Source organism: Oryzias latipes, chromosome 2 (assembly GCF_053564925.1).
Source record: "Oryzias latipes strain Hd-rR chromosome 2, Olatipes_Hd-rR_3.1".
Classification (NCBI taxonomy): Eukaryota; Metazoa; Chordata; class Actinopteri; order Beloniformes; family Adrianichthyidae; genus Oryzias; species Oryzias latipes.
Window position 1 is genome coordinate 9,219,524 of NC_136238.1, and position 72,089 is coordinate 9,291,612.

Consider the following 72,089-nt stretch of genomic DNA (forward strand, 5'->3'; position numbering starts at 1 on the left):
TATAACTGTCTCAGTTTTGCAGCCCAGTGTTTCTCACATCTGAGAGTTCTCAGAGCATATTGTCCAATTTATTAAGCAGGGATTGGGCAATGACAATAAGCTACAGGGTGCTGGGTTATAAAGAAAGAAAATAAAAACTTTTTAATTCATTCAATTTGCGTCTGTAGTTGATCCATGTACGGAAAAACAAACGTCTGGCAAATCCAGATCAGCGATGTTTTTCTCTGTTTCTGTTGATAGCACCAATTGATATTCTCCTCAGTTCCTATACAGCCATGTAATTCCCTCTAGATGTTTTCCCCGTACACAGCAGCTTTGCCTCTGTTTGTCTCAATCTGTCAGTCAATCAGCAGTACTGCTTTGGCCTTAAACAAACTCATGCCGTGCAGGCCCTGCTTTACTACAACCCGTCGCACCTCCAGCTGATTGTGTTTCAGTTTTGGTGCAGATACTGTCAGGACCTGTCGCAAAGAGTCAATGAAAATCTCATTAAGTTGAATTTGTCAGAGAAAAAGCATCACACATTTTGGGTTCAACAAAAGGTTGCTACACGTTTTCTTCGTCTCGTTAGTCATGGAGAGTCCGTATTTTGGTTTCCATCTGTGTTCTCAAGAACTTAATGAAAAGCTGAAATTATTGTGACTACATCTTATTTACCTGCTTTAATTCCAATTCGTGAGAGCATGGGCTCACTTTGTCTTCCTGACCTCTGAATCTGCCCTGGCCTCTCACATCAGATTATTAATCTTCCTCACGGCATCTCTTCTCATCCATGTCCTCTTTTTCTGCAGCATCACCACTTCAAAAGGTATTGCAATGGTAGGCCAGAAGAAAAACTTTTTTTTGAAAGGATGAATTTGGATTGTTTTCTGTTTTATGAGACTCTGAAGCGGTTGAGTTTAAAAGCATCATCATAATTAGCTAATCCTGTCTTCAGGGTTAAGAATGATAATTATTAATCCATCAACTTTCTAAAGGTCAATTTATTTTGACAGAATTTGTATTTTTATTAGTGTTCTATTTTGCTAATTTAAAAGTATAAGCCCACAGAACAAAATGGACAGTCCAAGCAGCTCAGCAGACTCGTTTATGATTTTCACATCTCTAACATCTCTAAAGTTCACCATGCTGCCACCAATGAAGCCAAAAGTCTTAGCTGAGGAAGTCTTAACGTGATGTCAGAGATCGAACCTGCAAAAAAAAAAAAAAAAAAAAAGGTAGCATGGCTTGTAAACTTAGATTTAAAATGTTTTAATAATGATCAAAAAAAAGTCTCCGTGCAAAGCCAAACTGGGAGGAAAAGTTGTACCACTAAATAAAAAAGTTTACCAAGACAAAAAGTTTTGTAAGGGTTTGATTTGTTACGCGTGTATGCTATAGATTCACTCCAATTCTCTTTTGATCTACTGTAAAAGCATTTCCGGTGGTCTTCCAGTTATGATTATGCCAGTTTTAGCTAATATCAAAAAGCTTGTGCCTTTTTCTAGAACATAGTTTCTGTAGAGCTGCAGGAGTTCATTAAAAAATTCACGTCTTAAATGGGGGCGGGACTATTGTGCAGAGCAACCCCACCCATCTTTCCTCTCCCTGTTGCTGTGAGTTCAGGGCAGGGAGCTTGTGGCCCACTCAGCGCATTTTCAACGTCACAAATAAGATTATTTTCAAACGCAGTTTTTCCTAATTCAACACAATTTGAATAAAGAAATACCCAGGCATGTATAGGTTCCAAAAAGATCTGGGTTTGGAAAAAAAAATTTGCTCAATTTCTCCAGCGATTCTTTCCATTTGTATTAAACACTTTGCACATACTTGCTTCAGGTTTCAGTGCTAAGGCTATTTCAAGCTTGATCTGTGTCTGAAACCTTCCACAGCAGTAAAGCTCAACCTTTGTCTGAGGAGGTGGACTTGCAGTCCCGTGGGATTTCTTTTTTTCTTACACGTGAGCCTGATGTCCAATGTCAGTAAAAATAAAATATAGCTTCCCCCTGGACCTTTGTGCAGCCAAGCAGCAATGCTTTACCCATGGTTTTGATAGAGACCTTCCTGGGAGACTGCAGTGGCCTGTCTTCTTTTGCACCTCTTACTTCATTTCAGCATGCCTCGGGAACGACTATTCTCTGAGACCCACAAGCCCATGAACACAGATAGTGGATCGTAATCCACTTGCCACTGCCGGTGATTGATTGTTTGCAGAGCTCAGAGCCACCTGGTGCGACTCAAGTTTGCAGGACACTCAGCCAGGCACGTTTTCGACAGATTCTGTCAAATTTTACTTCTTATCCGACCAAACTATGTTTAAATTTGATGTTTGCTTTAATGTGGAGATATTGCATTTTCTTTTTGAAGTTCAGGCCTTGATCTTCAAAAAAAAGTAATTCTGGGGCCGTACCTTGGTCCAGACCTTTGATTCCGACGAGTCGACCCAGAGTAAGGAGTCGGCGATTCCATCTGACATCGCAGTTTTCAAAGGTAACCCCTTCTTGGCTGTTTAATTACTCAGAAAGATATCTATCTATCTATCTATCTATCTATCTATATAAATATCCCCCCTATCGTCAAGGAAGCCCTCAGGACTCTGCAATCACAAAAGGTTGGAAAATTAGATCAAATTTGTTTGCGTTTGATGTTGAATATTCACTTTAGCTCAGCCAACCTTGGAAGAGCAAGCAGACCCCTTTTTAAGATGACATAAAAATGCAAGCGGCTGTGTGATCCTCTCTGCCCGGACAGCTTTTGCTTACATCTGCCAAATTTTTCCCCCTGTCAGAATTAGTCATTTGTGGCCTTTTCCCTGCCCCAAAAGCATCCTGCTGATGTTCCAAAAAAACAGAAAGAATAGGTCAACACAGGGAAAGTCCCACTGTGCCGCTAAAATAATGACAAGCTCCTAAGTAATGAAGGCAGAGAAGGGTTTCAAACAACCTCATGCTCAAGGATGTCAAGAAAATGATTGATGGTGTGAGGCGTGCAGAAGGTAAGTCAGATGAACATGTTCTTCTGATTATACTGACAAAAGGCACCAGGAAATCAAATCCTCCAGGTGAAATGTAATTGTCATGTATCCATTATGTATTTAGATCAGCTTACACCCATAAAGTGATGTAATGCCAATGGAAAAATATTACGTTTTTTACTGCTTATCTCTTATTTTGTTAGCGTTATGTCAGACGATCTGCACTGGAGTCTGTGTATCGGGCCTGTATTTCATTTGTAGCTCCCTGTGTTGCATGCTGACTAACCGGCAGGATTTCAATACCGGTTAAACTTCCCCGGGGAGAGTTTTACCTACTGGAAAAATTGGATTTTAATTGAATTTTGTCAGAGAACATTGAACATAGACATCCTCATCTTACATTTAAAAGCCTTCAAAATTTACATTTTATGATCCAATTTACAAAAGGCCATTTGGTCAATTTTAAGAGAATACACATTTTTACACCACTTTTAACAGAAAATACTGGAAATTTAAAGAGAATTCATGATTACTGATTATCAGATCACTGTTTCATTATTGCACTTTAACTTAATGCAATCTCTTTTTGTATACTCAACTGTCTGTGTTTTTACTTACTACATTTATCCACTTTCATTGAAAAGTCGATGTAAACAAGTTCAAAACTCTTGCACCACTATGCAAGGCCTGCACAAACTACTTGCCTCACTGCAGATATTTAATAATAAGTATTATTTTTTAACTTATTCCTCTTCTCTGACCACAGTCATCTCTCAAACAACATTAAATGCTTTGTGTCTAGAAAAATCTTATAGCCAAGCAAAAAATAAATAAATAAAAAAATAAAAAAGGGGGATGCTGGATTACCTCCATTGTTGTTGTCGATAGCTTAGCTTCTGCTGTAGTCGTACTACTGTGACGCAAAGCCACGCAATGGGTCTACACCCTCCATGCGTCGTGACGGTCCAACTTTGAGTGGAAACAGTCACCCTGAATTGCCCAGACCACTCTAAACCGGACCATGCCATAACGCTAAGTGGAAATGAGGCACAAAAAATCTTTCATATATCGAAACAGAGCTGTGAAAGAAAAAGTCTGAAGAAAGATTCACCAGATTTGCACCACTTTGACATTTCACACCAAGTCTCTTCCAGTTGTAAGTGGTGGATATGCGCTAGGATTGGGAAGCGACAGTCCAGTGTGAACACTATGGACTAAACATGTCACATGCCCGAAGGGAATGTAGGATGACACAAAACAAGCTAAACCGGGTAACAACCGACCTTGAACAAGCTATTTCCCCCTAATTCAACACCAGAACATACTGTCCTTAAGTTTATTTGTAAAGGTATGTGCCCTTTTAGGGTGGTGGTCAAATTAAAGCACTTCAAATTTGCTTTGGTTTAACTGTTTCAAGTTGGATCCAACTGTTGATGAATAAATAGAATGGTTTTTATACAGTAAAAGGTGTATCAGTTTATTCAAAGTAAAAAAAGCAGAGATTCATCTTCTTAGTGGAATATATCATATCTTAACATGTGTACCATGATACACATTGTATCGCCAGACTTTTGCCAATACACAGCCCTAGTTTTTACTTATTAGCAGTGTGAAATACAACCTTAAACCCCAGATACATGCCTGACGTTCACTGCGGTTCCATTGATTCCAGTAGCTTCAAGACTTTTGTGTCAAAAAAACGTAATCAACACTGATCCGTGTCCTACTCCATAATAAAGAAAAAAATGCTGCAAATGTTGCTAGAAATCAACCATTTCAATTTATACAGGTAAGGATGTTTTAACTTTTGACTTCTAAACACGTCTGCTTCAATGTTTTAGTCTTAAAGTCCAAATTGAAGCTTAATGGAGCTTTGCGTATGCTCTCTAGAAATACGCGGAACCTGCAAGAAGCAAGAGTGAGTGCCTTAGAGATTGAGTCGTCTTATGTCCGGGTAGGAAATGAGCTGCGAACCAAACTCATATTTCATTGATAAATTGTTCTTTGGTCTGCCAAAGATAAAATATTATCATTAGAGGTGTTAGAAAAAAATCGATTCTGCAAAATACCGCGATAGTTCATTTGCTGATAATTGTATCGATTCAAAATACTGTCAGGACGATATTTCTTTACTTATTTCTGAGCGTCCTTCAGTGTCTGACTCTTGTTTTCCACTTCACCCTCCAACCGCTAGTTGGAAGCAGAGCACTTGGAGCCTCTTTGAGCAGCTCTACACCACACAAAACAACAGGAAGACCTCAGCTAGTGGCAGGTTTTTTCATTGTTATGAGACATGAACTGCTTCGTTTTTACTTGGGATAGACACCAAATCGAAACTCTGTGCCATGTTGCTGCTAGCGACATATAAAAACGTGGATTCCGGTGCTTTTTAGCAGCGGCTTAGATAAAAACGAGTGAAGCACTGCATCTTCACAGTGGCTAATGCACTTAGCATAAGCTATAATGCTATTGGAAAAGCGGGCCACAGTTCTGCAGAACCTCTGTCATGGTGCCTCTGTCAGTTCTCCTCCCCCTCCCCTCTCTGCTTGGCCAATGATCCATCCCAGCTGCATCCACTCACCTCATCACGCTCCAGGACCAGTATTCATCGGCAGTTCGTTGCCCCTGATGGTGCTTAGTCTGGTCACCGTTGTTTTCATGCTATGTACTTTTTGCTCTCGCCTCACGAACATTTGCCTTGTCTTCAGGACCTTCAAATCCACGAGTGGACGTCAGCATTCTTGACTACCCAAGCCGTTCAGCATCCGAAGCTACCTACCTCGCCACGAAGCTTCGCCGAACCTCCAGCTTTGTCACGAGCCATCGCCGAACCTCCAGATACGTCACAAGCCAATGCCGAACCTCAAGTCTCGTCTCGAGCCCACGCCGATTGTCCAACCTCGTCGCCTTCCTGCTACGCCTCACACCAACCACATCGGAGAAAATAAAACTCCTTACTTACCACTACTCACCTGTTGTCTTCCTTCCGGGTTCCAGCATCTGGGTCTGCCTAGCATAGCTAGTCATGACAACCTCCAAGCTATAGATTATGGTTTAGCGACCTGATCGATCTGAGTGATGTGTGCAACGCTCTGAAAAAAGGGCAATGTCGCGGCTATGACAGCTACTATTTTACTTCTGTGTGTGTGAGAAAGAGCAGACTGAAATGTAAACAAAGCATCTTTGCCACATTAAAGCGTCTCCTTCATCCTGTCATGCTGCTGCATCATCATCACACTTTATTGTTTCTGGAAAGAATTAGTGTCCCTCCCTTTGTCTTTGAAGTACCATTCAGGCTTCTGTTTCACGCTCTGTTTAAAAAGGGCTGTAGAAGCTACATTTAGCAATACTGTATTGGAAATAAACAGCACTTTATTTCCTCAATCATACTTTAGAACCATATTGGTTAAGGCACATTCATTTTTGTCTTGTACTGACACATTTTGTTGTGGAAATCAGACAATGTTGACTCTTAACTTTCAATTTTTTTAAGCTATTAATTTGCCTGGGTAAAAGCAACTTGTACATGAGATACAGTTGCAGTGCTTAACATTCTGATCATTAAATCAATAGAATGACAATTTTATAACAATTGAAGACCAATTGAAATTCAGGTAGAGTTTTTTTTTTCTAAGTTATATTTAAAAAAAAGAAAAAGAAAGAAAAATGTGTTGCGGTACAATATCGGATATGTATCGTATCGCCAGACTCTTACCAATACACAGCCCTAATTATATGTGAATACAGTTCACTCTGAAAGGTCTAAGAAAAGCATGATATAGGCACTAAGAGCTTTGAAATGCATCCATACCAGTACCTCCAAATTGGTAAGGAGTGCTGTCCCCGATATTTAGAATAATTTTATTCTCCAAATCGTCAATCGATTTGGATTATGGTATATTGTTTGGCATATTCTTTTTTTATTTTCTCACAACCAAAACCAGCAGCATGGCGGGTTTAAGGTTAAGTAAAGGTTGGTGATACGTGCTCCATAACTGAAAATATGATATATTTCACATTCACATTGTCTTTATTTTTGCTTCATTCTTCTGTAAATGGAAACTTATTTCGACTTTGGTCTGCAAACTTTCCCCAACTTCTTTTGTTTGCAGTTCCAGTTAAACTTTTCTTAAATAGTGAATTAATACAGAGGAAACAATTTAATCCACTAAATACCTGAAGGGGAAAATGATTGCCATTTGAATTTATTCATACTGGATGCAGACTATAATCATTCCGGCCCAAAGCTGTTATTAACCGAATTTTTCAGCACACGTAGTGGTCTTGAAGAATAAAGCTGTCTGATTGCTTTGTTTGATAATATCTTCAGTGTATTTCATTAAACTACCTTAAAAGAATCAAAGTGGATATTGTTTAAGTTGGTCACAGAAGGCACAAACAGCGAGAAGAGAGTGGGAACAGATCAACCTTTTCTGCAGGCTCTTTTGTCAGCAGCACAGCTCCTGCCTCTTTGGGATTATCAAGCTACGTTATTATTGCAGAACATTTGTTTTAACTCAGTGGTTTTGTCAGTAAAATCATGATAATTACATTTTTTATGTTGCTGCTCGGTCAGCTGTCCAGCTGCTCCTGCTTTTTTGTCATAAAAACACTTTAATTACACCATTCCTTCCTTTATACTGGATAATGAATGGATCTATACTTAATTCCCATATTTAAAATTACTTATCGACTGTTTTTGAAATGAATTTATAATGTTAGTATGATACTGATCTGCAGGTGCTGAGAAGGTAAACGAAGACAACTGACAAAAAAAACTAAATTTGGTCATTTGTTCAGCATCCACGTCAATTTTTGCAACAGAGGTGTCTAAAATAAGCTTTAGCATTTTTGTGATTCATAAAAGTGAATGTGAAATCATTTAATTAAGCTTCCTCCAACAAGTAAATTTAAATAAAAATAATAAATCCTCAGAATTTGTGCTTTTGGCAGAATGCGAATGGTCCCCATTCATAATTCACAACAGATCAATGATGTCAAAGTGTTTGAAATGCAGCAAGTAATATAATGGAATACTACAGAAAGTACATTTTGTGGAATATTTTCTGTTATCTTTGCTGACTGGTTATAATGTAGCTTGTCAATAACAACATAAAGAAGGAAAAGTCTCAATGTGGTCTTTTAACTCTTTGACGCCAGAGAATTTTCTCCTTAGATCTTCAATACAGTTAAATATCCACTCCAATGAAACTTCTGCTTTCATCATTTTCTTGCAGCATTCTCATGATAGAGGACAAATAAAAAGAAAATTATGATAAAATGATTTTTTTTTGTATTTATAAATTCAAATCACTGGTAATCAGGAGCAGACAAAAAAATTAACGTTTAAAAAAGAGCCTATTTTTGCGATAGCAAATATGCTCCATTCTGATGCATCCACTTCGTGTCCGTCTTCCTTTTTCTCGTTTCAGTTGGCTTCTGGCTCAAAACTGTACGGCTGGATAGCTCCAATATATCTTGCCATTTTTGTTGTTAAGTTGGGGTCTTGAGGGGCTGTAAATTAGCGGGAGAGCGCATAACCAGAGGGATGACGGGAAGTGGTGGCGGGGTTGCTTCATGACAGCTCAGAGGAGAATACCTGATGAGATACTGCGACTCCGCAGAAACAGTGTCCTGGAAAACAACAAAGGTTTTAGGATTTTGGCCATTCCATTAGGAAGGCTTTTGAAATAGCTCAAAAGATCATTGATGCCGTTTTTTTAACCCTTCAGAATTCCAATGGATTCTGAAGGTGACTAAACCAGGTTTGTGCTGAAATGCAACAATTTCCAGTAGGAAAGTGTTTATGCAATCAGCATAAACATTTTACTACTGTAATCGATTCAGCTTCAGAATCCATTGGAATTACATTAATAGTGTAAACGGTTTAAGGGTTACGATTGATTTATTTTCTCCAGTATTAATCTTTAAACAGAGGTGTCTTTTTTAATGCAGAGGATAAAATAGGAGCTTTTAAGTTCTCACTTGTTAAGGTTCTTTTTTTTTTGCTTGTGTTGTGATATCTCCATCTCTTTATGAAAGCAAGTTACAAAAAATAAATAAATAAATAAATAAAATAATTTCTGCGATTGACCACAATTTATATATAGTATCTTAATAAAATGTCTACACACCCTTCACAGCTAAACTGCACATAGCATTTCCATTTGAAAACATTGGGAAACTCCAAACTTTATCTCTCAAATATGATTAATCCAAAAAACAAAACCTTTCCTTTGTGTATAAATCATGCCTTGTAAAGATAACCAGGTGCTGATGTAAAATTTGATATCAAGTTTATTATGCCTGCTAGTGTAAGCAATCCCCCTATGTGTCACATCAATATCTTTAAATATTCTATTGTCTCCCCCCCATGCGCTGAAATTCCAGCTCTGATTTAGTGTTTGCTGCATTTAGTAATCCAGCAGTAGAAATCAATAGCATTTCAGCAGATATAGAGTGTGGCCCTTTCTCTAGATAAACGGAATCATCAGATTTTCATGATGCCACACAAATTCCACTTCAATGGGCTTGACCTGCTTTTTTATTAAGCAGCAGAAGTTTATATCGAAGGTTTGCTTTGGAAACGGGGACAACAGATGCTGGAGAGGATATGCTTTGACCAGGGAAGAGTCATAGTTTACACTTCAGTAAGGGTAAGGGCAGCAGAAACCCCCTCAGGAGACAGATATAGGGACACAGACATGCGTGTCCCTGGCCTTAGGGACTGAATGTCCCTTTACATCTGAAGGACTTTGAAGGTTCTTCCTTTTCGTAGCGCATCCTCCAAGCTACAAGAAAAATGAATTCAGGAATGAAAATACTACCTTCTGTGTTTGTGACTTCATGCTCGGAAAGGCATTTGATTGATTCCAACTAGGTGTTCCAGGAACACAAGTGTTTGATACACAATCCTGGGGTTTAGACTTTGGAGAAGCATCGTCGCTGTAGGGCTGAGATCTTTGTGTGCAAAGATCTGTATCAGCGCCTGCGATCGCGCTGCATTCGTGGAAGGTAATAGAATGTAGCCACCATGATAAGGTCTTAACTAAGCAGCCAATTCAGCTCTTAACAAATCACCAAATGGCTCCTATCACTCTGCTTATCCTTTTGCTGACACTCAGCTCTTTTTTATTTATTTATTTTTATTTTATTTACTACTTGTCAGACCTAAAGCTTCACGGTGGAACCAGAGGGTGAGGGGTTAGGAAGTGTGGATGCCAGAGGTTAGAAATTCGTGGACAGAGTTCGACCTCTTAAAAGAAAAGACTAGATTTAAAGTCTGGACGATTTTAAGATATTACGTAAAATAAATGTTGTGTGTCTTAAAGTCAGTTTCTAAGGGAACATTCAGACTGAAAATATAATTTCGTCCGGAGCAAGTCAGCTTAATTTGGTCAAGATCGAGTCCTGAATATTGAGTTAGGTCTGTATTCAGACTGCCTTTCAACCAGACATTTCTGTTCCACACCAAAGCCTGTAAACAAAAGCATGTGACTAAATATCTCTTCAGTCATTGGCCAATAATTACGGCAAAGCAACTAGAGGCAGAAATTATGGAAGTCCTGCGCTTTGCAATCCTTGTCCGGATGATTCACTGATTCAAACTTATATTTTGCAGACCAGTTTTGAACGTCTGTACCAACGTCACGTACAACAATTTTTATCTGCTGCTTTGGTACGGCGGAGGCACAGCTGCTACTGAGGAGACAGCTAAGAAGGTATGCTGACAAGTGTTCCTGACGTATAGATTGTAGGGAAAATACTGAGACGCAATGTGTATCACGTTAAAAGTTGTTTTAATGCGCTTGCATCTATTCGGTCACATTTCAATGAGTTGCTGTGTTTCATTGTAGCTTTACGTTTGTCTCTGTTCAAATCGCAGTGCTGGAGGCCATATTGGTTCAGTTGTTCTGCTCCAAGCCTATTCAGATTGAGGAAACTCAGAGTGAACCAAAGCTCAGTCCAATTAGAAACAAACCAAAACCACCTTTAAAGATGGGTCAGAAAGTCATTCCAGGTCACGAACCCAAAATTCCCTCAGGCGTATTTAGACTAAAAATTTGTTCTGGACTATCGGTGGAACGTTACTTTAGTTTACGTTAAGCAAACCAAATGTGTCCAGTCTAAATAAACTTTACATTTTGGCATCTTGGAGTGCGCATTTGGTCCTGTTGTGTGGCCTGCATCAGTTTCCTTTTTAGGGCAACTGTGAAAGCTTCCCTGAACTAAACAACTGAATTCTGGTGCACCTGCAAATAAACCCCCAAACGGTTCACATTGATGACTGACACTGCACAAAGTAGTGTGCTTTTGAAGTATCAGAACAACAAAAGAGCACAAATCTAAAAAAATAAAAATGAAAAAATTGCTGGAAAACCTGGGTGATCACAATGTAGTGGGGAGGTCCAGAGACTTCAAAAGACTAGCTTGTAGAGTTTGAGGCAATATCAAATGCTGATGAAACAAATTATTTAAAAAAAAAAGAAAACATCTAGTTCAGCATCTTACTTTAACATCCACTTAAACCCCTGATTGCTGGTTGGTGGTGCATCAAACCAAACCTTTTTTCGGCACTACAGATGTCCTTCAGCAAAAACTGCCACAAGAAAACTTTTTAACTATTTTTTTTCAATTCAACTGGGTCTTTGAAAGAAATATTAAAACATAAATGAGAAGAAAGTCGTAAAGAACTGAATTTAAAGTAAGCTTTGACTGCTTTTGACTTTAGGAACTGAGAAAAGACCAGATCCAGATGACCGGAGAGATCTGGCTGGTACATCCTGGGTCAGGAGGTCAATCATGCATTCTGATTGCAGGCGTCTAATGCAAAGTCCTCAGCAATTTGCTTTACACTGATGAATAATCAAATTGTAAGCCCCAAAACACTATAATAGTCGAAAAGTAGGATGCTACAGTGTTAATCAAGAAAGTAGGTCACGTTGAATGAGAATGCAAATTCGGAATGGTTTCCTTGTATTTTAGTAAACCTAAGTACTCGTGTAATGCACAGTTATAAATGGTTTTTTTTTTTTTTTTGTCAAACTACAAACTGGTAAATCATCTAATTCATTTAAATCAAACTGCAATCATAAAGTTCTTCTGCTCCAGATATCAAGAACAAACTAAGTTAAACATTGTTTGGGAAAGTTGCAGCGGAAGTAAACTGGCTGTGCCTCCTCTTCATCATTCCAGCACGGCGTGCAGAGCAACTCCCCAGGGTTGTGTTTTTAAGTGCACTTGTCACACGGCGTGCTGTCAGAGCATGACGCACTTGTTCATCAAAAATGCAGACGAGGCACTTTGATCACAAACTCCGGGGCCCGGAGAGCCGCTGCGCAGGTGTTCACTGCTCTGACAATGTCACTGCCTCTGTTCCATCTGCTCTTACCACAGCATCCATATGCATGCTGTTTGCAAACTAGCCTCGCATGATCGTAACCGCTTCCCCTCTTCTTTGTACAGGGATAAGGACCACTCTGAAATCAAGAGCACCTTGAGAAACACCACTTGGATAAAGTTCTCTTCACCTCTGGGATATTGCTCAAAAGATGAGCAAAACCTGGGTTGTAACCTTAACAGAAACATCCATAGTTAAACAGATGATTGTTTCAATGATGCCATTCGGAGACAGCACCCAAAAATAGCCCCACAGAGAGTGAATAATGGAGCCACTGCTGGGACGCTGACGGCAAAAACATGGCGGTTTTATTGGTGCACGAGCACATATTCCGATACACAGCTGGAAACTTGACATTCCGCATAAAACCCATTCTGTGAGCAGCCAGAGTGGGTCAATAATTCAGTCTCAATGGGCCATCACCACAGCCTCTCCTGATGCCTCCATCCGTAAGTGCTTTGACTTCAGGCAAAGGGACATCTGCTAGTTTGCAGACAGTAACTTGCTAACTTAGACATTAGCAAGTTTTTTTTTAAGGTGATTTGTGTTTTTTTACTTGATTGTTGTAGGTTGCTCTATGTCATTCATAACCCCTATTGTAACAGTAAAATCTGTCCAACACACACAAGAGGCCTTCAGCTGTTATCCGTTTGCCTAACTGCTGGACAGGACAAGTTAAAAAAAAAAAGAAAAAAAAAAGAAAAAAGACTGTTTCATGTCTTGAGTCCTTGAATTAAAACATCTTTTGTTTTTGTCCTGATTTTTTGGAAAAGAGGACATCTCAAATCCTTTAAGCCAGTGTTTTTCAACCTTTTTTGAGCCACGGCACACTTTAACCTTGACAAAAATCCCGCGGCACACCAGCATCCCAAAAAAAAAAAAAAAAAGCAGAAACTCATAGTCTGTTTTGATCTACCCCCCCCCCCCCCCCCCGGCAATCTGACGTGCATTTTTGTGATAATTGTGGCAGAAAAAGCAGGAAGTTGCAGATGTTTTTCTAAAAGATGTAATAAAAGTTAAGTTACATACAAACTGTATGTTCGTTGTGTTTTCAAGACGCTGTCCCTTTAAGCCAATGCATCATGGGAGATGTAGTGTGAAAACTGCGACAAAACGGCAGAAAGACTCGCGTCTCTGAGCTTCATGGTTTTGTTCACTTGTTCCACGGTCTGATACCGGATTCTGTGGAAAGTTACACAGCTAAAGACGAGCTTTAGCTGGTGTTTTTGTCGGAACTGACTGAGTTATGAGCTAAATTGGAACAAGGAAGTGGAGACTTTAACCACTTCTGATTGGTCAGACTGATGACATGTGATTAAGCCTTCAAGAATGATTGGTGGAGTCGTGGAGATGGTAAAAGCTGCGGGACTTTTCCTTACACAGTTATAGCTGCAGCTATTTCGCGTTACCGTCATTCTTATCAAAATGTCTTTAATAGAATCAAATAAACACAACGAAAAAAGTATTTTATGATCGTTTATATTCCTAACTACTCAGTGTTTTATCAGGACCTGTTTGGATGAACAAAGAGCTGATTTCCTGGAGATGGTTAATGTTTTTAGATCAGTTAATGAGGGCAATTTTCCACGGCACACTTGACCATCTCCCACGGCACACTAGTGTGCCGCGGCACACTGGTTGAAAAACACTGCTTTAAGCTATAATTACTTTCTTTGAGATCTATTTAGAGTTGTTTTTAATTTGATTTTACTTTTTTTGTAACAGAGGCTACAATGATTCAAGATTCATTTAATGCAATTGTCATTAGAACAACAAAATTGCATTTGGAGCAGACAATCACCCTAATCATTTCAAAGCTCAAAAGAAAAAAAAAAAACTCAGATTCACCAAATAAATACCCAAGAAACACATAACCAAAGTGAAGCATTACTACTACTACTACTACAAAAAAAAGAGCCTCCTCTTCAAATCAGCGACTTTCTCATCTGAAACTGACCCCCCCACACACACATAGAACAGGGGTTTGGATAGAGCAATCAGGCCTACTGTCCCTGCAAGCAGCATGCTAAAATAACCCACACTCACAAAATCATTGGGGTTTGGGATTCTAAGAAGAGGTGACACTGGGCGTGAATGGTGAGTTCATCCCCATAAAATCTGGGTAGACAATCTTACGAAAAACTTTAAGTTTGGCAGTGTGTTTGATTAATGCGCGCCTTTCCCCCAGTGAGAAATTTCAGCTACAAGGAAAAGGCCCATTTTGAAAATTGTTTACCGGCATAATCAAAAAAAACCTCCTGCCGCGTTGTTTATTTGCAATTTTTATTACTTTTGACGTTCGAGTTTATGAATCAAGCTGTGAACTCGATCCAGTTGTGGTTCGTGCACATAAAACACACATCTATGGGTCCAGATGAAATGGTGATGCCTCCATCACCTACCAGGCTCCCATTGCGTGATACGGACCCAACAAGTTGTGAGATTGTAATTAGAACACCTAGCTATTAATAAGAAGCAGTTGGAAGCCGGTGGCTGATTATTCATTACCTCTTGTCTACAGACTTGCACAGCTGCCTGAGCAGTGTGTTGCTGTCACAGTCGCCCCATCTGCTTGGTGCTTGTGGTTAAAGTAAGCCAATAAAATAAATAAGGAGAAGAAAAAGGGAAGAAGGCGGATTAGTCAGGAAAAAACCTGAGAATAAAATCAAAGCCTAAATGAAAATGCAATTTACTGATGTTGAAAATCCTCTTGAGATGGACATAAGGCCCTATTATTAAGCTGAAAAAAAACAAGCTGTGGTTTTAAAAAGCAGCACTTTTAACGCCAGCAGATATTTGAATGTCATGGAATGTTGAATCTGAATTTAAAAATAACCGATTCAATTAAAGATAGCTAAAACTACCATCATTTTCTATTTTGAGTGCTGCAGCACTCATTTAATCAGCTTGAGATGAGCTTTTCAGAAATAAATGACTTTTCATTATTAGGTTCTGATTGACTAATTAATTTCTCTGAGATAATTTGACAGCTTCATGTCAACTTTTTGCCAGCAGATTTCTTCATGGGTTGGGTAAACAATATTTTTAACTATTCACTAATATTTAAACTATTTAACTATATGTTTAAATGACTTCTTTTATAAAGAAAACATGAATACAGAAGCTCATCATCTGGAATTTCATCAAATATAACTTTTTCATGTTATGGTTCTGATTTTTATGGTATTTTTGAAAAAAAGAGGGTTCAAAAGGTACAACGTTAACTAGGCCTATTTAAACTGTTTGTGTGAAAGTACATTTTTTTAAACACAATTTAACAACTAAATGTCAAGCGGTTAGTCCAATATTTATTATCATATGGTATAATGAATTCAAACGTTGGACCAACCATCTGGGAGGCATTTCAAATCTTTTAGGCAGGAACAACAAAAGTTGCTACATTTTTAGTTGAAAAGTAGTTCTGTGCGACTGTTTGAGAAAGCTGACGACAAATGTGGATTATCTGAGACAAAAAGAAAGACGAGGTTGGTTTGTAGAAGACAGTAGCTGTGTTTCCATTACACAAAAGGAAAACTATTGAAATTCTAGAAGTGTCGAGAAAACACAATTTCGCAATGACACCGTTTCCCTCAAATCATAAACTCAAACCAACTCATGCAACAAGGCTACGTTCACACTGCAGGCTGAAACAACCCAATTCCGATTTTTTGCCCCTATATCTGATCTTTTCATGACAGTCTGAACGACACAGATCCGATCTTTTCAAATGCGACCCAGGCCACTTGGGTATGTGGTCCTGAATCCGATACGTATCCGATCGTTTGAAATGCGACCTCCATCTGACCGGCCAGGCCACATGTATCCGACCCGTACGTCTTCATTCTACGTTGAAGTTGGCAGGAACGAGAACATAAACGTCAAACATGGCGGACGATGCTGCTGAGACCAGTCAGTGGACGGGAAGCGAGGTCACCGATTTGATTCATATTTGGGGTGACCGCTCTAGTCAGGCCAAACTGAAGGGCTCTGCGCTGGCGCAACCCTGGCCTCTGCCTGTGGCTGGCTTGCCACCTCCTGGTTGCCTGGTCACCTGGGGAGGGGGGGGCGCCTACCACGGCCGGCTGAGGGGCCAGTAGCTCGTGGTGGGCCTTCTTCCCCAGGTTGTGCCCATCCGCCTGCTCCTTTCCCGCTCCCACCCAAACAAATGTTGCACACAAAGCACATAGCGCTCCGGGAACTGGATGGGTGGGACATGCTGGCGAGGCTCACTGGGGGTGTCTCTCTTTGGGGTCGCGTCGGCACCCGCCCTCCATTCCACTTTTACTCGTATATTAGACACCCTGATTCACCTAGGGCCTTGTGGGGATGGTCTGGTGGAGGGTGGTACGGTGAAACATCCGTGCTCATCTTTCACTAGGGGGCTGGCTTGCGGAGACGGGGCGCCAGCTGGGTGGTGGGTGGCTCATGGGTGCCTCGGGGCCCTGCCTTCGTCCTCGGCCAGCGTCTCGTTGGCCCCCATGGCTGCTTCCTGGTATGGCTAAGCGCGCCTATCCTGTTGCCTGGGGCCCCAGACGCCGGGTTTGCCTATGCCTCGCGGAGCTGGGGGGGGGCCCTGTAGGGAGGCCCCCTCTGTACCTGGCTGGGTGGGTCCCGTCGCCGGGGGTGCTCCTGGCCTGAGAGTCTCTCCACCCCCTCCTGGTCTGGCTGTGGAGAATCTGGTTCACCTTATGAACACACGGTTCACTTCGGCAGCGAGCATGTATCTCCACCCCCACTTGCACGTGCACGTGCACAGCGCCACACTGCTCCCTGTCTGCTTCATCCCTCCTCCCAACCCAAAGTGTTTTGATGGACACATATTTTCTGCTCATCTTAGTGTAAAAATTTCACCTTTGGATGTATTATTTGTCTTTTCAGCAAATGTGGTGTAATTGTTACAGCTTAAAATAATCAATTAAAATCAGCGTTTGTATCCCCCACATTCTCCCCCTCTCTCCCTTTTTCTTCTCTTCAACCCCCCTCACATGTTTCCCCTCTCCCTCCCCACACACACACTAAATGTAATAAATAACTAAAAAATAATAAAACAAAAAGGGGTTTATACAAATGTACCCTCTGGCTATCCGAAGATACATAACCTATTTTTGTAATAGTAAAACCTTTCCAACACAAAAGGCCTTCAGGGTTCATCTGTTTGCTCAGTTGTTGGACATAAAGATTAAAAAAAAAAAACACCTCCTCCAAGCGCAAAAACGTTTTTGATAAATGCACTTTTTTTCTAAATTGTCATGTTTCCTGTCATCTTGACTATTATCGCAAATTCAATTTGCTCACTTTTATATTCAATGGAAATGCTGTTACTAACTAATGGGGTTTAAATGGAAGACCCATTGGAAGTAAGGAAGCTGTAGGAAAGGTGTCTTACCCTATATGACAGCTTTTTATACAAATATAAACCCATTGATTAACAAATGTTGCTTTCATTAACCAAATTACTGAATCCTAAGGAACTGCAAGACAGTTGAAACCAGTTACGGGGTGTTTCAAGGACCTAATCAGGACTTTTCCACTGAAAAACAAGGCAACAAGTTATCTTGCTGGCAGAAGCAGAGGGCACTGACACTCAAAACATAAATTTGGTGAAGACAACCATACAAGGTATTAAGGAACACGGGGTTCTTCTTCTCTCCTGTCAGACATTTGCCTAAAGAAACATAAGGAACGCCCCCGGGGATATATCGGTTGTGTGCGTCCCACCGGGCGTCGTCTTTCACGGTGACAATCCAGAACTATCTGTATGACTTTGATCCAACTTATTTCACACACTTCCTCATCAACTAGTATGCAGAGGTTAGCAGGTGCTGTCCCACAATTACTGGAAAAAAAAAGCTGTTTTTTTTTCCGTTTTATTTTTCTTTTCTGTCTTTCTTTACAGTTAACCTATCATAGAAATAAAATGTAAAAACTTTCCCGGTTTGAAAAAATGTGGGAAAAGTGCAGTAAATAAAAGCTTTTTACCTTTCATATAAATTTTTTTTTTCCCTCTACAATGTTAGGCTAGTCAAAAAAAGCTACAATAATGTGGGAAAGTGATTTGTCATGTCTTGGAGAAATTCTGGGCTAAATCACCAAAACCAGGTAGACAAACCTGCAGGCAGAAACGTGTATCAAGAGCAACAAAAAAGGAGAAGATACAAAAGGAAACTTGAAAAAGGAGAGTGCAGAGGTTATCCGTGTATTGGAAGGCTCTGTTTACAACGCTGGCTTCATCCGCGGCTCTGCCAGCTGAAAGCTTCCTGGCTGCGTGGGAGCGGGTGACAGTTCGGGCGTGAACTGGCAGCCAGGTGTGTTAAGGAGAAATGAAATAACAGAGCAGGGAAACAAAAATAAAACAACTTTAAGGTGTTTGTGAAACCGCTGTGACCTCTGGCTTAGATCAGTCATTAGACAAAATGTGGAGATGCAACCAGTTTGCAAATAGTTTAGTGGGTTTTGCCACGGTATTGCCTTCCAAACATTTGCACTAGAGTCGTCAACTTTGCCTTTTTTTTTTTAAACTATAGAGTAATATTTGTGTCTGTTAAATGATTTTCTAAAGTGCAATCAAAATCAAGAGTTTTGATATTGAAGCTTTCTAAACTATATCTTCCAAATATTTAAAATTCACATTATTGAAATATGTCAAAACATTTTTAATATTTTAAATTGGAACATTTCAAACAATTCTGAATAATAGGTTTTGTTCAAAATATAATTCAAACCAAAGTATTTCATAATTTTTCACAGTATATAAAAAGTATTTTAAATTATTATTTAAAATCTTGAAATCTCAAATCTTGCAGTCGATCTTTTTCTTTTTTTCTTTTTTTGTCTTTATCTCTGAGCTTAGCATTACAAAGGTGCCACCAAACCAGCTAATCACAGACAAGAGGATTCATGCTGATTGGTCTGGACTTTTTACCAATTATGTTCAAAATTTCCTTTGGAAACACTTTAAGAACTTGTATTTTGAAATATTTCAACTGAACAAAGCTGAATGTTTTCATTAACTCATATGAAGATAATATCCTTGTTGATGACCCATTTAAATAAATAGGGCAACACCTTAAAACCCAGGAAAAGTCTAAGGCAACATTCATGGGTGTTCAAGTGGCTACCTCCAACGATAAGTCTATAAACTAGTGTAAATATGCATTTTGGGCCTCAAATCTCGCACATAGCTACGCAAGTTTCTATGACCGTTTACTGCTCCAATTCTGTCATGTATTGGAATAGAGCTGCGAAAGAAAAAGCCTGGAGCAAGATTTGCACCATTTAGACATTTCACACTAAGACTCTTCCATCTGTGGGTGCCGGACATGCGTTAATAAAGAGTAGAAAAGGAAAAATCTGTCCTTCACTGCTTAAGGGCTAAAGCCCTGCTCTAGAATGCACGTTTAGTTTCTTTGATGTTTTCGTTGCTTTATATCAACTTCTATAAATAAAAAAAAATGTTTGAAAAGACTAAAAATATTTAGATCACATAAACGCACAAGGGAGTTGTGACCAAACCAAGGCCAGAACCAGGAATAAGTGCTTGGTTGGAGGGCTAAAACTAATCTAAGTTTCTACTGTTCTAAAACGGTGATGTCTCATATGAACTCCAAGCAAAACACACCAATGATTACCAGCAACATGTTGCACTTTGTCAAACTAAACTCTTCATTAATCTTTACGCCCCACTACAGCGCCGTCTTTTCCGCTCCCGCACTCTCCCCGTCACGGTTCACAGATTAGCAAAATTGCTCCGAAAAAATTAACGACGCACCATTAAACGTTTAAGGTAACACAATTAAACATCATGTTATCATCCCCAGCTGAATCTAAGGTGCTGCTTTCCACTCCTGCTGCTCTAAAACACGGAGGGATTTCTTAATTGAGGCCATTTCAACGAGGGTTAATGACATTTAATGGACGAGTGTGTGCTGCAAATAAGACGTAAATAATCCACTATGAAGTTGCTTCGTCATTTTTGTGTTAGTCGAATGCAAATTCTGAGCATAAATGAAATGCTAAACGTATTTGATTGCCTGCTGACAGCTTTTCGCTCACACCGTTCACTGCCTCTGCTTTTCTGCCATTGTCAGATGGTATTTCATCTGCCTCTGACTCGCTGTCAAGAGCTGCAGGCTTTGCTGGTTGAAGTGGGATTTGGGGAATAACTGTTTCTCCAGATTAGGAATGAAGATGAGGATGACTAGTGACTGAGAAAACAGACTTTTGGGAGAGCTTACTTACTTGACGGCGTCAAGGTCAAGCAGTGGGTGAGGAAAGAAGTAGTAGGTGTGAGCTCATCCTCACATGCTGGATGTGGAACAACCTCTCTTTTGTGTTTACGAAAAATGGCTGGGTTTATTGCCAGAGACGAGGCCTTTTTCAAGAATAACCTGAGCTGCAACATTTTCGAACAACTGACTTCATTAAAAGATATCCTAAAGACTGAAACGTTTCAATAAAAGCCCCACTTACTGCTTTTTTTATTTTGCACCCCCACACACACATTTCTGGAGGGAATTGAATAATAGCTCAACGGCACAAAAAGACTACTTTAATCTGGCGGACCTGCTTAGAGGACGGGCACACGTACGCGCTGGAAGATTGGCCGCTGTATCCTCTCGGTTTACACAACTGCATTGATGTGTCTAAGCTCCTCTCTGCTTATCGCTGCGAGCCACACCTTACTGCCAGGGCCACCTCAAAGAAAATTAAATGCAGGCTCATCCTGTTTTGACACAGAGAACATTTTTGGAGGTTTTATTGCTGCGTAGATATAGTTGAGTAGGTTTTTTTTGTTTGTTTTTTTAGAGATCTGACCAAAAGTGTTTTACGTGCTTTGTGTTGTTTTCAGTCAGAACGGCTTTAAATGCCTTTCCCACCTTGATGCTTTTGGTGCCTGTTCAACAAGAAAAAACAACAACCTTTAATGTGGCTTCAGTGACATTTCACATACCTGGGATGGTAACATGTAATGTCTATGTTTGATCCCCATCATCTGGGGGGGATAATGTCCAATAACAGCAGCACTCAGTATCTGTATTGTAGTTCAACCCCTCAATGCAAAGTCTGATGCTTGGGATGCTTTATTTGACCCCAACTGCATCTCCTCTGGCGTTCTAAACAGGAAGTACCCCCTTGCTCCAAGAAGCCCCAAAATCCAACAGACTTCCATTGAGAAATAAACTGTTACTCACTCTTGCTCTGCTGTCAGTTTCTTGCCAATACAAAGTTATTTTTCATAATGTATTTTCTATAGCACAAGTTATTCAAGTTATAAACTGGCCAATCAGATGCCTCAAAAGTAGGTGGAGCATTGAACATTTTGTGGCTGCGACCTTCCAACAGGCTCACTCTGATTGGCAAGAGTAGTTGTAACAGAAACAATGACTCAGACCAATTTGGACCAATCACTGCTTGTGGACGTCGTCCGGCTCCAACATGGTATTACAATAAACGACAACTGAATTGACTATTTCTTTGGAGCCAAAAGCAAGTCATTTTCTATGAGAGACACATGACAGTTCTCATATACAGTGAATTGTTTAAATAAGGCAGATGATTTCTGTTGTGGAATTTGAACCAACCTGGAAAAATTAAATGATAGTTCTTATTCTCTGTTGGCTCCATATACCAAAGTCCAACTTTACAGCTAAAATTAAAGCCAATAACATGAATTTCTGAAGCTTTTTTAAAATTCTGGTAATTGTTTACCACAACTTGGGGGAGGGAGCTCAAGTACGTGAATTTTAAGCAGCTTTACATTTGATTGGTAGATTGGGGAGTCAGTCGGTGGATCCATTAAAAAACAAAATCCTACTTTTGTTTCACCTAATTGCCATTTTTAAAAAGGGTTGGATTGAAGGGGTTAAACCACCAAATGGTTCCTGAGTGCAGCTGTGTCTACAGCTCATCGCTCCCCCAGGGGATGGGTCAAATGCAGAGAACAAATTTCATACACTAGGTGTGCGAAAACTAATGGGATCTCAAATGGGATTTTGAACAACTTTAAATTACTTTTAGACAGAAACAAACAGAAAGAGAATGGGTCATTTGGGCTGCAGTGCTGAAAGAATCATGTAAAATACTTTTGTTCTGTAAAACCATCAGAAACTTTAGCTTCTATAACACTGGACAAATTTTCACTTTTGACATCAAAATTAAAAAAAAAAATTTTTTTCTCTAATTTGTTTGTTCAAAGTTGGTTGGGAAAGAATTATTCCTGACAAACCAAGAACAAATCGTTCCCCTTAACTCTCTGAACTCTGCTACACTCCACATATTAATTATTCTGTAGGCGTCACTAATTATTAAATGTCCATATGAGCATTGTGTCCAACCGATTTAATATGCAACAATTACCTGTGAACGCCGCAGCCTCATAATCATCTCTTTGTTCATGTTTATTTTGATTTTACACATCACACAAAAGCTGCAATTACAAACCCCTTTATGTTCTGTCTAGCAGCTCTGTTCAAAGGACACCGCCACACAAATTTGACCCAACGATTTACCACACCCAGATCTATCTTCACTGTACCTGGGTCGGGAGAGATGATCCCTGAGGTAACTTTTTTTTCCTCCTTTTGACAGTTTGATGATGCAACTGCCTTGAAAATGGATGCAATATCATAATTTTAATTTGAAAGTGTAGGCAGTGAGGAAGAAGGGTGTCAGGCTCTTCCAAAACATGGACCGGTGCGTTAATGACAAAGTTTGGGGCACATTGTTGTAGCGGTTCTGTTGTTTGGGGGAAATGACAATGACTGGGACCTGGACGATAGAGTTTGTGAAAAAAAGAAATGCATTTGATGCTAGCTTTAAAATTTCTGTAAAAAATAAAAATTTCCCCTGTGAACATCAAAAGTTGATCTTTCCCAGAAAAACTTTTCAGATTCACGTGGAAACTTTTTAGATTGAGTTCAAAAACGTGTAGCTTTGTAGGTTTTGATTAGTAAAAGTTTCAAATGTAAAATTTGAAGTGACCATGTTTTCTGCACTACATTGCAAACTTGACAGCCTTCTTATTTTATTTTTAATAGACAGTATGCATTTTAATCTATGTGCCTTATTAGCCTATTGGCTATAATGATTTAAAATATTCTGAATAAGTCCTGGACCTATCAGAAAATCTTTCTTACTGCATTCTTGAGCAAATTTTGCAGATTTTGCTCCCCCACATACTCAAAAACCTCACAAAAAATGACCCCCCCAAAGAACTGATGATCTCAAAGCAGGCAAAACAGTCAAAACAATTATTTAAAAAGAGATGTTTAAATTTGCTCAAGCAGACCTAAAACACAAGTGTGTTTTCCTTTTGCTCCCACATTTACCAGAATATTGTGAAAATGTAATAGATGAGTTCCTGACTCTAGCTGATCAAAATTACATCACATAAGATATGATTATATTTACAACTGTGGGCATAGTTAACAAAAAACTTCCATTGCCAAGGAAATTTAAAAGCTTACTTTTGCAGAGTCTTCTAAAAACTAAATAAACCTGTCCAATCATCCCCAAAACGACGAAAAAAATAAATTGTTGCTATGGAGATAAAATTCGAGAAAAGCTTAATTTTGGAAAAAGTTTTTTTTTTCCCCCATCAATTTCTCTTGTGCTACTCTCACTTGGGTTACCAGAGGAGGAGATTAAAGCATGTGTAGCAGTCAGTAAGTGGGGCCGGGTCAAGGGGGGGGGGGGGGGTACCGCCTCCGGGCCATACAACGCCTCTCACAGTGACAGGATTTGGGCAGTGCGGCACGTCCAGTTAAAACATCTCAACTCTTGTGAGGACACACATCGCATCAACCCATCAGGGACTCAGATTTTGGAATGTGACATGTTCAATGACGTGATCAGGAAGTGAAGTCCTAACCCAACATGGGGAGAAGCTGATCATTCTCCCTCTTAACTTTATGTTAGTCTCTGAATGACCTCATGAACGCAAACACAGAGAAATGGTTACCAATGTTTTTGTTGAGCTCTTAAAAAAATAAATACATCCGATCTCTCAACATCAGTATTTTCAGTTCATAGTAAATGAGATACACAGACACCGCACCATGTAGTGATCCATCTGAAAAGATTTGGCGGTAGCTCCTTCCAATTGCGTTTGGGGCGCCAAGTTCATGAACACATTTTTGGACAGGTGTCGAGCCGTGAATTCATCCCAACTCCAAATAGTACTTTCAAAGGCAGGGTCAAAACCGCAGAGCAGACCCACCAAGGCTGGAAACTGAACAGTACTGGAAAAGTATATGGTAGAAAGAGGCAGCACATAACAGCAATGCTCAGTAGCTGGTCTCTCTGAAAAAGAAAAATAGCAACCTCCCTGAACAGAATCAACCATCATCGTGGCAGACATTCAAAAAAAGAGTTTCAGCTATAAAAAACTGGACAGCACCAGCAAGGGCGAATGATCCTGATCCAGAAGGATCCCTCAAAGGGTGCAGTACTATCAAACTATTGGAGAATAACCTATCTCTCCACAAAATGGAAGCTCATGTCAGGCATTTTCTGTCAGGCATCATGTCACCGTGAATTTGCAACATAGAGTTCCTGATTCACACCACCACGATCCACAGTACTTACAATGGGATGTCATTCAGGATCGAGAAATGTAGACAGATGGTGACATAGAGAGATAAGGTAGTCCATACAGGAGGGGTCTCACTCCCAGAAGGAACAATTGCAGACTTTAATGGTTAAAAGTACTTTGGAATTCCACAGGCAAATGGGAACAGGCAACAAGGAAAGCTGCAACAGCTAAATACCTAAATATCGCGGCTGGGTACCTCAGTTGGTAAGGTGAAAGGCTGCCACGCAGGAATCCAGGTTTCGATTCCCAGAGGGGAATGAACAATGGTACTGGGGGCAATAACCACATCAATGGCAACCAATTAACATCACCCACTGAGGGTCCTTGGGCAAGACTCTTAACACTACTGACTCCCGAGCGCGGTTCAGCTGCAGCACACCGCTCCCCCAGGGGATGGGTCAAATGTGGAGAAGAACTTCCCCATTGTGGGATAAATAAAGTATAAATTATTATTATTATTATTATTATTATTACCTCCAACGAGTAAGGCAAGTCCTGAGAAGCCAGCTCAATGGCAAGAACAAGACCTGGGCAAAAAACAGATCCAGACCATTGATATTAAGACATGAAAACTCCTCACCATGCATGGAGGGTTCCATCCCAGATCCAGCACCCTGAGACTGTATGCTAGCCACAAGAAAAGAGGTCAAGGACAAGCCACTATCCAGGATGAAACAGCCAAGATACATGAATACATTAAGCTCAAGGTTCCAACTGACAGTGTGCTCAGTGAATGTCTCAGGCATGGAGATTAAGGTATTCAGTGCTGAAGGACAGATACTCATGGGATGACAAACCCCTTCAGTGCTGTATGAGATGCAGCACTGAATCATAACGGGGTACCACCAGACCATAACTGAAGTCGCTAATATCAAGAAGTCCTACCAATGGCTAAAAAGGGCTTGCCTAAAGGACAGCACTGAAGCACTGATCCTGACAGCTCAGGAACAAGCCCTGAGCACCAGAGCCATAGAGGCTCAGATCTAGCACACCAGACAAGACCCAAGGTGTAGGCTGTGCAAAGAGGCGCCTCAAACAATCCAGCACATGACTGCAGGATGCAAGATGCTGGCAGGGAAAGCATACATGGAACGCCACAATCAAGTGGATGGAATAATATACAGGAACATGTGTGCAGAATTTGAACTGAAACACCTGAGAAAGTGGTAGAGAATAAGAGAGCAAAGATTCAGACTTCTAGATCTAGACTGACAGGATGGTAATGGCAAACCAACCAGACATTGTAATGGTTGATCAAGAACAGATGATATGGCAGTACTAGTACCATCATAAATAAATTTGAATTTAAATTTGAATTTGAAAATAGATTATTTGTTGACTCACAGTGCGGAAAATACATTAGTATTTTGATAGACATGATTGGCATCAAGAGAAAAGACAAGCTGAAAATGAGAAAATGGTTTTAAAAAAGCCTATTGGAGAATTTGAAATGAAAAAAAAAGGCTAAAGTTACTTTTATTTTATACAAATGTTCTAAATCATTTTTTATTTAAAAAAAAAAGAAAAGGGAAAACATTTCTGTAACGACCTCCTTTAGGTTGAACTGTACTGTAGAAGAAAGGCAGACTGAGGTCAACAGGACCTGATTCGGTCCTGAAAGCACAACAACAATCAGAGGGGTCAAGAGGGGTTAAGATCAGAGGGGACGGTGAGGTAACTTTAACAAGCTAAAGGGCCAGAGAGGAAGCATTTTAAGGGGAATTCGTCTGTAGCAGAGATGGGAAATGACGCAAGGGCGAGAAGTTGATGGAAAGACCTTCTTGAAAAGTGAATGACTCTTCTGACTGAGGTCTATAGGGGCATTTTGCTGCTTGAAAGCATGAGGAGACATCAGGGTTAAAACATCTTGGCCCGAAAAGAACTACTCAGCGCACAAAAAGAGGGCTAAGGGTCTATTAGAGCCAGAGGCACGATGTCCTGGTTAACTGCTTTGGCCATATTTCATGTTACTTGATTGGACTGTAGAAAACAAATCTGTTTTTGAATGGTACTGAGATCATGAAGCAGTAATAGATGAAAACAAAATAAACTGCCATTTGAAAAATAGAAAAGAAAATATCCCAGAGATATGAATCAATCTGTTAAGGTGAGATGAAGTTCATTCAAGGAGCTGCTGAGGTAAAACAGAGGTAAGTTCGTCAGGATCAATACCAAACACTGGGTTTGTTTGGATTTGTTTCTAAATAGTTCAAGAGAAAGAACAGTTATGTGGATAACAAGTCGATGATTTTAGACGTAGATACACACATTTATCAGCAACTGCAAAGGCAAAAAAACAATTTTACAAAAGTGTAATATTACATTTATGTTTAAAGCAAAATTAATTCATTTCTACTCTGTTGTAACTGAAATCTAAACGGGTTAGTTTGGATAAACTAAGTTTTTTAAGATCAAAATGTTCCTATGACTATTTATATCCATTGGCTCTTTAACTTGTTCTTTTAGCATTTTTTCTCACACAGAAAAAAAAAAATAAGTTGAGTATTTCTTTATTCAAATTGTGAAACAGAAACAGACAAAACATTTTTGAAAAATTTTGGGTTCGTGCCTAAGCTGCCTAAGCTCTCAGTAACGGGCATGGGAAGGGGGGCGGGGTTGTTCCATGCCAACAGTCCTGCTCATAACTCAGAGATGAATTTCGAATGAACTTCTGCCGTTCTGGAGAAACAAGAAAATAACTTTTTTTTGTCTCAAATATAATTTTTTTCAAAATTTAACAGGAAGAGAACTCGAAACACAAAAGCAAAGAAACTAAAACCGTGACTATTGAACTTTTGTCTTTTTGCGTTTGGTGTACTGAACATTTTTCTCTTATCGCTCCATGGAACCAATATTTAAAATTTATTAGTTTGTTTTTTTTATGTGTGTTGTCAAAGAAACACACATGGCAACATACATTTGCCATATATTTCCAGATTTTGCCCCAAGAACCTTTCGATTGAAGGTCATTTTTTTGATGTTTCAAAAATGCATGTCTTACGGTGATAACCTTGGGATGAAAACATGCCATTCAATATTAAGGGGAAAAATTCTAAATTTAGATCCATTTTATCTGCCAAATGAGAAAAAAAAAACAAAAAAAATCAAAAACCTAAAGCTATTTTATCCATACCTCTTATTTTTTTGCCCATGTATAGCTTTTGCACTGAAATAATTCTGTACTAATTTTGCACTTAACTAGAAACACGCATTCCCATCGGCTTTGCCCGGAGACAAACTTTCATGCGCTTCCGTTTTGATTGATAGGAACTCTTTTAAAGCGGCGCACCTGCAGCGGAGACGGCAACATTCCCACAATCAAAGAATTCGAGTTTTCAAAGAACAAAAATAAGATGGCCTCTCACGGGGAATTTGTGGCAAGTTTAGCCTACCTTTCACACGGTATTGCTTAGCTTCGGCTCAGAGTAATTACATATTGTTAAGCAATCCCCCGTGGCACACGGGAACACTGGAGAGCAGGAGGAATGTGTGCTCTTGAAGTATCATATTCCTCAGAGAAGCACTCTATTTTTTTCCTCCCCTCCATGTTTTATTACTTATTTATTTATTTTTCTTCCTCCCAGAGCGGTCTGACTTCAAAGGAGTCAAACATTCCTCGAGTATCCAGGTTTCTATGTCTAATTAAGGATTCAAGAGGCGCTTCTTGCAACTGTGTGTTTTGGTAAACAATCAATATTTCCCTGCTAGGAATAGGCGCTTCAGAACCTAATATGATGGGAGTCAAAAATCAAAACAGTCATCAGCCAACTCAAATATATTGCAGTGGAGCTAAACTTATGCATAGCCACTTAACACTGTAATAAGTGGTGTGATTACCAAAGTTCTGTGGTAATGAATGCATCATTTTTATTTCTTATTTTACACTAAGGGAAAGTATCCAATAGCAATCGCCAAAAGAACATGCAGAGGCGAAAATCTGTTGATTGGTTAACATGAAAGACAAACTTGTGATTCAACTCCTACCATAGAGGAGCCGGTTATCAAAATTATTGTGTATTTTGTGGTAGCGACACCAAATTTACCATGGATGTACTTTAGGATACCCACTTTCAAAAAAGCATGTTAGTCATAAAAAAAAAAAAAAAAAATCCAAGATTCACTTGCTTGCTACGCTGGCAGACAGGGATGCGCTCTGTGATGGGAAGGGCTGCCTGCTCGGGCCTCCTGAACTTTGTGAAGTTTTTCTTATTTTCATAGACGATAATAAAAAAGGTTTTATTTTAGTTTTTTGTGTTCCCCTCTTGGGTTAATGCGAGACAGTGAGCCTTCAACTGGGTCACAGAGTACAGAAACACAGCGGATGGGACATCCACTCAGACAGCTCTTGGAGCGGGAGTCAAGCTCCCGGTACCGGGAGAATCTGAATGATCACATGAATCCAGACATGGAGAAGTGATTACCGATGTTTTTGTAGAACTATTCATAAAAATCAAAACTGATCTCTCAAAATCATCAATGTCTTTCATGCATTGTAAACGACATAAACACAGACACCACCTCCATGTAGCGATCAGGCTAAAAACATTGGCTAGTAGCTCTACCCACACGCAGCTGCAACGTCAAGCTCAGAAACACGTCTTTTGACAGGTGGCGAGCAGCGAAAGAAGGGGCAGCCAACACGAATTGGATGCGCAAAAAATGTTCAGTGTGAACACAGGATTAGGCAATGCCAGTTTAAGCAACCGCTTTCAATGAAGTCTACGTAAATGTGCGTTTCCGGTTTCCACGGTCAAAACATTTTAGTCGTTTCTACAACAGTTTTTAGTCTCTACAAAAAAAAAAAAAAAAAAAAAATTCATCACATTGACAGTCAAACCAGGTCGAACTTTGGCCAGTCAGGGACTTGAATTTGAAATAAATGTTAGGATGATGCCCCTTTTGACACAGAAGTATGAACTGTTTGAAAATTGGACATGGAGGAGTTAATAACTGCAGTTTGTGCCCAGCTGGAATTCTGACACCAAATCTTCTATACATCCGAATAGTGTTGTGGAGAAAAAAAATAAAAACACGATATTTGCACCGCTTCAACGTTTTTCACCAAATCTATTCCAACTGTAGGTGGTGTACATGGGATCAGGTATCAGGTAGCAACAGTCCAGTGTGAATACCATGTGCTTAATGAAAACGTTTCTCCGTGAAAGGTCAAAGAGCGCGTCTTATTAAGGTGTTGCTGGTAACATTTCTAACATTAAAGAGTGAAAGGTGAAGTGAGGGGGTAGAGCCACTGACAAATAAATTACAGTAACTGTGTTTCCATTGACTATAAAATTGTGCAAATTGCATTGGTGATACATTTGCCTAACCGCAAACACGACAATTTAGTTTTTGCCCTTGTAGGAGGTGGTTTTTGAGGCGTATCAAAATTTACATTTTGCCAAACGGCAACAGAAACACTAGTTTAGACCAACAACTGGATGGCGATGCGCTTCTTGATAGGAACTGGCTGTCTTGGGCACTGCACAGCAGGCGCCATAAGAGGTCCCACAGCATCACACAGTTTAGTAAAAGTTGAGCGTGTCATGTGGAATTGTTGGATCCACAGCTCTTCTGTAAAATCACCAACCACCATTTCCCAAAATGCTTTCATCCGTGGCCAATCCAACATGTAAGAAGCTTTTCGCTCCATGGCCTGAATAAGACGCTGACATCTTCTTTGATAGGTGATGAGCGCCAGTGCCGTGGCAGAAATTTGAATGTATCTGCTGTAAATCAAAGAATTGTTCACGTGTCGCAATATGTTACTTATCGTGTGAGTTGCTTTAGGTTTATTCGCATAGTTATAATTTGATGGAATCAGTGCAATAGTGGGGCGACAGTGGCTCAGGTGGTTGAGCGGGTCGTCCAATGATCGAAGGATTGGCGGTTTGATCCCCGCTCCCACCAGCCAAAAAAAATGTCGTAGTGTCCTTGGGCAAGACACTTCACCCTCCTTGCCTCCAGTGTGGCTCCACTGGTGTGTGCATTTGCATGAATGATCCCGGTGATGGTCAGAGGGGCCGTAGGCGCGAACTGGCAGCCACGCCTCTGTCAGTCTGCCCCAGGGCAGCTGTGGCTACAACCATAGCTTACCATCACCAAGTATGAATGAGGAGTGAATGAATAATGGACACAATGTAAGCGCTTTGGGTGTCTTGAAAAGCGCAGATAAATCCAATCCATTATTATTATTATTATTATTATTATTATTATTATTATTATTATTATTATTATTATTATTATTATTATTATTATTAATAGTGAAATTGTCTTTTTTTTATTCTTCGACATTTCTAGAATTACGATAAAGTTTTTGGGCATACATGTATTAGAAACACAGCTGGTCATAGCTAGCAGGACTAGCTGTGTCAGCCTTCTATTTAATTACTGTTCAGACCCAATTATAACCAAATTTCTCTCATTTTAAATGAGACTTATGGCATGATTTTGACTAGCAAAAAAAAAAAAAATTAAGCAGATTTATCACATGGTCTGTCATTTGTGCAACACTTTAGTATTTTCTGTGCAGAGTAGCTGGAAAAACAGTAATCGTTTGTTGTGGCGTCTTGGAATCTCTTTGGACAATTTAAAAAAGGTTTGTATTTCTCAGAATGAGCTGAACCAGAACGCACTTAATCCGCTTTCTTTAATTAAATGTACAGTTTAATGACAATAATTTTCATATTAAAATAAAAATGGAAATCTTTGCAAATAGACAAAATTTAGTATTAAGCTGATTTTTTTAAATTCCAAATATAAAACAGATAATGTTAGAAAACTGGTTATCCTTCAATCCAGATTATTTCAGTTTTCAGCAGGAACACACCCCTGGTTGCAGGTACAGCTCTGATGCATTTTGCAGAATTGTTTTGTAAATTTGATATATTTCCTGGAGTCAAACCCAGATTTTATCATGTTGACTTTGATTACATTTACGCCTTGTTTTTATGACACCATCACAAAATAGAAAACATCCAATAGCTCGTTTGCATTTCCAGATGCCACTTTCAAATTCTGGCGAGTACTTTGAGCAAAGTTCTTCAACTTTAGAAAGCCTCAGAAGTTAAGGGAAAAACAGTTTTTTCTTAATTGCCAGAGTGGAGTAAAACTGAATTTGGTCCGTTTGATCAAGGCCCGTGACTCAGTCATTTCACAAAACTTGGTAATTACTCACCAAACTCAGTGGCTCGTTCCTTTCTAGAAGTTTCTCTCATCAGACATCAAAGAATGACAAGAAAAATCAACTTTAAGGAGAGATGAAATGGTTTAGAGGTTTCTCTGATGGGCGGCCTTCAGACCTCATCGCAGCCTGTGGTCAGGTCTGGACGACCGAAGCATCAAACTCTTCATTTACATAAACTCAAAGGATGTTAATTCATCTCACGGTAGTTAAAACTGGACTTAGTTGAGTTTGGTTTTTAAAGGACACTTGATTACAAAAACTTTCCAATATTGGAGGTCGATAGAATCGGTTGTTTTTTAAAAGCTCTTAGATAAAGTAACATTGAAAGGAGTACTTGAAAAAAGGCATGAAGTTATTGCAAAATTCAAAGGTATACATCCACTGACAGATTTTTGACAGATTTAATGGTCAGTGTGACCTGCTGTTGACTGCAGACTCAGAAAATAAAAAAAAATTCTGACAAGTCAAACACCTTTGACTTACAGCAGGATGAAGTCTTTCCCTTCAGCCGGTCTCTGACTGCAGACGCCTTCAACAACTCTGCCAAGAATCATTTAGACAAGACATAGCTGTATACTGGTATTGACACGTTCAATTAAATATGACTTGTTTCATAAAAAATATCAATTGAGTTGGCTGCATGGAGCAGAAGAGAGATAAATCTCTGATCGTATACCTGCCAGAACAGCTGGAGGTTCACATCTGTGTTTTTTCGGTAACGGCCTTTAGAGTCCTGTACATGGAGAAATGAATCCATAAATGCATTTTTAATCAACTGGCCAAACAAAAAAAATGACGAAAAACTGACCAATAATATGACAGTTGTGACGTCAAAGAATTTCAAAGCACGTCGTCTGCCACACCACGAATTTCAGAATTGGGCTTTGAAATTCATGAAATGTCTGCTAAATTTTCACCATAAACAGGCCGTAAACTGTCAAAGGCAAATCAGTTGCAATTGACGCAATTTTTATTACATGATGTATTTGATAATAACAAAACTTAAACTGTGCAACCGTGTTTGTAGGTAACATCTGTTCTAGAATTAGCTTTTCTCTGAGTTGTTAGTTGTTTAGCTAGATGTTACTGTTGACCAAGAGGAAAAACTTATTCATGTAAATAAGTAAATAATAAAAATTAGCTTTTCCTATCATATGTGTAACAGGATTGCATTGAATAGAGGGAGACATTCAATCTAGGCTAATTCTGTTGTAAAAATATGAAATAGAATGGAGATACATTTGCTCAACGCCTCTGAAAACGGTTCTATGATTAGTCAAGGATATCTTGTGATTCCCTGTTATATTATTCTTCTAAAATAACAAAAGGTTTTGGTAAAAGGTTGTGTGCATATTGTTGGACACATGTTCTAAACTTAAATGTTCTTAACTATCACCAGGGATTTTGATCGAATTTCTTTTTTTTAAATGAATCCTAGTCCAATTAAACACTTTGCAATACATAAAAACTCTGCTTGACAACATTCTTGCTCCATGATAATTCCCTACCATATATTTATTACATTAATAAGTCAACAAGTTCCATATGAGAAAGGATCAGTTCATTTTACTAAATGATTAAAATAAAAACTACTCTTCATTTTTATGACACACGAGAGCTTGAGGAGTATATTAAATGCTGACTGAATTCAAATATTCCCCCAAAAAAAGAGGTAGCTTGGAAGCAGAAACCATCCAACAATCTAAGGAAGGTGTAAAAAAAAAAGGAACAGAGCAAAAACTTACAAGAAAAAACCAGATGGAGGCGAAACTGTTGAAATCCAAGCATGAAACAGGAAAACTTCTTTAAATGGCTGGAATGACTGGCAGATTGAGGGAACTAGCAGCAGTTAGTCAAAGCAGCCGTCCATACTGCATGTGGCAGCGAGCAGGTGAGACTGATGGGGCTTGATTACAGGAAGCAGAACCAACAGGATCAGAATCTGACTCAGCAAAACCTAACAACAGGATCAAACCACCAGTTTGCATCACATTTTATGAATAATTAGGCAGCATTAGAGTTCTGTTTTTAGAGGTTTTGACTTCCATTTCAAGAAAATTATCTTTTTTTTCTTTTCAATAAAGAAAAAACAAAAAAGGAAATGAGTTTTTGCATGGAATTAGGGTTACGGTTTGGGTTAGGGTTAAAAGATTTGTGGGTGATGCAGCAATGTGCACTTTAAATGCATGTATTTTGTGTGTCTAGCATGAATTTACATTGGTTTTTGTACTAGGTCACACTTAAATATGAGCAAATAAGATCACCACCACCATCGGCCAACAAAAAAACAAAGAGAAAACTATTCAGAACCTACATATAACATAAATGTATTGAGAAAAAAGCAGAACAATGATACCTAGAAACTGCTTTTTTTTTCTGTTTCTACTGTTCACTAGCCCATGTCCGACAGTTACAGTTGGAAGAGGCTGGGGCGAAATGTTGAAGCAGTGCAAATCTTTAAATTTGGGGACAAAACTAAAACGGTTTCATTTCTAGTTTCCTTGCAATGGCGCACATGTATTGCCACCATGTCATGATAGTAGTCATGCTTTCTCATTATTTGAAAAGCAATGCGGACATCGTCACGCTCATTGCTGTGTCTGGGTTCACCAGATAAACTAAGTCCAAACGACACTGCCAGATCAGAGTCCCTGATTGGTCAACGTTCGACTTGGCAACAAATATTCAATGGCCACGGGTTTTGTACGTAGAGTCAGAAAATGGTCGAAAAAACCTGCAAAGGTATCCATGAACGCAAACGTTTTGAACGCAGCAGCCTCAAACGTGCATAGACATTTCATTGGAAGTAGCTACTTGAACGCTCGTTGCCTGGTGCGGTTTAAATGCATTTTTAGTCATGCGCAACTGTACACCAGAAACAAAAGTCAAGAATTGCACTAGCTCCTTGGAAAAGGTTAAAAAACTAATTTTTCCTAGTGACTTCTTAAGCCTTAGTCACATGCACCGATAAGGGAGATTGAGCTGTACAGGTGTTGAGGGTTTTTGGGCTGTCCAGCCCCATGAAGGGTCATAGATAAGAGCGGTTGCATCTTAAAGGCATCCCAGGTGTTTTTTCCAGTTTCTTTGTGGCTTGTAAACCCACCTCAATGGACATTATTCAAATGGAACGTACCATTCTAATTCCTGTGGTAATTGTATCGTAAAGTATTTACACAGAAGTAAAGCTGTCCTACAGTCCCCTTCCGCCGCACTCCAGTCATTAGCAAGGTGTGAGTACTGGCTCCTCACTGACCAGACGTAAATGCTGCACACACTTCGGATAACTCTGTTTAATTGCAATCAGGTAGTGTGCCTGCACACACCCGCAGAAAGCCCGTATTCACCCACAAGGACAGTTGTCATGAAGGCATTTGTTATGATCCCCAAAAAGGAATGTTTCCGGAAAGTGGTGGTCTTTTGAAGACAATCCCATTCCGTCTTTTGACCCAATCCTGGGTCTGGATCCTGAGGTGTTGCCTTCATATTCCAGGTATTATAGCATCACACATTTTTGTTTAAAGTGTGTCCTTCAGTTTGGTCTCATCCACAGAGCAAATGTGGGGGACTGAACTGAGTCTTCCATCATAGTCTCCCATTGTTCTGCATTGCTTTCATTTAGCTTCAGAATAGAACATCAGAAGTGGAACAATAGAAATGATCTCAAAGGTATTCTCGTCACTGTAATGTAGCTGACAGACACCATTCTGACTCAGACTCAACACATTTAGCAATGTTGCTATTTAATTCTATGCTTTCGTAGGCCTTTAGGAGAATATGAAAGCACTTGTAAGATGTCAATGATAACTTCAAAGCATGTATGTACCACAGAAAGACCTCTGACAGGCTCAACAAGCCAACAGCAAGACACTCATGAGTTTGGCACAAAAGAAAGCACTTGGGTGTTGACTCAGTCATTCGACGCCCGCAGCTGAGCTGGCACGAAGCCCAGTGCATACAGAGCTGTTTATTGTCTCATTGGCATATAGAGCATATGTCCTTGATGATACTGTTTGTTGTGTGGAGCATAATACAGCACCGGCAGTTCAGATTCCCAGAGAACAATGAGGAGGAACGGCAAAAAGCACAAAAGAAAACTCTGAAATTCCCTCCAAAAAGCAGGAGAGGGTGAGCTCTGAACCAAACTAAACGGTCGGGAGGCTGAAAGTTTGGAGGAATTTCAGGGAGAAAGGAATGGAGCAAGGCATTGTTGAAGAGATTACGGGAAGAGTCACAGGAGAGAATCCCCTTCACTTTAATCCCATCTGGGTTTAAATGGAAAGGAGGCGACAGCGTTTGAGTGTTTTGTGAAACCAGGGCAAATGTGAGGTCGGCTTAAAACCAAAGCAGTGGATGTTTCTTAAAGGTGACATTTAAGAAAAGCAAACAGATGCCTTCAATTGGCTTTAAGTTGCTTTTAAACTGTACTTTTTTTATTCTGGCCAGCAATTCAACTTTCTTAGTGAAAATGTTCTCCCCGCCAGATCATCAAAAACTCATCAAAATGTGCAAAGACCCAGTAGTGGGTAAAAGTATATTTTGGGGATAGAGAAGAATCCAAAAAATGGTAACATCACAGGAGATAAACGGGCCAAAATCTCTTATTGGTTTAAAAAAATATTTCAACATCCACCAATGACACCAAAACACACATTTTGGTCGAATCCACAGGAAGTTTTTAAAATTATGGGATGGCTACATTGGCACCCATTTCATGAAAAAAATGAGAAAATTTCACATTTCCGTACAATGTGGGAAAAGAAATATCTTGTTCTTCAAGAAATATCACACACATGCAACAAGGTGAAGTCTACAACCACAACCAAAGTTCCTTTAACCTTTGACTTCGGGAAACGGCAGGCATCTTGGTCAAATAGCCCTTACACAGCCTGGAGGTGTGTTTAGGGTTATTGTCCTGCTGAAAAATAAATGATGGTTCAACTAAACGCAAACCGGATGGACTAGCATGCTGCTGCAAGATGCTGTGGTAGCCATGCTGGTTCAGTATGCCTTCAATTTTGAAGAAATCCCCAACAGTGTCACCAGCAAAGCACCCCCACACCATCCCACCTCCTCCTCCATGCTTCACGGTGGGAAACCGGCATGTAGAGTCCATCCGTTCACCTTTTCTGCGTCGCACAAAGACGCGGTGGTTGGAAACAAAATTCTCCAATTTGGACTCATCAGACCAAAGCACAGATTTCCACTGATCTAATGTCCATTCCTTGTGTTCTTTAGCCCAAACGAGTCTCTTCTGCTTGTTGCCTTTTTTCAGCAGTGGTTTCCAAGCAGATATTCTACCATGAAGGCCTGATTCCCACAGTTTCCTTCTAGCAGTTGTTGTAGAGATGTGTCTGCTGCCAGAACTCTGTGTGCCATTGACCTGCTCTCTAATCTGAGCTCCTGTTAACCTGCCATTTCTGAGGTTGGTGACTCAGATGAACGTATCCTCCACAGCAGAGGTGACTCTTGGTCTTTCTTTCCTGGGGCGGTCCGCATGTGAGCCAGTTTCTTTGAAGCACTTGATGGTTTTTGTGACTGCACTTGGGAACACTTTCAAAGTTTTCCCAATTTTTCAGACAGACTGACCTTCATTTCTTAAAGTAATGATGGCCACTGGTTTTTCTGTACTTAGCTGCTTTTTTCTTGCAATAATACAAATTCTAACAGTCTATTCAGTAGGACTATTTGCTGTGTGTCCTGACTTCTGCACAATACAACTGATGGTCCCAACCCCATTTATAAGGCAAGAAATCACACTTATTAAACCTGACGGGGCACACCTGTGAACTGAAAAACATTTCAGGTGACTACCTCTAGAAGCTCATCAAGACAATGCCAAGAGTGTGCAAAGCAGTGATCAAAGCAAAAGGTGGCTACTATGAAGAACTTAGAATATGACATATTTTGTTTAACACCTTTTTGTTATTTATGTAATTCCACATGGTTTAATTCTTAGTTTTGATGCCTTCAGTGTGACTCTACAATTTTCATAGTCATAAAAATGAAGATATCTCAGTGAATGCGAAGGTGTGTCCAAACTTTTGGTCTGTACTGTATTCACACATATTAACACATTTCTTTTTATGTCTTACAAATGGAGCTCATATAAAAGCTGAGAAAAAATGTTTGCGAAAGGTTTTAGACAAAACAACAATACAATCCATATGAAAAGGTATAACTGTGTGGAGGATGTCTCAAGATTCATTAAAATGAGAGCTTGGTGGTGTTGAAATAAAACATAAAGTGCATTCACAACAGAAGCAAATGAACTTTTTTTTAATTTATTTTTTTTATTAAAGGCTGACATTTCTGTGCAAACTGAGCCTTGGAATGCAATATGGCAGGACTTCCTGACACACATAAAAGCCTTTAATTGGATCTTGAACCCGGCAAAACTTTCTTCATTGACTTTTTGCACAAAGTCAACCTTTGTGCCCTTTAGCACACAGAGATGAGAATATCTGACATTTTTCATAATGTGAGTTTTTTTTTTTTTGTTCACTTTTGTACAAGAAATTCCAAAATGTTATACATGTATGAAGTGAGCAGACACACGATTTCCCATTTGCTGAGATTCATAATACTTTTTTATGGTAGGCAAAGTGAAATCAACTGGTCTATATAAACGGGAGAGAAGAACTTTTTTGATGAAAATAATCTATATTCGTCATTGTGATAAGGATGGGTGTTCCACGAATCCAGGCAGTCGTGTTTCAATTGAGGTAGGTTTATTTGTTCCATAATACCCAAATGTAATAATTCTCAGTAAAATGACTATTTACATCTATATACATATGCATCAGAATACACAGACAGTCACTGACAGCCCATCATTAAGGGCAGTTGTGACTATGATAATTCTCAGAACAGAGGCTGATATACGCCAAATTATCACATCCCCACTTGTTTAAACTCTCTATCTTATGACACTTTTGATTTAACTTAGCTAACGACTATTTGGAGCACCCAAAATTTATTAAACCTAGATATTGAATAGTCAAAAATTTTAGATTACATTAGCAGTGTGATGCCCATTTGGTCTCCAAAGGAACTAGTGTTGTTAACCCAGAGAGGTTCTCATAAAGGATATCGACAAAGACATCAATGTTCCTGCTTCCAGTCAAGAACCAAAATGTAAAAAGGTCCGAGCAAAGTGGGATCCTCTGTGCGGCCATGTTAGATTAGCCTAACATGCAATAAGCTGTTACAGAAATGTTTTCCTTCTTCTGCTCCTCTCAGCCTGCTGTGCAACCTCACAAGAGCTCCATCGCTGCTGATTTTGATGTGACTTATGGTGAGTCATGCTGACTGTTAGTAATGGGTTCTGTTACAGTCACAGCTCTGCCCAGAAGCTTCCTCCAGATAGGTAACAGGATGACACGCTCCTCCACTGCATGACGTTTTAGGGCACCATTATCTTAAAAAAGGATTTTTTTTTTGGGTGCTAAATCCTCCATCTTATTTTAGGTTTCAGACTTTGATGTTAATTATCCGCACATGAAGTCACAGATTAATTTTAAAAAGATAATGTACTTAAATCAATTGTTGCTAAAGATGTGAGATAAAAGGAAAAACTTCATCGTCATGTCTCCACGTACCAGATAAATTATTCAATAGCTCCCTCAAGAAGACATTTTACCACAGTTTGTCCGACTATCATGATGTGCTGAGTCTGCAATTGTGCTAATAGACTCTTTGCTGAAGTTATGATCTTACTTCTCTGGAGACAACCTGTACATGCACACAGTAAAGCTGCTTTGCATAAAAACCTTCAAAATAAAAACCAATGTTACACCAACAACATTGTTTTTTCCAGATACCAGGTTATTTATTTATTTATTTTTTGGCGAGGATAAAAGCTGATCTAAATGTTGCTGCAAACGAAACAGGTGAACAATAGTGTGGGTCTTGGTTAAGTCACAAAATGAACCACGACAGGGTTCATACAGTACATTAATAAACGAATGATGATCCATCAAACGTACAAAGAAGTGATAAAAGAGGTGTGCAAGCTAAACACATTGAGAATCCTTTAGTGGAGATGATACGGTACGTGGGGATGCTGATACATAGTCAGAGAACAATGTGCAAGAAGGATGTTGTCACTAGGTTTCCTTTGTTTAAAAAGAAACCTAAAACCTGTCAGGGTGGTTGGGCCTGCTCTTTAGCACACTTTAACTTTAGTTTATTAATGTCTCTATTTATTAAATGCCTATATTCTTTCCGATAGGAACGAATCAAGTCGAAAATTCTGTCCTACATGGCTCCTTTTTCTTCTTGCCTCCTACAGTGAAACCCTTTCCCATCCAGCGTCTTCATCTGTCTGCACAACACCTTGACTCAGCACTCAGGTTAGGATTAAGACCTTGTGGCAGTTTATTCTAGGACACCTTCCACTCCAGCTGACAGGGCCTTGGCACAAATGACTCCTGTAAAAAGGATGTAGCGGTTCATCAGAAGGGAGCCTGCAACACGCCTAAAAACTTATTGGATGTCTTGGCTAATGGAGCCAGTGAATTATTCTAAGGTTTAAGCCTCTTTATTTTAAAATTGAACAAAGATATTCCTTGAGGGGAACGTGGTAGGTTGTATTCCACAAAGCGGAGCAACTTCCTGTGTGCGCCTTCTTCAGTAGCATCAAAACATCTGAGCTTTTCATGTTCTTGCACAGGCCTGTCTGTCTCATCCTTCAAAGCTAAAGAGGGATTATGTTTCGATTTCTCCTTCAGAAAAAGGTCTAGGCTGCAGAGTTGTTTGTCTGACTATTGCTCTCTGCATTCGAGGCTGGTTGCCATCTGTTTTGGATCTTTTGGAAATGTTTTTGTTTATTTCCGTCCTCCTACCCTTGGATATCTCTCTGACTCAACAAAGCTCTACTCAGCATCCTTGACGGGAGGGAGATCACAGGAGGAGAGTAATGAGACTCCAGCGAGCTCAGTTCCACTGTATCCTCCTTTTTTTTTTTCTCCTCCTTCCGACTCCCCTACTCTACGCTTTTCACCACAGAGCCTGTCATTGTCTACATCGCCCCTACCTGGCATGAAGCAGGGTTTAATTTAGCAGCGCTGCTAGGATGAAGAAATGTGATGAAATCAAAACACTGCTAGTCAAAGCCCACCCTCTTGTTTTGCTGCAATCTTTGCCGTCGTTCTCTATCTGTCTCTGCCCCCCCCCCCCCCTCATGCACTTTGAAGCCTCTTTGCTGAAGGGAGCCTGACTCAGCAGACGGGCTTGTTTCAGCTCAACAAGACTGACGCGAGCTCCAATGTCAGGCAACCTTGGCAGAGACTTATGAGTCTGACGCTGGCATGCAAATAAATTAAACACAACGTCGGATCACAAATCACATGTTCAAAGTGGGAGGTGACACTTCGATGCGCTTGAATAAAAGCACCAGGATGAAGGGGGTATGTGTGTGTGTGTGGGGGGGGGGGGTGGTGATTCCTCTGCGCTGAATGACAACGACATAGCAACAGGATTGCGTCACAGGCAGAAAAAGGAGGTGAATGGGAGGAGGGAGCGCCAGGACGCGTTGGCAGGAGGTGTAAAAATGATTGTCGGGGTAGCTGACCGAGTTGAGGTCGAGGCCGTAAGTTATGCATTCACACATGCTGGGGTTTTTTTTTGGGTTTGTTTTCCCCTCCACTTCTCTAATTATGAGGTGCTGTCAGCTCTGAAAGTCAGCGATCAAAGAGAATCAACGGCTTTCTGTGATCGACAGCACCGCTCCTTCTGAGACTGACCTTCTTCTTGCTCCTCTTCTAATTCATGAATACAGCAACATGAAAACGAGGGCTTCACGCAGGGCTGCTGTTTTAGTATCTGCCATCTAAAAGACCCACTCCGACCCCCCCCCCCCCCCCCTAAGTGATTTTAAAGGCCAAGCGGCCTTTTAATTGTGATTAGAATGCATGTTGCAAACATTAAAAAGACTGTCTTTTTATAGAACATAGTTTCTGCAGAGCGGCAGATGATGCTACAATCACGCCGGCGTTCAACCTACCACTTCCAATGAAAAGCTTTAAAAATGGCAAAAAACGAAAAATTATCTATTCATTTAAAAGGTGAATTCACCAGACTAAAGACAGAAAAACTGTAAATAAATACATAGTAAATGTCATGGTGTCTCTGGCAGCTCTCCTCCCCCTCCCGTCTCTGCTCTGTTCCTGAAGAGACCAGCTATGACCACTCACCTCATCAGCCTGCAGCCCTCTTAAGGAGATCCAGTTCCAGTATTCATCGCCAGTTCGTTTTTACTGTACGGTGCATAGTCTGGTCGCCTCACGCATTTTGATGATGCTTTGTTTCCTCTCGCTAATTTTCTCCTTACGCCTCACCTACAGGAAAAGATACCTCACGAGTGCCCACCTGTCATTATTCCATGCTCCTCGTATTCGCCTCAGATCCAGTTCAAGTCAAGCCCTCCAGATCGGCCACTGCCGAACCCTCCAGCCACATCTTGCCTCCTAGCCAAGATTCCTGATCCGCATCTTACCATTTACCATCTGAACTTTGCCTTCAAGTTTGCCACTGAACTTACAGACTGTAAATCAAATCATCCTACTTACGTAACGTTCTCCTGGTTTTTCTTCCGGGTGCCACCATTTGGGTCTGCCAAGTCTAGTGATATCATGACAGTAAATGGTGTATATAGGGCTATTCTACCTTGCTTTAAGACCCAAAAAACGTGTTGTCAAAGGGAAGAAGAAAACAAGAAAGCTGGAATACAAGCCATACAGCATGAGATGTTTATTGAGAAAAATGATTTTGTCAGCTGGTTAAATTCCAGTAAATTCAGGACACAAACATAAAAGCATGCAATACGGAAATAATTTAACCTATAGAGGAATTCATGCTTAGTGCCAATACTGATAGAAGTTGTGTATACATGTTGATCAAATCAGACTTAGAATTTTTATTTGACTTTTAATCTCAGATTTTTTACAAACCAAAGATTGTTAACCTGATTTTTGCCATAGATCCCCCTAAAAGATACAAAGAAAACACTTTGTTAGTAAAAACAAGAGACCTTTTTAAAACTAAAAGTTATCTGACATTAAGTCCTCAGATTAATTACGGAACTTCAATGGCCGCACTTAGAAACACTGCCATCAATATCCATTGCTTCTAATCCATTCATATTTTATATTTCTGTATGCATAGTTATCCTTGACGGCAGAACAACATATTTAAAATATAACGCCAATGACAGAAACAAGCATTTCAACCTTTTTCGACTGACAGTGCAGCAATTCATTTGCGGTCTCGCTGTGTCTGTTAATGGAGCACTGTGCTCTTGATGGTGGGTAAAGAAAAAAAGAAAAAAAAGTTTTATTCCAAACAGACACAAGACAGACCTTGGTGAGGGAAATGGCAGGAGAGATGGGCCTGCAGTTTTGAGCAAGAGGAGCAATTGTTTCTTTAGTCTCCAGGGGACTAAAGTAAAAGTGCCAGCCATCCATTTTTAAATGGTTGGAGAAGAGGGAAGAAGAAAAAGATCCACAAGACTATTAGAATGTGGATTTCCAGCTGTCTACCAGCTGTCCCCAATTTACCCCCTTCCTCATATAATCTCATAATAGGGTGAGGGGGTGGGGGGTTTAGCCTGCGATGCACCTTGGCGGGGGCTACTTGGCAGTGGTCCCCCTCCCGTGGTTGCTGCATGGAGTGGGCCTCCCCTCTTTGTGGGGAGAGTGATGGGACATCCTTGTGAGTAATCAGGAGATGTCCCCTCAGTGCCCTACCCGCCAATTTTATTTCCCCCCCCTAGTACACACACCCTTCACCCCTCAAAATATACATTCCAACATACACACATGCACACACACACCCTCCCAAACACACACACACGCATTTCGCAAGGAAGGTGGGACCTTGGACCATCTGTCCCCTACCCAATCCCTGGTAGGGGGTACTGGACCCTTGGCAAAGGCGTCCATGTCCCCTGGGTGCTGGTTTTCCGGCGGCACTCTCTCCACAAAGGGGGGGGGGGGGGGGTCCCTGAGCTTTCTGGCAAGGCCAGAAGCCGGGGATCACATCACACCTGAGCTGGGGGTGTCCGTGTCCCTGAGGGGTGGGTTCTGGTCCTTGCCCCCGGGTGCTGGGTCTCGCCAAATTTCGAACTGTGGCCGAGCCTGGTCGGGCCATGTTTACAACACCCCTCGTCGGCCCCCCTCTTCCCCGGGGTGCCCCCCTCCTGGGCGGGGGCGGCCGGCCCCTGCCTTGCTCCTTTCTGGACCAACCATGGGCCGGGTGGGTGGCTGCCTGGAGCCCGGAGCGGGTCTCCCTAGGGGGGTCCTGGCTCGTACCTGGGGTTGGGGCGGGGGGACGCCCAGAACTCCTGGGTGGTGATGAGGTGCTCGTCTGGGGCTGTGGGCACCCTTCTCGGGTGGGGCCCGGCGTTGGGCCCTCCTGGCGCTGCGGGGGGGCTGCTCTCCTGGTTGGGCTGGGGCGGCACTCTCTTTCCCCCCGTGCCTCCCTGCTCTCTGGCGCTGCGGGCCTCGCGGCGGTCCTGCTGGCCCTGGCCAGGGTGGCGGATGTGATCGCCCGGGGGGCGATTGTTCTCTGCTTGCTGCCGTGTGGCCTTGGGGGTTCTGGCTGCGGCAGCTGCGGCGGCTGCTGCTGCGGGGGTCTTGGTGTGGGGGTGGCTGGGCACTTTCCCTCCTTCTTTTCACATTCCACCATCCATTTTAGAAGAACATAAACACTCACTTAAGCACAGGTGTTAGCTCACCTTTGCACTAATAGTTTGCGTGATTGATTGAATGAAATATCTCACACTAGTTGTTTTGAAGGCATAAGTATGCATGTGTGAACACTGTCTGTATTGTGTACATGTTGACATGTGGACATTTTTGCAGCTAGCAGGTGTGTTTAACATTTGAGTGTGTGTGTGGACAGGCCCCGCCCTTTGAGATTTGTATTACATCTGAATTACCATAATGATAAACATCCAGTAGCTTGTTGCTTTATGCTGCTTCATGGTTTTATCCCCCCCCCCCCCCCCCCCCCCACCTCCTATGATCACCCTCCTATCCCCCCCCAACATCCCTCTCTCTTCTTCCCTTCTTTCCTTTTCCGTCCGGTCTAACACAAAATAATTTCAAATATGATTAAAATGAATAAAGTTTGGCCTCGATTACAAAAGGGGTTTATTCAGACATACCTCTGATTTGTCTGAAGACTCATTATCCCATTATCCCCCTTCAGCTCTCATCTGTCTGCCCAGCTGTTGGACAGGACAAGCTAAAAAAAAAATGTGGATTTCCGCTTCAAGGAGGTTCTTGTGTTTCGTGTGAATGAATGTTCCACTTTTATATGAATAGTTGACTTTTTGATCCCTATTTCCTCCCGGAAACAAACCTGTCATGTTCAAATGAGCATAGATTAACTTTTAAAAGAGATTTTTTAGATTTTCCAAACAGCAAGCTACATTCACTCTGAAAACCTGGTTAAAATAGCAATATTTAAAAGGATTTGATTCCTTTTGTTCTGAATTATTAGTCAATTTTAATGTCGTTCAGTGACATTAAGGAGGACAGGGCAACGCATTTATTTCTACCAATCCTTTTGGAATTAGTGATTCATGTCTCATCTTAATTTTTTCTACCAATTTAATCAATAAAACCTTCATGGCTCTGAAGATATACTCAGATTTTTCCAAAAAGCTTTGTCTTTTGTCCTGCTACAAGATTAAAAAGCTTATTCTAACAAAGACCAGAGACAGGTAATCAGTGTTTAAAGACAACTTGAAAGCTTTCTTTGTTTTATTTATACGCAAGGAGATTTTAGTCTGTCTTCTCTAAAGAAAGGTTTGCAGGAGTCTTTTTTATTTTTTATAATAATTTTGTTTCCTTTTTTTTCCCAAATAAAAGTAGACTACCTGGATACAGCTAATAAAGTGACTTTGATGACTCGAATTTCCATCATTATTTTCTCTCCCTTTTTTTTCTAAGTCAGAATTTGAATGTGGATCTAATTGAAGAGAAAATTTAAACTAAAAAAAGATGTTTGCCTTTGTACCTCTATCAAAAGCAACTTTTGTTTGATTGAAAATAGAAATGGATTTGAAAACAAACAAAAAGAAGAAAGACTGCCATGACGAAAGGAAAAGAAAAAATGCTTAACCTGGAGACGGTATTTTTTTCCTCCTTTGGCATTTGTGAAAATGACTCTTGTGTTTTTGTCGCTGGACAAATGACAGCAGCCAACCTGTTGCCTCATAAATACAAAACCTTGCAAAGTATACAAAGCTTCAGTGGCAGCGGACGCAAAGAAAAACATCAGGTTGAAAGGCTGGAACAACACTGTCTTTCTAACTTTGTCATCTGTGCACACAGGAGACGCACCGCAAAGACAAACATGTTTAGAATGTCACGCGGTTGGACTCGTACGTTAAAATCGCTTTCCCCCTTGGTGCGACGTGTCACTTGAAGCTTGTGCACATAACAAGGAAAAGCAACAAACCAGCGAGCAGAATCTGAAAAGCCTTCATTCACCTGCTTTATTAAGTGAGAAAATAGAAAAACCTCCATTGTGCGTCCTGTCAGTTGGAACATAGTGGTCCACCGGGGAAGGAGAAGTAAGCAGTAAACATCACAGTATCCCAGACTAAGAGGAGACGTTGTAAAATGTGCTTGAAACTGGCTTTGCAAAAAGAAAAAGAAAAAAGAAAACCCAATAACCGTTAAAAGTTTGTCAGTAACCCTGACAACCTGGGAAGGTCAAATCCTAATGCTACATTCATTTACAACATCCTTGAAAATGCACGTTCAAGCAACCACTTCTAATGAAGAGTCTATGAAAATGTGTATTAATGTGTGTTTTGGTCTTCCGCGTTCAAAACTCTCAAGATCACGTGTTGCTATGCTAGTTTTTAAGTTCGTTTCTGGGCTCTACATACAAGCCATTGAACTCGGGGTGAAAGTTGAACCAGTTTTGGGATTTGGTAAGGACGTGCTATTGGTAATGTCCTTTTAATACACAGAAGAGCCAATTGTTTGATCGATCATGAAGAAAACATTAATAATTACGGCTTATGTATAGTCTGAATTATATGACATCAAGTCTTCCATTTATCTAAACAGAGCTGTGAAAGAAAAAGCCTGGCATAAGATTTGCCAGATTTGCACCACTTTGACATTTCGCACCAAGCCTCTTTCAACTGTGAGTAGATGTGATATTGAATCCATGTGGGGTTGGAGCTTGTAAAATGTTTGTTTCCTTTAGCGTTTATTTTTGTTTATTTATTTTTTCCTGATGCTTCGTAACTAAATGTATGGCTTCTTACACAATCAAAAAAGTTTTTCTTCACTAGAGGAAGAAAAAAACTGTACAGCAAGACATAATTCTACAAATTAATTTCAATTACTTACTCTAATTGTTTAGGCACTGTAGTTAAATGATTCAATTACATACATGAATGTTTATGTGTTTATTTAAGTATCCCTATTCGTGTTTTTACCAATGTAAAAACCACTCTTCCTGGGGTCAACTTTTAAAAATACACAGGTATTTACAAGAATTTTAAGTAAAGTTGACAATATAAATATAGGACATCCATGGCTGCAATGCGAAGATGATGTATACAGACAGCACCAAGTGTGTCATTGACTCCATGAAAAGACCATGAAAGACTTTGATGCATCCAGTTAATAGTCTTAAAAGGACATGCTAAAGCCAGTCTTTTTGTCCCATTCAGCACCATCAGAGGTTTGCGGGGAGCTTGTGGTTCAACTAGCATGTTTTCTACGTCACAAATACGATCTTTATCAATGCTACAAGAACATGTTATAAACACTAAAAACTCAATCGTATTTGGAGTGGGTGTTTAAGTTATTTTTTGGCTGCACTTGACGAAACAACAGAACAGTGGTCCAAGTAAGACTGAAGACTGGACTTGTTTGGACTTCTACTTGTTTCTGTTGACATGTTAGCGTTGCATCTAATCGTCTAAATGTTCCTATCATTTTATAAACAATGCTACTCATGATATTGTTAAAACTAGTGTCATACCCAACAGTTTAACCTCCTGAACTTGTTCAATTGCCTGATTCTGAAGATATGCACGTTTTAGTCTTCTCTGTCATGTCCATTAACTTGTGTTTACTTATTCTAGGTAACATAAAAATTGAGGGGGGGGGGGGTGACTAATTAGAAACCAACAAATAGTTAAAATAATCCCACTGGGCTTTTTCACTCATCAAAGTCAGTGGATTTGCAAACTGGGTTTAATGCAAACCAATGGGCAGCCCAGCTTTTATTGTCACTACGGATTTCCTCCTACTTGTTGAGTAAAAAGACCTTAAGTTGGAGGCTTAGAGGCAGAGATCCTGCCCTAAGTGGAGGAGTTAAAGTATCTTGGGTTTTGTTCCTGAGTGAGTTACGGATAGAGATTGACAGGTGAATTTCTGTATTGGGTCCATTATATTCAGAAGGAGATGAGTTGAACGGCAAAGCTCTTGATTTACTGGTTAATCTATGTTCCCATCCTCACTTTTGGTCATGAGCTTTGGGTCATGACCACAAGTATAAGATCCCAGGTAGAAGCAGCTAAAATGAGTTTCTTCCACAGGGAGGGCCTGCTGCTCCCCCAGAGATAAGGTGCAGAGCTCAATCACCAGAGAGGAGCTTGGAGGGGAGCCACTGATCCTCCACATAAACATAGGCCAGTTGAGGTGGCTCAGGCATCTCTTTTGAAAGTGTCTTGGAAGCTTCCCGTGGGAGGTATTCCGGGCACGTCCCACCAGGAGGAGGTTCTGGAGAAGATCCAAGACACACCGGAGGGACGATGGGTTTCAGCTGGGCAGAGACTTTGCTCATCTCTGCACAGACTTCTGCCCCAACGACCTGGCTCCAGATTAGCGAACGAAGATGGACAGATGGGTTTACTGGAGCCAGGGGCAGTTTATATAGCAACCACTCGCTAGCTAGTTGCAGTACATTTTTTAAAAGAAAACAAACTTTTAGTCAGGTTCCCAAACACTTTCAATTTCATATCCAAAAGCAAATTTTTAACCAATTTTTTTATGCTTTCTGAAAAGTGAGGTGTAGTCTGTAAATACTTGAAGACACCATTTTTAAGGCTTTTTTAGAAAAAAAAATCTTTACCATTATATTTGGGGTAAAAATTGGTATTTAGATGCTATTTCCAACTAAAATGTAATAAATAAAATAAAACAAGCAGTTTAAAATAATTCAAACATGAATAAAACATTTACAGAAATAATTAAAATGATTTGTAAGCTTGAGTTAAATCTGTACTTTCAAAGACTTCAATGATTTTTTTTTTTTTAACATGACCTTGTGGCATTTTTCTGATGATAGGAGACATTTATTAAGAAAGTTAGGCTTAGAATTGTATTTCTGACTATTTCTTTATTTAACTTGTTGCAAAGTAGGAGCAGGTAAAAAAATACTATTTGAAAAAATGATATTTGTGATGAAGAGTAAACGATGAGTTATGTTCAAACTACATCCATGTACAACTTCCTTTTCCTCGTCTGATCTGGCATTCGGTTAAAAAAGAAAGATATTTCTTGCTATTTTTGTTGCACTGGTAATGTTAAGTTGGTGGTGTGAAAGGCTGTAAGCTAGCAGAAGAGCATGTAAACAGAGACCTCTCACTAAAGGGGGTCGCTCCATGCCAGTGGACGACCCCCTTACCTTAGAGGTGAATTTCTAATGATCTTGTGCTGCTCTGCAGAAACTGTGTCCGAGAAAACAACAACAACATTTTGGCTAAAATGGTATAGTCATAATTAAAAGACCACTGGGAACGTTTTGAAAATAGATCAAAAGATGATCAGAGTGGGACTTTAAACACCTAGCCTGCATGGTAGATGGTAGAGAAGCCTCTCCTTTACTTACAAAAACTTGTTTTTTTTTACATGAAATCTAACTAGATGCTACTTATTTATAGCATATTTAAAACTAAGACTTTATTTCCCTAAAAAAAGACCATTTTGTAATGAATCTGTTCCAACCCCCTTGTCACTGAAGTTGACAGTGTGCGTTGCCTGCTTAGCTTTGTCGGTAGAGTGTAACCAAGGTTGCCGCTCCGTGCTGCTCGGCTACAGCACCGATCAATGGCATCAGCTGCTTCAGTGAGCACATCCTCTCTTTCAGCCCAAGATGTTTGTCATCTCAAAATGGACCCTCGCGCACATCAGAGTCTTTGCGCAAGACGTCTGTCTTTAAACACTATTAACCCCAGCATGTGTGCAGCATAACTCAAGTCCCAAGATGTGGCGCGGTAATAAATGCAAGCTGGGAAAACACAAGGATTGTGTTAGCCTTTTGATTTTTTTTTAAATGACTGCATGCTTCAGCCCTTTATTTCAATTACATGTACTGTAATTTATATTCCATCCAGCTGTGCCTTGAAACTTGAGTATTCCATTAAAATGGGCATCACGCCTCCTTTTATATGTCACTACATGGTTGTACAGTTAAAAGGGCAAACCTAATTTGCGCTGCTACATGGCAGCACGCCACAATTTAATGGAAGAAGGAGGAATTTATAAGAAGCATATCAAATTTGTGTTATGTTTCACCATAACAGCCTCCTACTTGATATTTATTTCAGCGGGTAGATTGAGCTAAAGCAGACTGGGTGCATTCCTCCCACTGGTAGGAAAAGTCTGCTTCTGCTGGAGCATTAAAATAATGTGCTTATTTTGATTTACAAAACATGTTAAACAGAACTGCAGTGGATTATTTTAGGGGGATATCTGGCACCTACAATTATAGAGCTAAGGATAGGAAGTCGCAGCAGGGCCTGTGAGCTGGGATGATAAGGCTTAAGCTGCTGGGAGCCACCAGTGCATGCTGGGTTTTACTGGTTTGTGGTCACAGATATCTGTGACAGTGGATTGAACCAAATGTTGTGTGTTTTTTTTTTAGGTATTGTATCCATTTTCTGTCAGTTTGTTTTGAAAAGGACAATGCCAAATACAGCTTGTCTCAAAGAAACACAAATAGAGTAGAAAAAGGCAACAAACTAAACTTCTAGATAGGTTTTATAATCAGATTAATTGTATGAGATAATTGGAATCCAATTTTGTCCAGACAATTCCAATAAAGCCCCAAAAAAGCCATCATATTATTCATGGCCTATTTGAAGGAACAGAAAACTGCATCTACCAGGCACTTGAGCAACCATATAGAGTAGGGGTGTCAGAATTCTAGGCCTCGTCCAACACGTTTTCCAACCAACCTGCCACTGAAGCTCCTTAATGGCTAAACACACCTGATCCAGGTTATCAGCAGCAAATAAGACATGATTTCTGGCAAACCACCAGGATGCCGACTCTTGAGACCTGGAGTTTGATGCCCCTGGTGTTAAGGAAAAACTCGCTATTAAGGAAGAATAATCTGAAAAAAGAGCTTTCAACAGAAACACAAAATTGGGTTGTTTTCACACTAGAACAGTCACAAGGGCTTTGTTCAATTAGGTGGGGCCAAATAAGCAGAATCATCCGAGGGAGTTCAGTTGTTTGGTCCCCATCAGAGCTCAGGTGAGCTTTAACACTAGGAAGACACACTTTTTTAGGAATTAAACTTGGATGAACTATCGTCAGTGTGAGGGTAACCATCTGCAGCAGTCCAGTTTAAAAAATGTTCTTGTTTCAAATGCTTCAATCTAACGTGCTAATGCTTTTTCCCCCAAAAAACATGATTATCAGTGACAAAAGCTTCAAGCCAACAACTCCATTTAAAAAAAAAATCGGGTTAATTTGTGATTCTTATCAAAGTAACTTTCAAGCTTTTGCTTCCGTCAAAATTAATTCTCACCGCTGAATACTCACATTTCCACTTGACAGATCGGGCCATTTGGAAGTGACTTTTTTCCAATTTTTATCTGCCAAGAGGTGAACCTTGTCCTGACTGACTGACAACATGCAGCAAGAAAAGCCTGAATAAATCAAATGTGCTGACTCTGTGTCTTAGTCAGAAAGTCAAAGAGCGGCTCCCGCTGCCACAACGCCTCCATACTTTGTTATCCTGACAGGCAAGGCTGGTCCAACCAGCGGTATGTTGAAAAGAGTCATAAGAAGCCGTGTTCCCCAGTGCTAAAGACTAACATATTGTTGTGTCAGACAGCTGGGGCCCTTTTGCTTTGAGCGCAAAAGACAAAACTAGACTCTACTGTACAGCAGTTTATGTATTGGAATTACCAGCAGAGAAAAATGAGACGAGTATTACATGAAAACAGATCCGTGTTTGGTTGAGATATTTTGGTTGTTTTTCCACATATTTTAGCTAGTAGAAAGAAATTCGACAGTGATGGATGGATATTTAAAAAATAGACTATAAGGATCTGTGCTGTCATTCCACCTGTTTGATTTCATGTTTATCAGAGAATCCTATGCAAAGGAAGGGTTAATGAAAGGAAGTCGTGCCCAGTAGATTACTGACTATTATACTGTCCATCACAACAGCTCAGTAGAGTCAGATCTATTGGTTGCAGATTGAACAAAACATATAAAATCTACAGCATTGCACAGCTAATTTTGCCGAAAAGCCAGATCTTGCAAGAAATCAAGACTGAAAAAAAAATAACTGGCTTGTCCCTCGGTGAAGGTCCTCATTTATCCAGTAGTTGGATCGTTGCAATTGGACATAAAATCTTCTTACTTGAAAGGTTTTGCCAATAACGCAATTTGCTTCATAAGTCTGTCATCAGTTCAGACTGAATGATGAAGCAACTTTTAAGAATACGATTTTTAGTCCAGTTGTCATCACTCAACGTCAAGAGCCTCTAGTCCTGGGCTGTGTGCGAACTATCCCAACAGTGTAGGTCTTCCATTATTCTTTCTCTCGTTGCTTTCCCTACCCTCCTAATTCCTGGCCAATGACTGAAACGATCTTTAGTCACTTTGCTTGTTTACAAGCCTTGTTTCCAAACAGAAATGTTTGGTTGAAGGACAGTCTGAATACAGACCAAGCACAAGGTTCCGGACTGGATCAGGACCAAATTAAGTGGATTCAGTCCACATACATCGATGTATTTTTTCAGTCTGAAGGCATAGGGGGGACAAATTTCCGTTACCGATAGTCTGTGAAATGTGTTTTTGGACTGTGAGAGGTGGCCAAATTGCCTGGAGAAAACCCTACTCAGAAAGGGATCCAGTCAGAATTTGAACTAAAGCCTATGTGCTAGTGTTAAACCCCTACACCACTGTGATGTCCACATTTATATTGATCAGATATTGAATTATGGATATACTGATCTCGCAAAGTATTTCTGGGATGCTAAGGGAAATAGAAGACACCTGAGCCTTGTAAAAGCTGGCAAGACGAGGTTGGCCTAAGCAGTATTGGGCTTTGGGCTCATCGAAGCAGAGAACTCCACTTTCTTTTTTTTTGTCAATCTGAAACGAGCTCAGAATAACTGTGCTGTAATTCATTCATTGTAAAGCTTCAAATTATAGTCAGATCTGGAGGTGTAAACAAATGCTGTAATGTCACGTTGGGCTTCTGCTCGTATGTGCCGAGAGAACCCATCGTGGAACAAATGTAGGTCTGAGCAGTAGGCGTTAGTGACGAGCAAGAGATAGGGAAGAAGATGGATACAAATGGTCAGAAATGTGGAAAGAGACACACATGCCTTTTGGCAGCACATCAAACGTGGGAGCACTGTAATCTCGCATGGAGTCGCAACGAAGAAAAAGCAGCAGAACCTCTTGAGAGCAGAGGAAAGGCAGGAAACAAATGGAAAAATAGAGGGCTGGCGTAAAACAAGTCCTGCCAGGAACTTGAGCTTTAAGGCTAGTGCCTTCAATCGGAGGAGAAAAGAGAAAAAAAAAAATCTACATAAATGCAACTCAATACAGAAAGAATTATTTAAAGGATGATTCAGAAGGGGAAGAAGAAAGGAAGCAGAACAGGAGAAAAAGGCACAAAGTACAGTGGGGGAGTAGGGAGATGTGAAGCAAATATAAAAGGATGGAGGATAAGAGGTTACTGGTGATGAGCTGATGATAACATAAAAAGGCAAAGAAGTGAAAAATGTAGGGCAGCAAGTCACTCCAAAAGAGTTGAAGCTGCTCCCTTCTCTTGCCAGCTAATTAGCATGCCAGTGCCCTTAAACAAGGCGTTGAACCAGCAGTTGCTGCTCTGATATGGGCACTGTCCAGGAGCTGGAGGCTGTGTCTGTGCTGGGCAGCTCCCACGTCAGCCGCTGCCTTCCCCTGCAGCCCCCCTCCCAAGAGCTACAGCTGTAAATAACCGTACACTTTCACAGGCTGCAGTAGGCAACTCCACTCGCATCGGTCCTTCATCTGTACGTGTTCCTCCAGCTCAGCCGCAAAGAAACTTTTCAAAGACCTTTGGTGAAGTTCTGATGGTGCGGAAACTGAAAAAACAAAAAAGCAACCAAACAAAAACAACAGTTTGGCTTTCATTTGTTTTTAGTGTTTTTTTCTGAAACAGGGGGCTAAACTCAAAGGCAGAAAAACCTTTATGAATTTACACAAATGAAAAAAAAGATAAACAGGCAGAATTTGAATTATTCCCATTTTTTGGGAGGATGGGATGATCCAGTGTGGTGAGGGCTGCAAGTACAAAAGCATCTCACTTCGATGTAAATCATCTGTTCGTGATTTTTTTTTCTTAAACATATTCTTGTGGCATTTTTATTATGATGATGGGGGAGATACATTGAGAAAAAATAGCTCAAAATTGCAGTTCTGAATAATTATTTTAATCGGCCCAGCTTAATGGGTCCATTTTATAATGGAAACGCTCAAAGTGCAGGACTGGACCGTACCATACTGGACCGTACCAGACCCTACAGCTCAGTGGAAACGAGGCTTAACTGGGGATGAGGTAACAGACACAACAAAGATCTTTTTATTTATTGGTACCGTTTTATATGGTGGAGCTGGTTATTAACATAATCGTGCATTATTTTAAGTAACATTTGTGCATTACATAATCAAACAAGCCGCAAATTTGGCATGGATGCATCTTAGGATCCGATTTTAGAACAGCACGTTAGCCTCAAGTAATTCAAGATTTTATGGTTGTGCCTGGGGCATAAAGATACGAAATATTTTTGGAACAATTGAATGTTTGACCGCCATATTTACAAATGTCTGCCACTTTGGATTTTTCTTGTGGCTAACATCCTTTTCTGAAAGAAAGGATCCTGAGGTACATCCATGGTTAATTTGGTGCCTGTACCACAAATGAACGATTTGTGTGAAATAGCAACCCAACCGACTCCATAAATAAGAAAATGGCGGGCTATCTTCGTTTTTCACTCTCTGTGGCGTCGACGACCTGACTGGGTTTTCACCAGAGTAGAGTGGTTTGAGTCCCATAAAAATGGAGATGGAAAGCATCTTTTCTCGTCTGTCAATTACCCTTTTTTTAACCTCTTCTGAAAGACATCATGTTCTCCTTGATCTCGCCTATTTTTGAAACACCTGAAGGAGTTAAGATTCTCCTTGTGTGCAGGGAGGGGGTGGAAGAGGTGGCACAGGAACATTGAGAGGGGATACCATGTGCTCAGATATGTGTGGGTAATACAGTTCTCCAACAGCAATGATGCTATTTGCACAGAGTGTTTGCTTTAATTGTGAAAGTGACACCAGTGATGTGAGAAGACGAAAATAACATCTTGTCCTTTTGAGCAAACATAACATTTCATTAAGATGTCCTGGTGTGAGTAAACTAACAAAACAACCACCAAGGTGCTATTAATGTGCTCTTTTTAGTCTTGCTTCCCACTGACACATGGAAATGCCACAGGTGCACACGACTGTGTTGTTTCACTAAGGCCACATAGATGCATTTAAACAACACTGTACGTGACATTTCCCCAAGGAGAAAGGGTTTTGAAAGAGCAATCCATTTTTTTTTTTTTTTGTCACAAACCACTGAGACCCAACACAATAAAAAGCACTCACTCATTGTCTTTCACCTTAATTAAGCCATCCATCACCGGCTGACTGATGCGAGGGAATAGTCTAAAGCAGAGGCTTCAGGGGACAGTGGGAGCAAACACCCAGCAAGTTCTCCAACATGGACATCTGTAAATTAAAACAAACCATAAAAATACTTCATTTGAGAAGATAAAGGACTGGTGGAAAAAGGTCATACTATCTTTTTTTTTTCCTGGTTTAAACCTGAATAGAAGCTATTTTTATTTTTATGAATCTTTAAATGACTAAACACATCCTAAACGTACATTCAACCAAACGGGATTGACACTCATGTTATGCACAACAATGCAGAATGTATTAGTATTAACTGATTTGTTGATACAATATCCACAGAGAAAAAAGAATAAGAAGAGCATTTCCGTTATCACAATGCAATTTTTAAAATATAAAACAAGCCACCAAAGGCTATCATCTCCTTGAGCCCAGTTCGGTTTGATGTTTTATTTACATGGTCGCTGTTGGTTAACCATTTCCAACAACCTCAAATACAAGGAGAGATGTCACATAGTAGGCGTATGTTACACCAGTCCAGTTAGTCATCAGACAAGAGTCCAAAAATCCCTGTTGAGACTTGCCAATTTAAAAGGGCCATGTGGCAGATTTGTTCCAAAAAGGTTTTAAAAACATTTTTTCTTCTTTTTTTTAGCTTTAACACCTCACTAACAGCTTTAAAGTTTTTTTTTTCCTCCCATTTTCTTTCTACTGAGTTATGTTTGTAGAGTCACAGATGAAACCTACTTATGTTGGTAGCTTTAGGTTGCCATAGTGACAATTTGTGCCAAAATGAAGTTCATTTTACCCATTGACTGTATAAGAAAACAGGACTGAGTAAGTGTGGCATCACCTATTACTGAAGCTTACTTATTTTTCCAACTAAATGAATTATATTCAGTCACCACTTTTTCGTGATATGGCCATCTCCATGTTTGAACCAGAAATTTTCAGTAAGCAGTGATTGGTCCAAATCATTCTGAGTCTTCATTTCTATGGCAACCACTGTCTCCAATCAGGAGTGATCTTTTTAGAAGACCACATCCCTTCCACTATAAGCAGCTCGAATGTTTGACGCAAAACCATCTATTTTTTTTCGGTCATATGATAGGTCAGTTTATAACTTGAATAATTTGCACTGAATGAGTGAGGGGTCTTTCAGTCCAGGTCTCATCTACAGTCAAGGATTTTCTTTGACTTGAAAAAATACTGTGAATCAGTACGCAGCGGTAGAGGGGTCAACCTCTGATTCAGAAGATTGCAGGTTCGATTTTTGCCTTAACTGCCATGTTTCAAAGTGACCTTGGGCAAGACATTGAATCCCGCCTTGCTTATGGTGGGTACAGGTTGGCACCTGTGTTCTTTATGAAAAGACTTTATAATTAAGATTAGACTAAAAGTATGCGGGAGATTCCAAGTTTTTGTCCAATTCAAGTCCTCTCTAAAACCAAATTTTCATGGCAATTGGTCACCACTACTGAGTATTGGGGTTACTTTGTCAGATGTAGTCATACATTAAATGGATGCTCAGTATGGGGAGTACACTCAATTTGTTAGTACAATCTGTTGGTCACTTACAATGGCCAGTAATAAAATGCTGATAGCAATAATTTGACCCAATTAGAATGAACTGGTTCAATTAGTTTAAAACCAAGAGAACATAACTGAGCTCAATTATGCCAAACTATAGGGTCAAATCACAATTGGGAAACTTAAACTGACTTTTTTGTTTTGGTTGTTGCAAATACAATGTATCTATATTCATCTTTAGCAACCTTAGTAAATCGATTACCTACATATGAATATCTGCTGTGACACTTTGTAAAATAAGACCACGAAACATGCATGTGTCCGTTTTGCAGTGAGACTCCCCAGAGAATTTATCCTGTTCCCCCCCCCGAGAGACAGTCCTCCCCGCCTGCCGCTCATCTGATCAAAGCAAACCAGAATAGAATTTTGTCAAATTGAAGTCTAAATTTTTCAAATAAATACCCTGTCACAGCTTGTTCTCCTATTGCACTGTTGAAACTTGTCACTCACTATTACTCTGCAAAGTCACAATGTATCAGGTAAAAAAGGGGAAAAGTGAGTTGGCACTGAAGGGAGAAAACGTCCATGCTGTAGAGTAAAAGCATTGAGGAGTGTCAAAACCAGGGAATCTAAGCTTTCAGGCTGATTCACATGTTTTTAAAAAGAGCCACAAACACCACCAGCTGTAAAAAGACGTTTGCAATCATTAAATTTCAGTAAAACAAAATGATGTGACACGGACCAAAATGCAGAGGAGTCTTAAAATCTCCAAAAACTAAGGAAACTATCCCTGAGCTAATGCTGGTAAACACCACGTCTAAGCTGGAAAACTGGAACAGAGCTGTGTGGAAAAGACTCAAAAAGAGAGGAGGATGAGAAAAGGAGTGTTTTTTTGGGTTGTCTTTTCCCGTTGAAATATCAAAGTCTCTATCTGATAAAAAGTCATGCAGTTATCAGTTTCTTCAGTATTTGAAGCAAATTCTTAGGAAAAACAACATGTTACAGTTCTTCAAATGACCACCAAAGCCTGGTTTCAAAAGGAGTTACATAATATTTTCTCTAACTTTATTTTTGTTTTGGCAACACATTTTGATCTACCTTCTTTTATTTATGAACATTCAGATTTGGCGTGTTTTTTTATTTTTTTCACCATTTTTTGGTATGTGGGATGATTCAACAAAATGCTTTTTTCCTTTTGGTCTACTACGGAAGACGCCACACGGAACTTTATTTGCAAGAAGCACTTTGGTAGGAAAGTACTTGATTACAATTTTATCAGAAAACCATCTTACTTTGATATTTTTTAGTTCCATCATACGAGAAATTTTTCTGGAAAACATAAATCATGACCTATAATTCTAATTCTAACCTAAAAATTGCTGTGAAAAGGCTCATTTTGAGATCTTATAATTTAAATTTGTGACTCTGTAGTAAAAGAGAAAAAATACAACTAAAAACAGCAACTAATAACAGACTCCCAACCTTTACTTTTACCCCACATGGCGGAATTATTTTTAATCGAAAACAATTAAGAAAAATAAATAAAAATAAATAAAAAAACACAAGACAAAAACATCAGTTCCAGATTGCTGCGAGGTCGCGCAGTGATGATGTCATAGCAGCGATGATGGACCCAAGGCGTGTTGCACATACTAGGACACGGAGGCTATACATGTCCGAATTCCTTCACTAGTCAGCACATAGTAAACTACAAAGTGAGTCCGCCATTTAGTGCTGTCCGAATCTACAATTCCAAAATAAAGTGCCTTAAAAATTTCCCAGAGGTCTCTGCAATAAACCAGTGTACATTGATGCTAACTAAATTAGCGAATGTAGAGCACTATGCATTGAGTTTAAACAATTTTTACCAAAAAATGTATTCAAATGCATTTTTTTTTTAATATACCATTAATGTTTTAATTTTCAGAACGTAGTGGAGTCATGAAAAGTTGTTGAAAAGTTGCTTTTAAAATCCAAAATTTGCACCGTATAATTTTTTAATAGTTAGGGAGAAGGGTGGGAATTCAGTCATAGCCTGAAACATGCACTGAGAGTGATATATAATGAAAAGTTCATGCAAGTGACCACCTGGACCCATGTTTTTTTATGTTTGAGAATGCGAAAGAATAAGAATGTGATAAATGGTTTTAAAAAAGCACTAATTTGCATGTAATTAATTAATTTCAATTAACTACATAGTCTGACACTCCAAATTGTTTCAGATCCCTAAAATACAGCATACTTTCATTACATTCTCTAAGATGTATTAGTCTGTCAGCAGGTTTTCGTTTAGGAGCGGAAACCCTGAATTTCCCCAAAGTCCGCCTCTGAAAGGATCTTAACTGAAGGAGCTGAGAAACTTCTGCATACGTTGTAGTAAATGTACCTGTTTCGTAGCAGTTCCTGATCTTATGAGATTCCAGTGTTGACTTTTGACGATCATAGTTCATGAGTGAAAATTGACTGTTTTTCCCATTGCAATCTTTTCTCTTTGCTATCAGTAACTGAATTAAAAATGTGTTTTAAAAAAATAGGCAATACACTGCAAAAACTTAGAAATAAGTAAACAATTCCGACCATGTTCGCAGATTTTCTTTAAAGAAGCAAAAGTCTGCCTATTATTCGAGAAAAACTGCCTTACCAAAAATTCTTATTTTGAAATAAAAATATTAGTCACTAAGACGAGTTTTTTTAATTTAAGTTTTAAGTAAGATATTGTTGAACCTTAAAAAAGTCTTGAGTTTCTTAGGGTTCACATTTTCTTCAAAAAACATTTTATTTTCAATGCAAGACATTACACATTGTCAACGTTTTTGGTGTAGTGTTACATAATTGTAAACAGTTGAAAGTGTTTTGTTTTCAGATTGATTAGGAGTTCTTAAATTGACAAATGCAACAAATATCATTTATTTCATCTACAAGATAAAGACAAATTGATTTTTTTTTCTTTAACATCTTTCTTGCTGTGCTTTAACCTTAAATGCAAATTGAAGCTTCATGAACATAAAACCATAAAGATTTAAAATGGTTAAGTTTGATTATTTCTTTAGCTACTAGTCAGTATATTTAAGCAACGCATGTTTGAAGTTAAAGGTCTTGGAAAGGTTCAGGAAATTTAAATCAAGTCTGAAATAAATAAATATATAAACAAGACAAGCTATTTAATTAGTAAAAAAGATAAACGGTTCCCAGCTTACATCTTTGTTTGAGCTGGATCTCTTACTGTTGCTCCCATGGTTTTAGACACTGGTGTGCTGGCAAACTGCCACACAAGGAGACACTATAAAGCAAGTGCATGGAGTGAAGCGCTATCTGCTGTAAATTTTCTGTAGATTCTGGCTTCTATATGCCATCTGGAACTCCATCAAAATTTCAGAGTGCATTATCCACCTTGAAAGATTGCACGCAGAGCTTTATTCTCCAATATATGGCGTCTTCACCCACACCAAATCCACCGCGGCAGGAGTTCTACTGTCTTAAGCCACACTAGTAGGAGGGTTTGTTAAGCCCGAAGTAAATCACACTAATTGTAACTGCAAGAATAATGTAAATGACGCACAGGAAACAACACTTTTTCCTCGGCAAAATGTTCATTTGCAGCAGGATTTGGCACTTTTAGCTCATAAACGTGCTGTTTTTGTTTAAGCAGTTGGTAACAATATAGCTTTTTCAAATAAATCAAGTAAGAAGATATGATGAGCTGCTGTGGAGCTGCAATGGTGGAAGGCTTTTTGCTCACCAGGCACTATGGACTATTAAGGAAATTGCATTATCTAACGTTAGCGCTTCTCCTGTTTTGGTTGTGTCAGAGGGATGGGCCTAAAAGCTTTGAAGGCTACTTTATCATAACTGATGTGGTGTACAGTTTCTGTTTATCTCTTGTGACTATACAGTTCATTGCATATTAAAAAAAACACTTGGGAATCAAACAAAACAGAGTGATGGCTAATGTAGTTAAGACCAACCAAGCTGAGAGTTACGCTCTTAGGGAAGTTCAAAAACGGCTTCTTTGCACATCCGCTTAGATGCTTTTTACAGATTTTTGTAAAAGAAAAAAAAAATAGAAAGTTCTCCTTCTATTTTTATTGTAAAATACACAACTGCTGACATTTTGGTTAAAAGAAGAAGCTCAGATATTTAAGAATTTAAAACAACTGCCATTGGTAAACTTAGGATGTATTCAGACTGGAAAGGTTCGCTGGTCTGGACTGAGTCCGCTTACTTTTGTTAGGATCGAGTCCTGAACCTTCTGTATTCCTGATTTCTGATACAAACCAAAGCTTGTAAACAAAACGTGATTCACTCATTGGCCAGGAATTACAAGGGCGGGGCAAAACAACAAGTGAAGGTATAATGGCAGTCTTCGGCTTTGCAGTCCTTGTTGATATAAACTTTATATTTCGCTGACCGATTTTGACCGTCTGTATCACTGCCTGGTACAACACTTACTTGTGTTGCTGCAAGGCGGTTACCGAGGAGACGTCAGCTAAGAGGGTACGTTGATACCCTCTTAGCCGCACTGTTTTCTCGGGAAACGGTGCGAGAAGCAATGTGTATCATGTATCAAGCCTGCATTCATCCGACCACATTGCAGAGAGTTGTTGTGCCTCATCATTATGGCTGCTTCCTTCCTAATCCATTTTGGTTCAGTTTCTCCGCTCTGAGCCCAGAGCCTATTCAGACTGAGGAAACTCAGAGGGAACTGAAGCTCAGTCCGATTGGAAAAAAACCAAGACCACCTTGATATATGGGTCTGAAGAGCGGTTTCTGGTCTGAGACCAGGGTCCACTTGAGTGTATTCAGAGTGAAAATTGGCTCAGGATTATCGGGGAAAACAAACTTTGGTTCACTTTAACCAAATTGAACCAATTTGTTCCAGTCTGAATACACCCTTAGAGGTGGAGACAAATGTTAGTAGTTTATTTTCAGTGCGTGGTGGCTGTGAATAGGACCCTCGTCTTCTGGGGCAAGGATGCCTAAAACAAAGGTGGTACACAGGAGACAGAAAATGCCTCAAATCCCCTCTCCCTTTCAAACCATATGCGTTTTGCTTTTAGAATACTTTGTCCTCCTTCAAGTGTCTACTGTCCATTGGGTGAAGGTGAACTGCTGTGTCTTGGTCTGATGTTGATGTGTTCTATACCATCCTTTCGTGGATTGGTTATTTTCTATTCAACCAAAGCGATAAAACAACGGCTGCTACCCTCCTTTGGTTAAAATTGTCAAAAATTTTGTGCTTAATGCCTTTTTCAAAAAAAACAAAACCCTGTTGTCAATTGTGTTTTTTTTTTTGTCCTCATGCCCATGCTATGCTGCTACACTAAAAAAGTTGTCTATGCAGTAACCCCTTTATTTCCCCATGGTGTCATGCTTCACTTGAGTGCCGCACTGTTTAGGCATCAAGCCATATGCACACCTATGACCATATTAACCTAGGTGAACATTCACTAGCCACCAGAGTGAGATTATGCCACCTGGCTCTTTCACTTTTACAGTTCAGCACTTATGAGATGATCTGGAACTGCGAAACCATGTACGCACTGATCCGCAGACGATATGGGAGGCAGATGTAAAGGCTAAAGGTCAGCCGTTCATCAATTTGTTATCCTTTAAGTAATGTCACCGGAGTGCGTCCATGCACGTAGAGTAGCAGCGAGCATCCTGTCTCTCTTCTTCTATCTGTCGGTGGAATACAAAGTACTAAAACACGTAAAGGGGATCACACTCTGAGCTTTGGAATTACACAAAATGTGCAAAGAGATTAGTTTCTTTGCCATCCGTCTTACGTGGATTTAGCCTCTATATTTTGTTCAGGAAGTTCTTTAATATATTTGAACTTAAAAAATAGTTGCTCCTTTTATTGTTCCGTCCGCTTAAAGATAACTTTTCCTCTGAGACTTTAAGAGGAAATAGTTTTTGTGCTTCCTAATTCCAACAGAAAATTGGCCTAACTTTGGATAAAAGTAGTACTTCCTGATCTGTGTATTAGTTTTAGCTTTTTTAATTATATTTTTATGTTAATTTATGCACACTTCAACAAAACGGGGCCTTATTAGGAAAAGGGAGTATGCTTCCATCTCTTGATTGATTTTTTTGTATTGTTTTTCTGTTGCAACTAAAATGGCCAATTTTTCATTTTATTGGAGAGTAACAAAACATATTTAAAACTTACTGTTTGGTGTGCCTTATAGATGACATACATTTGAAGGTAGAACATGTATTTGTAATGCGCCTAATAATCCGTCGCACATAGTGCAGGAAATACGACACATTAACCGAAACGATTCTGATTTCATTGTGGGAGCTTTTCCAACATGTTGAGTGGCGTTGAATGCATGCTATGTGAAAAAACTTTAACCCTGTACCATCGAAGCTTTAGCTTCAGTGTTCACTTTTTTTTTTTTTAAGTACCATCACTCTTCAACTGTTTCTGTAATTAATATTCCAGTGGATTCTAAGGCGCAGAAAAGCAGTCTTGAGGTGACATAAGTAAAAAAAAATAGACCATTGATTGACGGTACACCTTAAAAGCCGATGTGCCCAACAGTGTGGAAAATACGATTATCTGATCTTGATCAATATCAGGAAAGGCCTTGGTGTTCCTTTTGGTCTGCAGTGGCTTAAGCTCGGAATCAGTCCTGCTGCACTTGCAGCACAAATACTGTTACAGGATCAAAGGGTTCCTCATATGTTATTTTTGCCGATTGATCAGTTGCAACAGATTTATTATTGGATTGATAATTTTCAAATCATCACTCGTTATGATCACTGCTCAAACATACATATGAAAATTATGGCGATCATTCCAATGAAGTAAATTAGTGGCAGACTTGCATTAAAATGTATCAACAAACTTTTACAGGACTGTCGCACACAATGAAGGCCAGTGTTAGTAAAGAGATAGTTGATGATGTGTCACTGGTTGTTTTTCTTGGGGGTGTTAATAAAGATCAATAAAAGTGGGTGAAAATGTCCTATTGTGTTTTACCAAGTTTGGGGCCGAGGTTTTACTAAACGTTACGTTTGACATAATTTATGCAATGAGGAAAATGAATACATGAAGGGATAATTAACTCCCTGTGCATATAAAGTGTTACACATGTATATTAATATTTCTGACTCTGGTACAGAAAGTATACACATGCCACAGGGATTCTTTTATTTTCTTCCTAAGAAAAAGGGGAAAAAGAGTTTTCCATAAAAAATGGATATGCACTTTTGGGACTATCCGAGCGGTTTATTTGTTCTAGTTCATGTTTTTGAAATATTTCTTTCTCTCAACCATTTTCTGGTGCGTTGGCATGCCATTTCAATGATCATGCTTGACTTGACTTGAAATGGGAGGGAAAAAAGAGATATTTCAATTTTCTCTATGTATTTTGCCTGTAGCCACTTCCCTTTAAAAGGCTTTTAGGGCGTAATGGTGCATCACGTAAAAGGGTTGACACGTGATCTCAACATGGTCCCTGTGAGATGAAGTTGTTTGGAGAAAGGTGGGTGCAGTGCCGAGGCCTTTGACATGGCTTTCACGTTGAATAAAAATCAGGTGCAAGCCTCTGGTTTAACCCATGTAGTCTGATGCCATCTGGATGGAGAAGGCAATGAGCACTGAGTTGAGTGATTTCCATTGTGAGTGAATGTGACTCAATCATATTTGCTTGGTTAACTCAATGACAGATGTAGTCAAGTGGAAAAGAACATAATAAAAGTCTGTAGAAGTCTGGCTGTTAGCAGGTTTCACAACCCAGTGAAACTCTCATGTATCTACTCTGTCACAACAGTTTGATGTAAAACTTCCAAAACCAACACTTAAGAAGTAAGATGTAAAATACGAGAGACCCCTAAAGTATTTGAAGGCCCCCATGACAATTATTGTACATAAACACGGTCTCAGTGGTGTTTTTATTGTGATTATGTAGTTTTTAACCAAAATTCCACAGCTTAAATGTCATAAAAAGCCATATTTCATGTTTAGCTGAAGCCTCTCTTTCCAAAATCTCCTCTACATAGCCATGTCCATTGGTGCTGAGCTGAGTAACCCCGCCATTGATCCCCCATTTCTGCAAGCTATGTGGGTGAGAATTGACATTTTTTGGTTCCAAGTTGACACTTTTTGAACAATGTATGAAATGACTATACAAATGTGTTTACCAGACCCTGCTGTTTGATTAAAATACACACGAAAAAGAACTTTGATAAACCAATGAAAAATTCTTTGAATTCCGTTATAATTTAGGCTACATTGCACCAGCAAGCAGCACTGGCTGTGGCTAGGAACTGATTTGATGCTAGCACGTGTGGACTGTTGAATTAACTTACACAGCAAATCCAATGAAACGCCAGAAAGAAAGTGGCTATTCGCATGTCATTTTAGAAATACGTGCGGCCAGTGCTGAACGTTTTTTCTTGGTCGCACTGACCCAGAGAAAGGGTTACGTCTAGGATTACAGGTTAGGGTCAAACTGCGTTCATACCAAATGCGATTCGCACGGCCACTTTCTATTTTAAGTCAGTGGTACAGATGCGATCTGAGGTTCTGCGGCGCACTTTGAGTGGCTCGGCGCATAAGTCTGGCAGCAGCACGATTACAATGGTACCCTTGTGAACCAAATTGCCCAACAGTAACCGGGGCAGGCATCACTAGCGATCACTAGGCGAGCTCCTCGAAGGCGAGCTGGCGGCCAAACAGAAACTCGCTGCGGGATGGGGACCCAGCCTACCCGGGTCTCCTGAACTGTGTGATATTTTTCTTATTTTCATTGAGACAAAAATAAAAAAGATCCCCAGATTTTGTTCTTGTTTTTTCGTTTTAATGCGGGACAGCAAGCCTTCAAACTTAGTCAGAGAGAGAACACAAATGCGGCGAACACATGGAAGCTAACAGGACGACACAGGCATGTGGATTTTGGCTAGAATCAGCATGATCATTTTTAAAAGACCACTGGGTACAATTTTATGATAAATCAAAAAAGATGATTGGAGTTAGACTTTACAAAATGTATAAATTCTTTATAAACAGCTTATTTCTTACTAGTTTAATTAATAAATGTCAAGTAGTTGTTTTTATTTTATTTTAAAATAATCAAAAATGTTAAAAATTGTTGATGACAAATAATTGCCTGTAAAAATTAAATTGCCTGGCTGAATAGGGTGCACTGGTGATGGTTTTATGGAACCCTTTCTGCACACATTTTTGGAGGCTAATTAACATTTCTGTTTAGGGACTGAGTCATGCTCTTCTATTTATTTATAATTCTTGACCATAGAAAATGTGTTCTAACTTCTCTCCCATTAGTCAAGACCTGAATTCTTGCTCCACATACCAGGAGTCCTACATATTCCTTTTTCTTTTCTTTTTTTTTTTTTTTTTACACAGCCTATTTTCTAATTATGACCTGCTGTGCATTGAAACATTCATGTGGCTTCAGATTGCAACTGAAACTACAACGACAGCTGATCAAAGGACAGAAATGATGAAATACAGGCAAATTCCTATTACTAATAATCATTTTATGTCAAGTGAGAATGATGAATCGCATTGTGTGGGGAGCTGCTCTGTTGCTGTCAAACAAGTACCCATTAAAGAAATGACTCAGCGCTGAGTAAGAACAACATTAGTTTAATTGAACAGGAAGCCCACTCAATGCAGAAACGTATTGTGTCAGTAATCTTGTTTTCTTGGGATACTGTTTTCCCATCCAATGTCCAAGAATCAAATCTATAACAACGTTGGAGGTTAGGTTGAATTTAGGCAGTTATGGCAACTAGATTTGTTTTTGTCTATAACCTGAAACTATATCTTAAGGACTTGAGCTTTGTAAGTGTAACCTGTTTATCTTTCATTAAGTGTGAAATCCTCAGTTTTTTAATTAAATTTGTGGACCTGTAGGTTCAAAGAAAGTCTATCTTTCTGCACTCAATTGTCTGAGCGCAAAGTTTTACCAAAATAAAACAGTGTTTCATAATTAAATTTCCAAAATTTGAGATTCTTTTGCCAAACTGCAGTGCCTGTAGCTTTTGTGTTGGCTTGGTTGGCATTTGCATGGTCAGTAAGGAACTGGTACTTGCACCTTACTGACTTACTTGTACGTCAAAAGTGTGTGCAACTTACATTAGCCTTACAAACATGTTATGATAGGCTTCCCACACCTGCGACAAGAGTAGTTCCATTTCATGATGTCCCTTGAGGTGCCCTTACGAGCTTCAAGAGAACTGCAAAACAGATCTGCCCTCCCCTTAATGCTACATACGTTCAAGAACGCGCTGAACGCAGGTCCTTGAACACAGTTTACAATATGGTGTTCACACCGGACTGTCATTACCTGATACTACCACAGTTGGAAAGGGCTTCCCAATCTCCTGAATCTTGCTCTAGGTGTTATCTTTCACAACTCTATTCCAATATATGAAAGACTTGGTGTCATATATTTTGGCTGGGCACAAACCACAATTAATAATGTCTTCTCTGTGACCTTTTTTAAACTGCTGTCCATTCTGTGTATTGAGAAGGATGCTACCCCATATGCCACTAACAAATTTGAGTCTTCGACTGGTCAAAGATCGACTGGTCTGCCTTTTAGCATGGGTTTAATAGCTGAGAATTCTATGGGCCCCCACCGACCTGGACAACCCAAAAACCCGTAGGATGCACGTGACTAAACCTGAAGACAAAAGAGGACTTCATTTTAACCTGGTTGATAAAATGTGATGCTTTCTGGTTTAAGGAAAACCAAAACGAAGAAAAATGTAAAAAAAAGCAAAAGAAAGGCACAACGTTACTACTTCCTCTTTAGGCCATCCATTAATTCAAATAAACCGCCTCAATAATTTAGGAAGTCCACATAAACAGGATGGAGTATATGTGATTTGGATCTTGTGCAACAGGACGTGGCAGCAGCCATCTTAATGAGTTTGCAGCTTATCATCACTCACAAGAGAAAGCAAATCAATCAGGAACCCCTGCACAGTGACGGGTGGGTGGAAAGGAGCGAGGCGGCAGGAAGTGGAATTGTGGCACGAAACGAGAAAAAACTTGTCAGTCCTCGAGTGTTGTTTACCACAACACCCCGCTGCCAAGGATTTTCCTGAGGGACACTTGTTTTAATAAAAACTGCTCCCATATTAAATTCTGAACCATTAGCAAGGCTGGCGAGCTCAACTGACGCTTTATCAAAGCACTGGAATAGATGAATGAGCCTTTATCATCGCGGCTGGACCGCTTCAATAAACGGGGTCCGGGCCTCTATCATGCCAGTATTACATCGGAATTTAATGCACACCTTTTTCTGTGAATGATGCCAGCCTTTGCTACAAAAGCCTTTGCTAATTGGTTGATAAAAGCGGTCATATTGACCAAATCTTTATTAGTCAACATTGTCAATCTTTCTGTAGCTGTGTTTCCAATACACATATACACAAAACTTTATGGAAATTCAAGAAATGTTGAAAAAAATACAATTTTGCTATTACACCATTTCCATTAAATCATAATTATGCAAATAAACACAAACCAACTCACAGGATAAGTCATTCCAAAACATGGCAACGGATGTGAACAAAAGTTACAGTAGATACATTGACATTTCTGCCACGGCACCAGCGCTCATCATAATCTACCAAAGGAGACGTCAGCATCTAATTCAGGCCATAGAGCAGCACTCGTTGTGCAGCCAGTCCCCACTAACAAGGGGATTGCCATCATTATCTACAAACTGGTTACCTGTGTAAAGTTGTTGGTCACATAACCCATTTAATCAAAAATAAAGCATTGGAGTTCAATTTCGATACGCCTCAAAAACCACCTCCTCCAAGCGCAAAAACTTTGTTGCGATAAATGCAAATTGTTTTCGCAATTGCCGTGTTTCTGAATTGATCACAAACCCTTTTTGCACAATGTCACGGTCAATGGAAACGCAGCTATTGACAACCTTTTTGTATGTCATGCAAAAACATATGTTATGAGACTCAAAGCCTTCAAGTTTTGTTTGTTATTTGGTATGAAATGCTCAGTACCTTGGGTTGTATTAACTAATTCTAGTTATTGACAGTAAAGTGCAAGTGTCCCAATGGGCAAATAACTATCAGAAGTTTCAGAAGTTTCAAGAGGAAGCCTTCTTTGGGAGCAACAGAAATAAAGAGCAGGACATCAATAACAGGAACTGGCAGTGGAGTGGATAATTAGCCTTAAAAAGGAACAAATAATCAATATTCCTCTTCCCCCTCTTTATACCAGGACTCCTTTGGAGGACCGTCAGCTAAAACAGGTGACACTAGGCCAACCACAGAGCCTCATCTATCAGCGGAGACTCAGACAGACAAGGCAGATGTACTGTAAAAGCCCAGCAGCTCTGGGACCTGTGTAACACCAATGAAGGATAGGTGTGGATAAAGCGTTCTCTTTGGTCTGCTATTATGGTCATTAATCACATACTACGTCTGCAAAAGGTTAAGGCTACTTCTCAAAAAGGACGCAGCTGGTTTGAAATTAAAACGAGGCAAGAGTCTCAGACTCTAGATGTCTGCTTATTGAATCACTATTTCACAAAGCAAAACATGAATTTATTATTATCATATAATTTGTGGCTTTTAAATGTTGATCAGATTTCCTTTGTGAAACCCAACTTCCATTAAATTCCTATCCGAATAAGCTATTAAAGTATTGTACTCATCAGGTTCTGAGAATTTATAAACTATTTTTTCTACACGAGAAAACCACCAATAAAAATGTGCTGTCCCCAATACCTATAATTTATAAAAATAATCTTTAATCAAGACATTTAGCAAAAGCAGCAATCAAAAAATTTAATTGGCAATCATATATTGGATAGTCATATACTAATAAACCTTTGCTTTCCACTGGTTAAAAATGATTTAGAATCAACATGAGAGTTTGGTCCCTAAATGCTTCCAGTTAGTCTCAAAAGTCAGAGAAGAGCTACTTCAAGAATGTTCAGAATTTAATCCTTAAATTAATCACCAGAAGTCACATTAGATTAAACGTTGGCCATATTTTAGAGTTTATAAATTTCACTGCAAAAGCCATTGCAATCATTTTGGTCTTTTTATCGAGATAATCGTTCTCTTTATATAGGCGAGTAATCAATCAAAAAGAACCTAAAATCTTAAACTACTTTTTTTGGGGTCAAAAGATACAAATAGAAGAAGAAAAAAAAAAAGAAAACAACCACAAACAAAAAAAACATAATTTAAGAAGCTTTTTTTAGGAATAGTCTCTTATCTATGACTTTTAAATGTAAGAGTTTATACAATAGTTGATGATAGACATTATCAGGAGGCAGTCATGGACTTTTCTTGGTTTTAAGACCTTCGAAGAAATGTTTACATTCTTAAAATTTGAATAAACTCCAGGCAAATCTGACAATTTTTCATATTAAAGTCATGAAAAATCTCAAGTATTTGTACTCCACTATTAAGCAGCAGTATGCAAAGGTTATTAAGGATGATTGTGATTGATAACTCTTCAATTAAAGCCTCGAGCAGCTTTGCATGGCCCGCGGGCAAACACCCGTCCTCACCACCATCACCCCATTGCCCCCTTTTTACCTGCCCTCACCGGCTGAGCCGCTGCTTCACACGCTATACTCCCCCCCCATCCCACCCTGGTCAGATCCGCAAGTGACAAATTCATGAGAAAAAAAACCCTATTTTGAAAATGGCTGTTTTTTTGTTAGTTTCATCACCATGACAACCTTTTTTTTTGGATGACAAGTCTATGTAATATTTAGAACAATCTGCAAAAGTAATTTTTTGACTTTCCCTGACAACGAATGTTTTTTGTAAACCACACCCACATCCCAAAAGTAGTCACATCGTATGTCATATTGTTTCAATCAGCTTGAGCCAGGGATTCGTGTATTCAATTCCTCTAATATTCTGTGGAAAAAGCCACAAGAAATTTCCCACTTGCCACTTGTAAGGTTGCCACCCCAACGCTTGTAAATGAACAATTCCAACATTTTTCCCAATTAGTTGTTTAGTTATAGATAGAATGGATAAAAATCCCTTGGAGGAATTTAAATTTGTAGATGGTAGAGGTGTTTTGCATAATTTTTTGGGATTCAAAATGACTGCAGGTCAACAAGTCTTTGGTTGCAATTGTACACTTAAGCTGGTGTGTGTGAAATTTTATGAAGTTTGTGGAAAGGGTGACATTTTCAAGATAAAAAAAAAAGCAAAATTCGAAAAACAACCTGGTCCTTGCAGAGTCCAGGACTTCAGTAGGAGCTAAATGTCCCATGAACCCCAGTCAACCCTTTCCTTTTTAGCCGTCTTCTGTCTTTTTATTTCAATGATCTCAAATGCAAAAAAATCTGACGTTGAGTATCCCATTTGTTGTCCTGGAAAGGTGGCGTTGTCATTAAGGTTTTTCCCCGCAAATGTTATTAGCTTAACTCATGAGATGTTGCTTCAAAGAAAAGAAAAGACAATCTCACGACAACACAAGTGGGGACAGAAAAAAGCGACACCTG

At 39.7% G+C, this 72,089-nt stretch overlaps 1 protein-coding gene and 1 long non-coding RNA gene across 4 annotated transcripts in view; both read right to left on the reverse strand.

The window, feature by feature from the left end:
• Positions 1–8,370: 8,370 nt before the first annotated feature.
• LOC105355866 (uncharacterized) lies at positions 8,371–34,104 on the reverse strand. Its single transcript, XR_002874840.2, has 4 exons — positions 33,874–34,104; positions 32,805–32,861; positions 32,612–32,668; positions 8,371–8,587 (listed from the first exon to the last, which is right to left on the reverse strand). It is a non-coding gene; the product is annotated as an uncharacterized LOC105355866 (long non-coding RNA).
• An 11,868-nt stretch (positions 34,105–45,972) lies between these two features.
• Positions 45,973–72,089, reverse strand: part of slitrk5 (SLIT and NTRK like family member 5) — a 162,863-nt gene continuing 136,746 nt past the window's right edge. For 2 of the 3 annotated variants that reach the window (XR_013654064.1, XR_013654062.1), the window contains 2 exons: positions 56,044–56,166; positions 45,973–54,485 (listed from right to left, as the gene is read on the reverse strand). The gene's annotated coding sequence lies outside the window, so the exon portion shown is untranslated. Of the gene's footprint in view, positions 54,486–54,551; positions 56,167–72,089 lie in introns of those variants that run through there. The other variant, XR_013654059.1, reaches the window with a different exon arrangement.